The sequence below is a fragment of the Schistocerca americana genome, chromosome 3 (genome assembly GCF_021461395.2).
Source record: "Schistocerca americana isolate TAMUIC-IGC-003095 chromosome 3, iqSchAmer2.1, whole genome shotgun sequence".
In the NCBI taxonomy this organism is placed as follows: Eukaryota; Metazoa; Arthropoda; class Insecta; order Orthoptera; family Acrididae; genus Schistocerca; species Schistocerca americana.
Genome location: NC_060121.1, coordinates 910,468,219 through 910,540,307, shown reverse-complemented (window position 1 = coordinate 910,540,307; position 72,089 = coordinate 910,468,219). Strand labels below are relative to the sequence as shown.

Genomic DNA, 72,089 nt, shown 5'->3' with positions numbered 1-72,089 from the left:
CGCTGAGCACAGATATTCGCAATGCATAATTTGAAGTTAGTATCTTTCGCCTAATTACATAAATGAGATGCTCACTGACGATCATCTTGCAGACATCTGTTTAAAGAATTAGGCATTCTTCACAGCATATTTATTCCCTCATGAAGGTTGTTAAAAAAACTCAGTACAGGTCGAAAGTAACACCGAAGTATTTCTACAAGGAGTTGCTGCTTCCTTGCCCAACTATTTCTTTCTGTTACTTACGTTAGCATGAAGACACCATTTCTTGTCACCAGTAGCGGTACCGGATAGGAATGGTCAGAGTTGTTCTCGAGCCAACTGATGACGAGCAAGCAGAGATTCACATGTGGCCACTTGTTGATCTTGGTGATTTTGGCTTAAAGCATGCGGTAACCATACACGCGATTATTGAACCTTCCTCACTGCATGCAAATGTCGTACGACAGCGGAATGGTCACAGTTAACCACATTTTCCAGTTCTCGAGTGCAGTGACGAGGAGCGTTGTGGCTTAATGCAGCGAACCCCAAAGGTCTTCCTGAACGTGGAAAGTCACTAATGTCGAGAAGATCCTGTTTAAAACGAGAACACCATTGCATTGACGTGCTCTGTCCAATGACATGATCCCCACATATGGCGTAGATGTTTCTGGCTGCTTTCGCTCCTGTCGCTTCTCCATCGAACTCTCTATTGGTCGCCAGAGATGTCCCGATTTCTCCACTTGGAACTCCATTTTCGAGCGTCCATAGCTCCACTCACTATCTCCAAGTGACAATACGACAATATAAACCTCAAACAGAAACAGTGAACTACAAATAACAAATCAGTCAATAAATAAACCCCTAGCAACAGGAATGCCAACATACACAACAAAAATATTAGGAACTTGGGTACCAGCCTGTTTTATGTATGCAAAATGTCAAGATGGCCAGTAGTTTAGGGTCCACAATTAAATGTAGATCCTACTACTACAAGGTGAATAGGTCAGTTTAGACGCTGAAGGAGAGTAAGGTCCCAGCTGGTTACCGGAGAATGTGTGGATGTGGGATCCCGAAGAAGTTATTTTAATTGAGACTGAAAATCCATAAGTACAAGCGCCTCCTGCCATGCCGAGAGATGTCGCCGAACAGGAATACCACAACATATTTGAATAATGGTAAATGGTACAATTTATGGCATAGGAATAGGGATCAGAATTGACTTTTAAATAAGATATCCGAGAGTATGCCATTAGATACCTGTTGGTTCAAGGATCGTCATCGATCTCAGCCACATTCTACACATGACCATCAAGCTCAGCGAATCTCAGCGTGTAGCTTTCCCAGAAGAGAAAGTGAAGACTCGTTCAACTGCAGCGAACATACCAGTTTTGAGAGGGTATGTTTCCACCAACTTCAGGTGCATCACTTCTTACGACTTGACGTAAACAGAATTATTTCTTGAATGTATGTTAGATTACAGATATTGCGCACGTGCAGCGTATCTAACGTCGGCGTAAAAGTTCAGAAATCCTTCTTCGACACGGTGTTGACACGTGTTTATAGCCACGAAGTCTCTCGCTACGGTTACCAAGTCTTCCGCTATGAATTTGTTGTATAGCTTGTTCTTGGTGCGGATGTCACGTTAATTCACCATAAAAATATGAGCTTTCGACAATTACTGCATTTTATCTTGTATCTGTCGAAGAAGCGACGAAATCACACTGATGTAACAGATCGTAAGATGTAGGAGTCCCCGATGCCCACACAGATTATTATTGACGCCAACAACGAAATATCACTGATACTATCGTTGAATATATCCCGACGTGTAACTTGGGACATACAACTCGGTAGTAACTTGGTGCCAAATGACCGCTCCCATACGCAAACACCGACCAGACAATGCCATCTCTGTGACTACCGCATCTGGGTGATTCCGTTATTTCTTTTACTGTTACCTGCTTTCCGAGAGTGATGACCATCTCTCTATGCTGCAACAACAGTGATTATAGACGATTCGTAAAAGTATTTTCATCAAAGATGAACGTTGAAATATGAGGCACATACAGTTCCTGGTACACTTGCGCATTGATTCACTATAGAAATCCAAGCTTTCGATGACAAACACCATTCCCTTCGTCAGGAAAGTGGCTTATGGTCGAAGAACCAACGGAATCACACGAATGTAACACATGTAGTGATGGCAACGGCGATCAGAGATCATATTGAGACCAACGATCCGGGCTCTGTGGTCGAGCGTTCTAGGCGCTTCAGTCCCGAACCGCGCTGCTGCTACGGTCGCAGGTTCGAATCCTGCCTCGGGCATGGATGTGTATGATGTCTTTAGGTTAGTTAGGTTTAAGTATTTCTAAGTCTAGGGGACTGATGACCTCAGATGTTAAGTCCCATAGTGCTCAGAGCCATTTGAACCATTTTTTGACACCGACGATGAAGTGTCTCTTACAGCGTTTACCCTTCCATCACGACGTATGATACGAAACATACGTCCAGTCTGAACCCCTTCATCTCTCTATCGATCTTTTCTTCCATTACAGAGTTGTGAGTCTTTTCAGACAGCCGGCAGTGAAGTACAAGGGTTTCATATTGGACGTATGTCACATTTTATATAATGACATGGAAAAAAGACGCTACGAGTGACTTTTCATCGTTGCAACCAAATGCGGTGGACACTATCATTTCAGAGCGATTCTATTATTCCTTCCACTGTCAGCTGCTTTTATGACGAAGACGCTTCGAAGTTACACAGTGAAAAAACACAAGTGCTCCTTGGATATGTTCACCGCAGATGAAAATACATCTTCATGAATAGACCAGAATTTGATATATTTGTGTATTTATTTCACCTGGCGAGATTAGGACATTCAGACTTCCTCAGTGAGTAAACGCCACAGTTTCTGGACACAATGGAAGTCATATAGCCAACCAGTTGCACGTCGTAAGTTTAAACCTTTACCTAGGTACCGACAGATATAAAGCTGTCTTTCTCACAAGAAGTAATAATACGTTTTACATATTGTGTGAAAAGAGAAACGAAATATGAGTTGTTTGTTTGTGAGTATGATGTCAGGCTTAGATTTTTCGTATACAGCATTTATGTGCATCATTTTTACTCTTGACTGAGCTTTATAGCTATGCATTCATGTAGATCATTTTGCTGTTGACTAAGTTTTATGGCGTAGTTTCGCTTTTCACACAATATGTAACACGTGTTATCACTTCTGAGGGAGACGGTTTTATATCTGTCGAAACGTAGGTCATGGTTTGAATAAATCTATGACATGGAACGGGTTGCTTGAATGATTTACATTGTATCATTAATTCTATAGTACTGACTGCTGCCGTGTTCAAGATTTTAAAATGGTTCAAATGGTTCTAAGCACTATGGGACTTAACATCTGAGGTCATCAGTCCCCTAGACTTAGAACTACCTAAAAACCTAAGTAACCTGAGGACATCACACACATCCATGCCCGCGGCAGGATTCGAACCTGCGACCGTAGCAGCCACGTGGTTCCGGACTGAAACGCCTAGAACCGCTCGGCCACGGCGGCCGGCCAATATTTAAAAATTACAATTTATAGAGCACTTGAGCATATAATAATAATAATAATAATAATAACGACAACATGTATTGTAATGAATATCCGTAAATGAAGAAATGTGAATAGTATTAATCTGAAACGATTTGCTCATTATGTTTATGTCGGATGTAAATAATGACGACTAACGGAAACATATGGCAACAGTACAGAAGGAATCAATGTGCTGAAGGATAATTTTTACAGTATGGGAAATGTGTGTCCGCCTTGATGCAAAACACTTTTTGTCATTTTGTTTACTTATTTGTTTACAAATAGCCGCTCACACAGTTGCAGATGACATGATGTGTGTCGAGAGGAACGGCAACGGAAAAAGCACAGAAAATATGCCGCAAACAGAGAGAACAATTCTTAAAAACACGCTATAACGTACAATAAATGAAAGTATCCACAGAAGACTATATTCGAAAGACAAACAGTACAAATTTACTAATTTGTCACAGTGTTTGTATAACTATGCTATTTTCTGCGTGTTTTAGATTGTAAGAACACAATGATGATGGCGATATTTGCCGCTGAAACTAGTTTGGGGAATAAATAAGTAAACAAATAACAAAAACTGTTGTACATAATGACATGGACTTGACTCACAATTCCCATATTGTTTTTCTATGCAAACAGGAACCAAATGGAAGAATTCCAAGACGAAGTTATTGATAATTTGTAATTATGTGTTCTCTCAGCTTCTCTGGCTGTGACTAATTAATGATTTATGTTAAAAAATGACGAAATTCCTCCACATGTATTAAGGTGTTGGTTTTAATGGCAACTAGTGTCGATGTTGTTACAACATCATCTCCAGGCCCATACTTGTTGACGGCAACCTTATGTGTCTAACACTAGTAGTCAGTGGTGAGATAGGCGTGTTCCATGCTGAAGGCAGGTAGTAACAGATATGTAGTTAAAACTAGTTAACTAGTTTTCCATGCGGAAGGCAGGTAGTTATGGCTCAAATGGCTCTGAGCACTATGCGACTTAACTTCTGAGGTCAGCAGTCGCCTAGAACTTAGAACTAATTAAACCTAAGTAACCTAAGGACATCACACACATCCGTGCCCGAGACAGGATTCGAACCTGCGACCGTAGCGGTCGCTCGGCTCCAGACTGTAGCGCCCAGAACCGCACGGCCACTCCAACCGGCTAAAACTTGTTAACTAGTTTTAACTTCATATTTGTTACTACCTGCCGTCCACATGGAACACGCCTATCTCACCACTGACTACTAGTATTAGACACATATGGTTGCCGTCACCAAGTATGGGCCTGAAGATGATGTTGTAACAACATCGAAACTAGTTGCCAAAAAAAACCAACACCTTAATAAGCACTCCGTCTTCAGGCCACAAGTGGCCCATCGGGACCATCCGACCGCCATGTCATCCTCCGTTTATGATGCGGATAGGAGGGTCGCGTGGTGAGCACACCGCTCTCCCGGTCGTTACGATGGTTTTCTTTGACCGGAGCCGCTACTATTCGGTCGAGTAGCTCCTAAATTGGCATCAAGAGGCAGAGTGCACCCCGAAAAATGGCAACAGCACATGGCAGCTGGATGGACACCCATCCAAATGCCGGCCACACCCGACAGCGCTTAACTTCGGTGATCTCACGGGAACCGGTGTAGCCACTGCGGCAAGGCCGTTGCCAACACCTTAATACAGCTGGAGGAATTTCGTCATTTTTTAACATATTAGCTGACGTCCCAAGCCGCCCGTTTCAGTTATGGGTATACGAAGAAAAATGATTTGTTTCCAGGTGTCCAGCCGTGTTTTTTGTCCCTTTTATGCACAACATTCCCAAGACCGACCCAGTCGTCGTCCTCATGTGTGCTCGCAGACAACTAGCACCACATGAAGATACTGGTGCCACAAAAAATAAAGAAAAAAAAAACCTCGCTTGAATACCCGAAAGCCTACAATTAATCTGGGATCACTCCGTATGATTTGGGATATCAGTTCAAGAAGCTTCGCACCAATCCACGCAAGAACCCCTACAGTGCCTCAAAAACTACGCCACGTCTCCCGACACAAAGGTCGCAGCGACTGGACAGAGACCTCCTACCCCGCTTCGCGCGTCCACGCACACCCACTAAAACGTGTTCACAGCACCAGCGTGCCATCTGTCCAGTCCGCAAGTGCCCGAGTGGGCGGCGAGCGGCCCACATATCACAGGGTTTACGCGCTCGGCGCCGCGGGATGTCTCAGAGTTCGCGCATGCGTGTTCCCGGCTACGTGACTAGCATACGAGTTCTGTCCCGAAAGGCGGGCGGACCGCGGGCGCGCGAGACCACAGCGAGTAGCGCAGGGCGCCGCGTGGACTCCTATATATACGGCGCGGAGGCACCTGCCGCCCGGAAAGGTCAGCCAACCTCCGCTAATGGCGCCCAGGCACTCGGAGCACTGGTCAGACAATGCATCACCTGTGGGTCGACGCGACATTTCCACGTGAAGGACGCGACAGACCCTGATACACAAAGGCGGTGGAGCAAATACGGCCTACGGAGACGATTCACCCATAAGCTGTACTGCAGCGTTCTTAATGCATGAGGTGACCATTCGCAGCGCCAAAACTCATCTACATCTACATTTACATCCATACTCCGCAAGCCACCTGACGGTGTGTGGCGGAGGGTACCTTGAGTACCTCTATCGGTTCTCCCATCTATTCCAGTCTCGTATTGTTCGTGGAAAGAAGGATTGTCGGTATGCTTCTGTGTGGGCTCTAATCTCTCTGATTTTATCCTCATGGTCTCTTCGCGAGATATACGTAGGAGGGAGCAATATACTGCTTGACTCTCGAAACTTCCACAAAAGCCCGTACCGAGCTACTGAGCGTCTCTCCTGCAGAGTCTTCCACTGGAGTTTATCTATCATCTCCGTAACATTTTCGCGATTACTAAATGATCCTGTAACAAAGCGCGCTGCTCTCCGTTGGATCTTCTCTCTCTCTTCTGTCAACCCTATCTGGTACGGGTCCCACATTGCTGAGCAGTATTCAAGCAGTGGGCGAACAAGCGTACTGTAACCTACGTCCTTTGTTTTCGGATTGCATTTCTTTAGCATTCTTCCAATGAATCTCAGTCTGGCATCTGCTTTACCGACGATCAACTTGATATGATCATTCCATTTTAGATCACTCCTAATTCGTACTCGTAGATAATTTATGGAATTAACTGCTTCCAGTTGCTGACCTGCTATATTGTAGCTAAATGATAAGGGATCTTTCTTTCTATGTATTCGCAGCACATTGTATTTAGAAATACCTTTGTCAGTTTTAAAAGAAGACAACAAGAGCCTCTCAGCTTTCAGAGACCTGATGTGCGGATTACTGTAAAGTAAGGAAGAGAACAATGAAAATTTTAAAGAAATACCATAGATTGTTACTATGAAGAGTTGTTGTAGTTTATTACCAGAGGGACAAATATTAACGAGCAAGAAGAAAAACAAATACAACTTGATCACATGAGAATGTTTAAAGCACATGATAAAATCCCATAATAAAGTACGTCCTAAAAGTCATGGTTTCAGAGTTGTTAATGAACGAACCTTTACAAAGTTCTGATATATATATATATATATATATATATATATATATATATATATATATATATATATAATGTTATAACTTGTATCAGTAGAAGTTAACGGAGTCATTGAACATCGTACTGTCGCCTTCGCAAGTCGTGCTCTCACTAGCTGGGAAAGAAAACACACAGTGACCGCAAAGGAAGAACTTGCAATTGTTTGGAGTTTCGAAAAGTTTCGCTTTTACCTGTTCGGAAGACATACTGTCGTCGTTACCGACCACAAGGCTCTTTCATTTTTATTAAATTGTAAACTGATGCACAACCGACTAACTCGTTGGGCATTAGCTCTTCAAGAACTTTGAAAGTCATTTGTTCTCAGGGTCAGATACGTATTGCAACTACTTTGACATATAAGCTCCCTTCTCCTTGGAGATTATGTAGCTTGATTAATGATTATTATGTTACAATCCTCTTGTTGTAGTTGACCGTGTATATCGAGACTTCGTTCATTGTAAAATGGTGTGGTAATTTTTGCACGGTACATGCGTCGCTCCATTGTCCACTGTTGCGCCTGTCACAGGACATAAGAGAAAGTCACACGATATCCAAAATAGAGAATAAAATGCACTCACTGCAGTTATTGCAACTACTTTGACATGAAATACTAATCAGTGTAATTTTCAAATTTTGATTTTTTATTGTATAACTTTCGCTAGGACTTCTGAGTTTCCTCAAAACGTAACCTAACTCTAGTTTGTTTTGGTGGGGATGTGAGGGTACTGCTATGTAGTATCTGTAGGTGGTTGTTCTTTGGAGGACGACAATGCCCAGTGGCGCAGAGAGTCGCAAGCAGAGGCAGTTGTTGAGAGGCTGTGGAAGGTGTAGTCTGCGTGAGCCAAAGGCGGTTGCGTAGCGAAGGATTTATCTCTACGTTTAATAGTAGTGGCACACATACACGGTCAACTACAACAAGAGGATTGTAACATAATAATCATTAATTAATCCATATAATCTCCAAGGAGTAGGGAGATTACATTTGAACAATATTACTGGAATGTACTATAGCCCTCTGTGCATGAACACATTAGGAACATATAAAAATGTTGGAGCTCTTCGTATCGTAGACAACGGCACCCTTTCAAAAACTGTCGGACGATGGTTTCGAAGGCTTCCATAATGCGAAGATGTAGTGTCTTTGCATTAGGAATGTCTGCTCCATATACCAGCAACCAATTGTTTTAGTCGCTCACATATGTAATAATTCATAGGATTGAAGTCGAGGATACGTGAAGGTTATTGAGCTGCCTCTCCTTTGCCTATCCATCTACAATATTTCATCCAATGTATCTCGAACAATACGACTAAAATGTTACTTTTATATGTGTCATGTCTATTCTTTCGGACACGTCCGCATGTGGATACAATCTAGGTGATCTTTGTCTCTCAGTGAGGATGGTGGACAGTGTAGCGCTATGGAATTAGTGTGGGACAAGCTAAGAACTTAAGCTGGCCGTGAAGCGTGCTCGGATAGCCGAAGTGCTAAAGACGATCGCCCCCTTAAAGCGGGAAATCCGGGTTAGAGTCCCAGTCCGGCACAAATTTCCACTTGTAACATTTGAATTATTTCAGTGTCCTCATGCGGCTGAAGTTGGTATTTCAGTTTCAACACGACTGAAATGTGATAGAACCCCATCATGCACAAGCCAACTGCTCCCTCTTATTATCACAGTATATTCCACTGTGACTTGTCTGAGAAGTGCTCTCAACAACGCCCTTGAAGAGAGGGCACTTGTAAGACACGCCGAGAGAGCACTCTTTCTGACTAGGCAGTCATCTGCAATTTCAGCCATCTAACGCGATGTTTTGTGTCCTCAACTGTGGACATGCGATGCCCTGCTTAAAAGCAAGCGAAGAAGATTTTGAACATACGTTCTGTGTTTATGTTCTGAAAAATTCGCGAAATGTATTCTAACATTTAAAAGAAGGAGAGCGTTAGGAGTTTATTTCTATGGATTAACTATTACGCCGATGACATTGTAATTCTGTCAGAGACAGCAAAGGACTTGGAAGAGCAGTTGAACGGAATGGACTGTGTCTTGAAAGAAGGAAATAAGATAAACATCAACAAAAGCAAATCGAGGATAATGGAATGTAGTCGAATTAAGTCGGGGGATTAGATTAGGAAATGAGACACTTAAAGTACTAAAGGAGTTTTGCTATTTGGGGAGCAAAATAACTGATGATGGTCGAAGTAGAGAGGATATAAAATGTAGACTGACAATGACAAGGAAAGCGTTTCTGAAGAAGAGAAATTTGTTAACATCGAGTGTAGATTTGAGTGTCAGCAAGTCGTTCCTGACAGTATTTGTGTGGAGTGTAGCCATGTATGGAAGTGAAACGTGGACGATAAATAGTTTGGGCAAGAAGAAAATAGAAGCTTTCGAAATGTGGTGCTACAGAAGAATGCTGAAGATTAGATGGGTAGATCACATAACTAATGAGGAGGTATTAAATAGAATTGGAGAGAAGAGGATTTTGTGGCACAACTTGACTAGAAGAAGGGATCGGTTGGTAGGACATGTTCTGCTGCATCAAGGGATCACCAATTTAGTATTGGATGGCAGCGTGGAGGGTAAAAATCGTAGAGGGAGATTAAGAGATGAACACACTAAGCAGATTCAGAAGGATGTATGTTGCAGTAGGTACTGGGAGATGAAGAAGCTTGCACAGGATGGAGTAGCATGGAGAGCTGCATCAAACCAGTCTCTGGACTGAAGACCACAACAACAATGAAAGAACTTTTACTAAGTTCTGATAGGTATCACCATATACGTCTTTAACAATGTTAGTGGAATGTACTATAGCCCTCTCGTGCATGAACATATTAGAGACATACAAAAATGTAGGAACTCTTCGGATCATAGACAATGGCACCCTTTCAAAAACTGTCGGACGATGGTTTCGAAGGCTTCCATAATACGAAGACGTAGTGTCTTTGCATTAGGAATGTCTGCTCCATATACCAGCAACCAATTGTTTTAGTCGGCCACATAGATAATTCATAGGATTCAAGTCGAGGATACCTGGAGGCTAAGGAGCTGCCTATCGTTTGCCTCTCCATCTATAGTATGTCATCAAATGTGTGTGGAACAATACGACTGAAATGTTACTGTTATATGTGCCATGTCTACTCTTTCTGACACGTCCGCATGTGGATATAATCTAGGTGATCTTCCTCTTGGGGGAATCACGCTGCGAGCAATGAGGATGGTGGACAGTGGAGCGCTATGGAATTAGTGTGGGACAAGCTGAGAACTTGAGCTGGCCGTGAAGCGTGCTCGGATAGCCGAATCGATTAAGACGATCGCTCGCTTAAAGTGGGAAATCCGAATTCGAGTCCCTTCCCCTCTTTGTTTAGTACTGGACTGTCATCTGATTAATACAAATGCTTCCCTTGTCAAAAGTTTTTGGTTTTTCCATAGGGAGCATCTAACTTTGGGCATCCAACAACAGCTGTGTAGTTTCTCTACCAATTCCTGCTTCGCCATTTTGCAGTTCCTAGAAGTCTTAAACGGTTTTGAGACATCTGTATTCCCTATTGCCTGCTTGATTTGCTAAATCTTGGTACTTTATCCTTTGGTCCATTTCATTCAAAGTCCTGTGTGTTTTTACTGTGCCATGGATTTTTACCTGCTTGCTCCTGTGCTCCCATCACTATTTTTTTCCTCAAAACTACCCAGTCATTTACTGTTTTATTCCTTTCCCCTATTTACGTCTATCGTCCCCTATTACTCCCCTTGCAACTGTAAACAGCCTCTGGTTCATTCAATACATCCACAAACCATCTCCTTAAAATCCTATGTTCTGCAGTTACTTCAGCTTTACCTTGGATTTCATAACCAATAAAATACAGTCGAAGTCCACATTTGCTCCTGGGAATTTGTGGTTTTTAATCTAGTTTCGAAAGATTTGTGTTAACATCACATAGTTTATGTGAAACCTTCCGGTGTCGCCAAGCCTATTCCACGTATACAACACTCTTTCATTATTTTAAACCACTTGTTTGCAGTGATTAAATTGTGCTCTGTGCAAAATTCTAACAGTCGGCTTCCCCTTTCACTCCTTTCCCTCAGTCCATATACTCCTACAACTTTTCTTTGTCTTCGTTTTCCTGTCACCTATCTCCAGTTGCAAATCAGAATTAAATTTTCATCTCCCTTAAAATAATTTCATTCATTTTATAATACAATATACTATAATAGGAGCTGTTCAAGATGGCCGCCGAGGGAGATCACAGATATTTTCTTCGTCCGCTAGAAGAACTTATGTAAGAGGAAATAGTGTCAAATTTAAATTTTCTTTGGTTCGTGTACTTGCTGTAGTGTCCATTCTTGTCGCACAACTGAGTATTAGCGTCCCAGCACAGCTTGTTCTTGAAAAAACGTCGTGTTATCTGAAGTCCCGATAATCGCGACATAACCCGAAATTTTGAGCGGCATAAACACAAAAAATTCTATTCAAGTTTTGTTGATAGTGCTAAATCCGTTAAAAAAAGATAGCTACTAGTTTCATCAGTGTCTACTGTAATAAGAGTGTAATTAAACGTTTCTAAATCGTATATAACACATTTCGTATTGTTTACTAGTTAGACAGACGCGGTCAAGGCCTAAATTTTCCAAGTTATAAACGTTTAAGATCCTGACCAAACACGCTTGATACGTAAATTCTCTAAAAGCAAAGTAATTACTAATTGATTCCTCTGTTATTGTATCTGTAAATCAGTACAAAAGACAAAAAGAACCGCACATAATACCTTTGTGTCGTTTTTTGTTTATATACAGCCAATATCCCGTCCTTGACAAATTTAAAACATACTTTAAACTTAATTATTCTTTCGAAACTGACCATGAGTGAGAAATGTAGGAGCTGTTATAGCGTAGTGAGTAGAGGGAATTGTTGCCAATCTTGTATCTTGTACGAAATATTTTTACTGGGGGGAGGGGGGGGGGCGATGTATTGGGGAGAATGTTGGGAGCACAGAAGAGGCTCTCTCCTGGAACTGCACGGTATGCAGTAGGAACATTTTGATTGGGGAACAGGAGAGGAAAATCTGTGCTCTTCAGGCACAGTTGGAGGAAGCAGGAAGGAACTGATAAGGATCAAGAGAGATAGGCGGTATGAGGGTGGTCGGGAACTGGCAGCTGGTAGGAGGATAGGAAGAAAGACAATGGGCTCTGACAGTTTTATCATCAACAGCAAAAACAGGTATCTACACACTGCCAGAGTTAAGTGGAGAAAAGCCTCAGGTAGAATGAGGAGCAGAAAATGTGCTGCACACTTCAACCGAGGCCAAGAATCCTAGGAGTATACTAAGTGTTAGGAAGAAGAAAGTGCTGCTGCTAGGTAGTAACAATGGGCGAGGTGTAGGCTCTCAGTTAGAATAAAGTTTAGGTGCAGCGTAACAGGTCACCATTATCTCCTAGACAAATGCAGGGCTAAGTCATGTGATAGAAGACTTAGAGTCTTTATGTAAGGACTTTACAAAAGAGGACCATATAATGATAGTGGATGGGGCGGGATACAGTTTGGACAGGTATGGGGCATATGAGGTAGGTGGTGACTTGGACAAGATAGCTTCCCTGACTCATGACACAAACGTACACTTTGTTGACCTGTTCCAGCGTCATGATCGACCACACCTTGATGGAGCTGTGAGGCGAATCAATGTGGGGTTAGGGATGGCTCTGAGGGCAGACAACTTTGCTCAGGTTTCTCTGGTGCCCGTCGGGATTATCAACAGATGCGATTTCACTAGGTATGGTCTACACCTAAACAGGACTGGAAAGGGAAGATTGGTACAAATGATTTATGAAAGTGTAGGGGGTGGATCTCGAGCCACACAAGGTGAAATACCTGTTGTTACAGGTAGGAAAAGTAAGTCTTTTTTGGGATAACCCCAGACAACACGTTACACTACCTAAAGAATATCTCCAGCACTTTAAAAAATACTGAAACAATCTCTCACAAGACAGATTTTAACACTCCAAATATCACACATACCAGATGTCAGAAAGCAAAAAAAAAAAATGGGAAAGAGTAACATGGGACATTTTACAGACTTCAAAATATGCAATCAATAAAAAATAAAATACAACTATTAGAAGTTGAGCTCCAAGCTTTGAAAATCACAGTAGTTTGTGTTACTGAGCACTGGTGTAGAGAGACAGAAACCCAACATGTGGTGTTATCATCGTATGAAAGGGCAAACTCTTACTGCAAAACTACCTCAAGGGGTGGAGGATCATGCATTTATATCATAAAAGGAACTCAGTTCAAATCCAGACATGACCTCAGTACACCAAGTGAAGACAAACACTTCGAAATGTCACCTATTGAATTAACAAGGCTTGATATCACCAAGAAATTAATCATTTTGTGTATGTATTCATCACCCAGTGGTAGTGTGTAACCTCCCCACAAAAAGAATAATAATGAAAATGGACCATGAACCAAGTGTAACGTCCCCACAAAAATAAAAATTAAATGAATTTTTTAAAAAGTATTGTAACCTCTGAAGAAAATTGGTTTTAATGTAACCTCTGAACAAAATTGGCTCCCATTTATAGTCTGTGTGCAGAAATGCATTCACATTTAATGTTCCCACAAAATTCTTTTCTCATTTAATGTTAAGTTCGAAACAGAAAAATTCCTAAACAGCAAAATAATAAAAAAACATTTAGTAACCTGATAAATTTTATGAGGACAGCAGCGCTGCCCTTCGGCCCTGTATTCTGAATAAAAAAACAAAAATTCTTACCTCAATAAAAAACTGCAAATATATCTGCTCTTATGTAGAAATTTTTCGACACAGCTTCGTGCAATGCCGGCATATATTTTTTTCTGATTCTTGGAAGGAATGATCATGCATTGGAAATATTCTTTAAATTGAAATGAATGCTTTTGTTTAAAAAAGTTACTTTATATTATAAAAATTATTATTGGGGCATTTTTTTTGGAACAAATTAAGTGACAATTAATATACATTACTAGATATGCGCAAGGCTGCTTCTTTACCTTCTACAATAATACTCATCCTCCAGAGTCCTGACCAGAGTCCCGAGCAGACTGCCGACACGCGTACGCACGCGCCGACTACTGCCGACTCAAGACTACTGCTTACTAGCACGGGCAGAAGACTAAAGCCGACTGACCACTAATGCCGACTGACGCCGACTCGCGACAAGCAACAACTAACGACATACTACTCTCTGGTCAGAGACTCTGCCATGCCTCGCCTATCGCCGGCAAAACATACGTCTTACAAGTGTCAACACTTTTTTTCAATAAATTAACAGACGTTCCAGATAAAGTCTCATGTACAAAGGTCAACATAATTCTGTGTGGGGGCTTTAACATCAACACTAATATCATAAGTGAATCCAGCAGCGCCCTCATAAATATCCTTAAAAGTTTTGTCATGTCCCTATTGGTCAATAGTGCAACAAGGGTTACTACAATTACTGAATCGGTATTTGACCACGTGGCCACAAATATGGGCAGGGAAAAATATGATGTAGCTGTAAAAGATCCCTGACTATCAGACCATCTCCATCAAATAACAACAGTAAAATCAAGCATTGAATCATTCCCTAAACTACAAGCCTACAAATGACATCTATCAGAAATCAAAATAAAAGATTTTTCAGAGGAAATAGCAAAACAAAGATGGGATGAAGTGTATAAGGAAACCAATGTGAATATGAAATTCTCTAAATCCTCCACATTATTTAAACTGAAATTTGAAAATGCATTTCCAAAAGTATGCATGTCTGTATCAACATCTCACAAAAACAGATAGATAACAGCAGCTATTAAGAAGTCCTCCCAAACACTTAAATACCTCAGTTCCATGAAAAAGAGTCGCAATGATCCAGAATTCTTAAATTTCTATCAGATATAAAAAGATCTATAGGAAGGTGCTGACTGCTGCAAAAAATCATTTTACGACAAAATAATATATAATGCAGAGAATAAAAGCAAAGCAGTCTGGTATGTTATAAGAAAGGAAACGGGGAGAGGCAAAGAAACACAGGATAACATACTGCTAAGTGAGGAGGATAAGGTAATAAATGATGTTGTTGTTGTTGTTGTGGTCTTCAGTCCTGAGACTGGTTTGATGCAGCTCTCCATGCTACTCTATCCTGTGCAAGCTTTTTCATCTCCCAGTACCTACTGCAACCTACATCCTTCTGAATCTGCTTAGTGTATTCATCTCTTGGTCTCCCTCTACGATTTTTACCCTCCACGCTGCCCTCCAATACTAAATTGGTGATCCCTTGATGCCTCAGAACATGTCCTACCAACCGATCCCTTCTTCTGGTCAAGTTGTGCCACAAACTTCTCTTCTCCCCAATCCTATTCAATACTTCCTCATTAGTTACGTGATCTACCCATCTAATCTTCAGCATTCTTCTGTAGCACCACATTTCGAAAGCTTCTATTCTCTTCTTGTCCAAACTATTTATCGTCCATGTTTCACTTCCATACATGGCTACACTCCATACGAATACTTTCAGAAATGACTTCCTGACACTTAAATCAATACTGGATGTTAACAAATTTCTCTTCTTCAGAAACGCTTTCCTTGCCATTGCCAGCCTACATTTTATATCCTCTCTACTTCGACCATCATCAGTTATTTTGCTCCCCAAATAGCAAAACTCCTTTACTACTTTAAGTGCCTCATTTCCTAATCTAATTCCCTCAGCATCACCCGACTTAATTAGACTACATTCCATTATCCTTGTTTTGCTTTTGTTGATGTTCATCTTATATCCTCCTTTCAAGACACTGTCCATTCCATTCAACTGCTCTTCCAAGTCCTTTGCTGTCTCTGACAGAATTACAATGTCATCGGCGAACCTCAAGGTTTTTATTTCTTCTCCATGAATTTTAATACCTACTCCGAATTTTTCTTTTGTTTCCTTTACTGCTTGCTCAATATACAGATTGAACAACATCGGGGAGAGGCTACAACCCTGTCTTACTCCCTTCCCAACCACTGCTTCCCTTTCATGTCCCTCGACTCTTATAACTGCCATCTGGTTTCTGTACAAATTGTAAATAGCCTTTCGCTCCCTGTATTTTACCCCTGCCACCTTTAGAATTTGAAAGAGAGTATTCCAGTCAACATTGTCAAAAGCTTTCTGTAAGTCTACAAATGCTAGAAACGTAGGTTTGCCTTTCCTTAATCTTTCTTCTAAGATAAGTCGTAAGGTCAGTATTGCCTCACGTGTTCCAGTGTTTCTACGGAATCCAAACTGATCTTCCCCGAGGTTGGCTTCTACTAGTTCTTCCATTCGTCTGTAAAGAATTCGTGTTAGTATTTTGCAGCTGTGACTTATTAAACTGATAGTTCGGTAATTTTCACATCTGTCAACACCTGCTTTCTTTGGGATTGGAATTATTATATTCTTCTTGAAGTCTGAGGGTATTTCGCCTGTTTCATACATCTTGCTCACCAGATGGTAGAGTTTTGTCAGGACTGGCTCTCCCATGGCCGTCAGTAGTTCCAATGGAATATTGTCTACTCCGGGGGCCTTGTTTCGACTCAGGTCTTTCAGTGCTCTGTCAAACTCTTCACGCAGTATCGTATCTCCCATTTCATCTTCATCTACATCCTGTTCCATTTCCATAATATTGTCCTCAAGTACATCGCCCTTGTATAGACCCCCTATATACTCCTTCCACCTTTCTGCTTTCCCTTCTTTGCTTAGCACTGGGTTTCCATCTGAGCTCTTGATATTCATACAAGTCGTTCTCTTATCTCCAAAGGTCTCTTTAATTTTCCTGTAGGCGGTATCTATCTTACCCCTAGTGAGATAGGCCTCTACATCCTTACATTTGTCCTCTAGCCATCCCTGCTTAGCCATTTTGCACTTCCTGTCGATCTCATTTTTGAGACGTTTGTATTCCTTTTCGCCTGTTTCACTTACTGCATTTTTATATTTTCTCCTTTCATCAATTAAATTCAATATTTCTTCTGTTACCCAAGGATTTCTACTAGCCCTCGTCTTTTTACCTACTTGATCCTCTGCTGCCTTCACTACTTCATCCCTCAAAGCTACCCATTCTTCTTCTACTGTATTTATTTCCCCCATTCCTGTCAATTGCTCCCTTATGCTCTCCCTGAATCTCTGTACAACCTCTGGTTCTTTTAGTTTTTTTCCAGGTCCCATCTCCTTAAATTCCCACCTTTTTGCAGTTTCTTCAGTTTTAATCTACAGGTCATAACCAATAGATTGTGGTCAGAGTCCACATCTGCCCCTGGAAATGTCTTACAATTTAAAACCTGGTTCCTAAATCTCTGTCTTACCATTATATAATCTATCTGATACCTTTTAGTATCTCCAGGGTTCTTCCATGTATACAACCTTCTTTCATGATTCTTAAACCAAGTGTTAGTTATGATTATGTTGTGCTCTGTGCAAAATTCTACCAGGCGTCTTCCTCTTTCATTTCTGTCCCCCAATCCATATTCACCTACTATGTTTCCTTCTCTCCCTTTTCCTACACTCGAATTCCAGTCACCCATGACTATTAAATTTTTGTCTCCCTTCACAATCTGAATAATTTCTTTTATTTCATCATACATTTCTTCAATTTCTTCGTCATCTGCAGAGCTAGTTGGCATATAAACTTGTACTACTGTAGTAGGTGTGGGCTTCGTATCTATCTTGGCCACAATAATGCGTTCACTATGCTGTTTGTAGTAGCTTACCCGCATTCCTATTTTCCTATTCATTATTAAACCTACTCCTGCATTCCCCCTATTTGATTTTGTGTTTATAACCCTGTAGTCACCTGACCAGAAGTCTTGTTCCTCCTGCCACCGAACTTCACTAATTCCCACTATATCTAACTTCAACCTATCCATTTCCCTTTTTAAATTTTCTAACCTACCTGCCCGATTAAGGGATCTGACATTCCACGCTCCGATCCGTAGAACGCCAGTTTTCTTTCTCCTGATAACGACATCCTCTTGAGTAGTCCCCGCCCGGAGATCCGAATGGGGGACTATTTTACCTCCGGAATATTTTACCCAAGAGGACGCCATCATCATGTAATCATACAGTAAATGATGCACAACACTTAAACTATTTAAATGAGAATTTTACAAGTATTGCAGAGAAGTTACGGCAAAAATTCCCCACAACAAATATAACACGAGTAAATAATGTTGCACTAAATGCAATGATGTTACTTCCAACCACAGAGAATTAAGTCAATAAAACTGCTCAAAAACTAAAAAATAAAAGCTCAGTAGGCTTAGATGGAGTACCAATGTGTACTGAAACAATGCATAGAGATTATACAAGACCCCTTAACAAATATAATAAATGAATCCCTCACATCAGGGACATTTCCAGAACAGTTAAAACCTTGTTGTACCTTTTCTTAAGAAAGGTAATGTGGAAGACATAGAAAATTATGTGTCAATTTCCCTACTGCCACCATTCTCAAAAATAATACAAGGAATTACGGAAGACAGATTAATGAATTACCTGAATGAATGCAATCTTTTAAGTGAATCATAGTTTGGTTTCCAAAGTGGCAAAAATATGGAGTCAGTCATAGTAGAAATCACGAAGGTTGTACTTGATGCTCTTGACAAAGACGAGTGTGTGAAAGGGATATTTTTGGGTCTTGGTACAGTTGACCACTAGATTCTATTAAATAAATTAGAAGCATTAGGAATAAGAGGGACAGCTAATGACTGGTTTCGATCATACCTAGCAGATAGGATACAAAGAGCGGAGATAACACGTACTTCAAATAAGTCTAAACATTTAGTAAAACACTTATCAGAGCCAAAATACATTAGTATAGGGCAGGGTGCGATTTGTGTTTTTACCAGTGGGGGGGATGTCTTAGGGGGTTAGTAGAATTATATATGTTACTAGCTTCGACCGTGGCGTTACGCATGGTTAAACGGCTATTTATAAACAGATTTTAATGCCGAAACTCACTATTCACGCGTATGCACTATCAGAAAAGCCATCCCTTGTTATATCTTTAAAAAGTACATTATAGGTAAAGGTTATTTACAAAATCATCTACATACAGGTTACGGAGGGAATTCAAAAAGTAGAGGCACATTTGTGAAAAGCTGTACTTACTCTGATGACAGAAAACTGAAACATATTAATAGTAAGACTTATTAAAAACTTTCAGTGTTCGGCTCCACAAATTTAAATTATATGTAAAGTTTTACTTCAGTGCGTGGGAAATAAGCATCCCAGGTTGGGGTGCATAAACTAAAACCAGAGGAGGGGATGGTCTGATGCAGAGGGGGGGGGGGGGAAATCGCTCCCATCCCCCCCTGCAAATCGCACACTGGTATAGGGGTTCCACAAGGTTGTGTCTTAGGACTAATACTATTCCTGATATACATCAATGACTTTCCAAGTAGTGTTACTCATGGTGAAAAAAATTCTACTATTCCTGATATACATCAATGACTTTCCAAGTAGTGTTACTCATGGTGAAAAAAATTCTCTTTGCTGATGACAGAAATACAGGGTGAGTCACCTAACATTACCGCTGGATACATTTCGTAAACCACATCAAATACTGACGAATCGATTCCACAGACCGAATGTGAGGAGTGGGGCTAGTGTAACTGGTTAATACAAACCATAAAAAAATGCACGGAAGTATGTTTTTTTAACACAAACCTACGTTTTTTTAAATGGAACCCCGTTAGTTTTGTTAGCACATCCGAACAAATAAACAAATACGTAATCAGTGCCGTTTGTTGCATTGTAAAATGTTAATTACATCCGGAGATATTGTAACCTAAAGTTGACGCTTGAGTACCACTCCTCCGCTGTTCGATCGTGTGTATCGGAGAGCACCAAATTACGTAGGGATCCAAAGGGAACGGTGATGGACCTTAGGTACAGAAGAGACTGGAACAACACATTACGTCCACATGCTAACACCTTTTTATTGGTCTTTTTCACTGACGCACATGTACATTACCATGAGGGGTGAGGTACACGTACACACGTGGTTTCCGTTTTCAATTACGGAGTGGAATAGAGTGTGTCCCGACATGTCAGGCCAATAGATGTTCAATGTGGTGGCCATCATTTGCTGCACACAATTGCAATCTCTGGCGTAATGAATGTCGTACACGCCGCAGTACATCTGGTGTAATGTCGCCGCAGGCTGCCACCATACGTAGTTTCATATCCTCTGGGTTTGTAGGCACATCACGGTACACATTCTCCTTTAACGTACCCCACAGAAAGAAGTCCAGAGGTGTAAGATCAGGAGAACAGGCTGGCCAATTTATGCGTCCTCCACGTCCTATGAAACGCCCGTCGAACATCCTGTCAAGGGTCAGCCTAGTGTTAATTGCGGAATGTGCAGGTGCACCATCATGCTGATACCACATACGTCGACGCGTTTTCAGTGGGACATTTTCGAGCAACGTTGGCAGATCATTCTGTAGAAACGCGATGTATGTTGCAGCTGTTTGGGCCCCTGCAACGAAGTGAGGACAATGTTTCAAGCGTCAACTTTAGGTTACAATATCTCCGGATGTAATTAACATTTTACAATGCAACAAACGGCACTGATTACGTATTTGTCTATATGTTCAGATGTGCTAACAAAACTAACGTGGTTCCATTTAAAAAAACGTAGGTTTGTGTTAAAAAACATACTTCCGTGCATTTTTGTATGGATTGTATTAAACAATTACACTAGCCCCTCTAGTCACGTTCGGTCTGTGGAATCGGTTCGTCAGTATTTGATGTGGTTTACGAAATATATCCAGCGGTAACGTTAGGTGACTCACCCTATATATACATATATATATACTACTGGCCATTAAAATTGCTACAACAATATATATATATAAAACACATGACTTAATGTCAGAAAATCAGAAATAACCAGTTGGTACAAACACATGCAAACCTCTTGAACTTGCACTCAACATACCCAGAACAGAGGCTTAAGCAAACGAGAGAAATGAGATGGTATTTTTTTGGGTTCCGATATCCATGAAGGCGGGTAAGGCGCATAAGCAGACAGCGAAACCCTGGGGAAGACAATACAAAGGAACACTTTGTGAACCTCACGCTGTCCCCAAATTCACTCAACAGAAATAAGATACCTTACCATAGATGCCACGCTTCCATCTTAACCAAGGTGTCACAACCACGCATATCCGCAGAATGAATAACTACGGCCGCCTCGTGTTCTTCGGAGCCGCTAGGATGAAAACTTATTATCGGACACTCGGTCCCATGCGGAATACTGAAGTCCAGTCGTCCCATAGAGAACTCGCACAGCTCAAATCCCAATACGCTGTGCCTGAAGAGCCCATCCTGCTCCGCTGCCTGCCGCCGTCCGAAGCACTTCTCTCGATACCACTTATTTACTTCAAACAGGCTCGCCCTACGATAGAGGCAACGAACGCATACGGAAGACGTACCCAAATCTATTGACAGCGAACGGCTAAAAACCTACCAGAAAATTGTTGTCATTTACAGTCAGGTACCGTGGTAAGATGCCAAACTTTCCAGTGCGTGAAATTTCGTCGTTCAGGTTTATTTAATACAAGGTAAATGGTAGACAGGCGGTCAGAGAATAGGCCCTCCTCGAATCCAGAAGTTAACTGTCTCAAAATGTCATAATGTCAGATATATTCAAACAATTACATTCGCTTTTCTAAAATACTTGCGAGTGGAGTTAATTGTGAAACGGGTTGATAGTTATTTATACCTGTAGTAATAGATTTCTTAATCAGTGGTATAATCAAAGTTCCTTGAAAAGTACTTCTTGTGAGTGATACGTCACACATATAACTATGCACAACAGCTGCACTAGAAGAAGTAATTTTATTACTTTGGTTCCCAACGAGAATTTTGGCTTTTAATAGAGGTTTCCTAATTTCCCTGCTGGAAGCATCTGGCACTGATTCTCCAACATAATGCAATCATTTTTCTCTCTTGAAGTGGCGTTATGGAGTTCTTCAGTTGTGTCTTAGACCACGAACGTTATTTTCTGCACCCAGATTAAAATTACATTTACAGAATGATTTAGTTACATTAAGTTTGCAAACCACTGATTTCTGCTGTTAATTTTTCCATCATTCGTTTCTGTTCAAGGAAATGATTTTATTGAACTTACTGATATAGACTGTGGGCTATTTGCAGTTCATGTAGCTCCATTTGCTGCTCATTTAGTGATTATCCCAGTGTTCTGTACGTTTAGATATTTCCAGATTAAAACAGTATTTCCCATTTTGTAAAATATTGTTTTATATGATTTTTTTCAATTTTGCAATTGTTCTGATACGAAAAACATGAAAATTGTACTTCTTGACCGTTGCGTCTGTTTATATATCTGTAATACGTTTTCTAGATGATCTTCAGTGTGACTTTAAATATTGAGACCTCACTTACCTATGAGAAATAGTTTTCAGTGCACTGTATCTGTAACGGATACATAATATTTTGCGTTTCTAAGTGCCGTTGTTAAATCTTCTCGTTGAGTTTCCTGCCAAAGCTTTTAATTCTGGATACTGTATCTACATTTACATCTACATCCATACTCCGCATACGTAGGAGGGAGCAACATACTGCTTGACTCCTCGGTGATGGTATGTTCTCGAAACTTCAACAAAAGCCCGTACCGTGCTACTGAGCGTCTCTCTTGCAGAGTCTTCCACTGGAGTTTAACTATCATCTCCGTAACGCTTTCGCGATTACTAAATGATCCTGTAACGAAGCGCGCTGCTCTCCGTTGGATATTCACTATCTCTTCTATCAACCCTATCTGGTACGGATCCCACACCGGTGAGCAGTATTCAAGCAGTGGGCGAACAAGTGTACTGTAACCTACTTCCTTTGTTTTCGGACTGCATTTCCTTACGATTCTTGCAACGAATCTACCTGGCACCTGCTTTACCGACAGGTCATTCTATTTTTAATCACTCCTAATACCTACTCCCAGATAATTTATGGAATTAACTGCTTCCAGTTACTGACCTGCTATATTGTAGCTAAATGGTAAAGGATCTTTCTTTCTATGTATTGGCAGCACATTACACTTGTCTACATTGATATTCAGTTGCCACTCCCTGCACCATACGTCAATTCGTTGCAGATGCTCCTGCATTTCAGTACAATTTTCCATTGTTACATCCTCTCGATATACTACAGCATGATCCGCAAGAAGCCCCAGTGAACTTCCGATGTTATTCACAAGGTCATTTATATATATTGTGAATAGCAACGGTCCTACAACTCTCCCCTGCGGCACACCTGAGATGACTCTTACTTCGGAAGACTTCTCTCCATTGAGAATGACATGCTGCATTCTGTTATCTAGGAACTCTTCAATCCATCTGTATAAAGCGAAAAGTGTTCATCCACATAAAGTGAAAACAATTCAGCCATTCAATAAATGCAGTAATACTATTAATGATGCTATATGCCCGAAATTCAAGTAACACTGAACTAATTAAAAGAGAATAGATAACAGTAACGTTAGAACACATGTAGCTACCTTTTTATAAGAGAAGCTGGAATGTGGTAGCCATGGGCATCCAGGCATTTCTGACTTCGTGTGATGACGTTACCAGCAAGACGCTATAATTCTGCGGACGTGATGTTGTTGATTTCTCTAGCAATGTTCCGTTTAAGATCGTCTATTGTGCGAGGATCGTCAGCATACATTTCGTTGTTTAATGTGCCCCATAAATAAAAATCACACGATGTTAAGTCTAAGGGCCTTTGGGACCAGTAGCCACCACTGACAAGTCTGTCTTCAGGGAACACGTTGGTGATGTGAGCCATACTTTGGTCGGATGAGTGAGCAGTTGTTTAAGCTTGTTGGAATACTGCATACAGATTTTCTGCATCTGTTGATTGTGCATAGAAAGAGACATAGATGTTTAGATATATGACACTGTTTAAGATTTAATTGGAAAATATGGGGCTAATAATGCACATCCCGGACAATGCACACCAAACATTTATCTTCTCTGAGTGGGGAGGTTCTTCATGCCGAATATGTGGGTTGTCCTGCGACCAATATCTGCAATTCTGGGAGTTTATATTGTCTGCCGAATGAAATCAGGCCTCATCTGACATGAAGTAAAACAAGGGGTCTAAGTAACCAATTGCAATTGCTGTTGACAGCCAGTTACAATAATGAACTCCTTTTCTCCCTGATCCTTAAATTTCGATTTTTGTACCACACCCACACGATATGTAATTTTATATCTTTTAGTACACGATGATACAATGTACGAGATACACTAGCTCCCATCGGGAATACAATTTTTAAATTCTTTGGTGGAGCCTATCTTTATAAAACACTTCACAATATCAATTCGCTGTTCTGATGCAAATTGTCGCATTTCTGTGACAACTCAACAATAAGAGCTTCTTACAACAACTGACGCTCGAACCCACAGCTGCACTCAACTTCCCGATAGAATGCAGCGTAGCCAACTTTCGAGACAGTGTTGCCACTTCGCTAGCAGTTCGACTATGGATGATTAACAGCTACGCGAGGCGTACCAGTTTTATGTGGGACATCCTGTAGAGGGCAGCACATTTTACCTCTTCTAGAAAGTAGCTTGTCCGGAGTGACAATGTTCTGCATTTCCTCCTACAGAATCCGGCCTATGTGACCCGATGATTAGCACACTGGATTCGGATTCGCCAGGAGGGCAATTTATGATTTTCCGTGACTTCCCCAGATTGCTGCAGGCCAATGCCGGGGTGGTTTCTTTGTAAGCGCACGACCGATTTCCTTCCCCATCCTTGAAATATTCTGAGCTTGTTCTCCGTCTCTAATGACCTTGATGCCGACAGGACTTTAAAGTCTTATCTCTCTTTCTTTTTTCTTTCTGCAAAACTAGTAAACTCTGACATCAGCGGAGACACTATATAAAATCTACAAGCAAATGTATCCGCAGGAAAATTCATAAACTGATTCTTGTTGTAACTTTGCAGGATCGCAAAGATGTTAATGTAAACGTTGCGCGTCTGGTATGTTTCAGGCTATCTATATCCATCCTGGTCTATGTATCGCATTATCTAAAATGTGGAGAAAATTTGCAGTTGGTAGCCGCGTGAGCAGACAACAACAATTTTGTAGATGTACATGGTATTAGCAAGGACCGGAAATGCAGCATTACTTATTTCAGTCTTGAAAAATGTTTTCAGATTCTGTGAAGCAATGTGGTTTTCAGAAGTTTCATCTCTTTCGTGTACTCTTTCAGAGTGGTGTGAACTGCAGGTGCATGGGGACCCAAGTGTTCTTCTGTCTGTAGCCTGATGGCAAGACACTCTCAGTTTCCTCCTTTATCAACAGAGTATCCACTGAAGAGTCTTCATTCGACGAGGAGAATGTTCGACTTGAAGCTGAAGCTACTCCCCTGAAGCACTCCGAACCATATGGACAGCGTTGATTCAGGTGGAGAATGTTCTCCCAGAGCTGAATATCTTTAGGCGAGACTCTGATTTATTTGTAGCTATTGAGACTGATTATACAGCGAAAGAACTCATCACCCTTATTGCTTTCACTACAAAATCCTTTATGGTATTTGTATGTGGTGAACAGCTACAGAGGAAATGAGAGGGAGTATTCCAGTCTGCATGTGCATTGAAAATGTTGATAGATGTAAACTTGGTCATGAACAAGTTGTAACTTTTATTGTCATCCTTCGGGCATGCGTCTGGGTGGCAATTTTTCTTTTCCCGATATTTCGGCTCACAAACTTACAACCATCTTCAAAGTGAGTTGGTGACTAAATTAAAACCACTAGACGTCGTGATGTACAGCGAAGTAAACGCATGAGTGTCCGAGGTGAGAGTGTAGGCTTAAGAGTGTCAGTCAGAGATTAAAGCACACTGTGGTAAAATCGTGGACGTATAATAAAGGAAGTTGTCACAAACCTGAAGCTGAAGTTAGCTTGTGGTGCAAGTGTTTTGATCAAAAATGCCAGCTAGTGTCATTTACGGGTGTACTAATCATTCTGATTGTAGGTTAAGTTGTAGAGGAATCGAATTTCATTCGGAAGTGGACTTATTCAAGTAATATTTTCTTTTGTACACATGAATTGTAGTTGTGCTGTTTACTTTTACTGTAGTGGTTTTATTTCTGTAATTTGACTTTAAATTCCCTATCAGTCCAACTCGTAATGCTCTCTGAGTGAAAACTGTGAGAAGGAAAGATTGGAAACCGACCAAACATAGGAAAATGTGTTTTAAGCACTTTATTGGCGAGCACATAGACCGTTTATCAGTTTCGTCAGTTCGTGTTAAGGAAATTGCTAGATTACAAAAGCAATCTTTCGCATCACATACTTCTCCTCTTCGTTATTCGAAGCGTGTACTTTGTCATGGTGAAATGCGTTCTATTACTGGATAAAATATCCATTAAACGCCAGAAAAAGTGTGAAAATGTCTTCCTTAAGCTGTCTTTTTTTCAATGACTGGCTCAAATGGCTCTGAGCACTATGCGACTTAACTTCTGAGGCCATCAGTCGCCTAGAACTTTGAAATAATTAAACCTAACTAACCTAAGGACATCACACACATCCATGCCCGAGGCAGGATTCGAACCTGCGACCGTAGCGGTCGCTCGGCTCCAGACTGTAGCGCCTAGAGCCGCACGGCCACTCCGGCCGGCCATCTTTTTTTTTTTCACGAATGCACTGTAACATCCTCATTTAACACAAAAGATACGTGCACACAACAAAAATTACGAACAAGAAGCAGTCGTAAATAAAACTATGCTAACGTCCTGGAGCATCTGACAAGATGTCGCTGGCTTCAAAGCAACATGCAGAGTAAGTCGGTAGCGCCATCTCCCCGTATTATACGTGGATGGTTAAAGCTTTTTGGCCTAAGAACAGGACATACCGCTTGCTGTGTTTAGTTCTTAGATGAATAAAATTGTATCGATGACTGAATAAAACACAACGCATGTTAATTCGTAGACATTTCTACGTAACAATGTGTCAGGCTATGTCTAGTACTACACTGCATGTATCTAAGTTCGGTGACATTCCATTTGCAAAGAACCAGCTATTTTTTTCACTTTGTTTACATTTTAGGATGCTGTAGTTTCTGCATTATGCTTGCTTGTAATACACTACCGATAAAAAGAACTGGCCGGCCAGTGTGGCCGTGCGGTTCTAGGCGCTTCAGTCTGGAACCGCGTGACCGCTACGGTCGCAGGTTCGAATCCTGCCTCGGACATGGATGTGTGTGATGTCCTTAGGTCAGTTAGTTTTAAGTAGTTCTAAGTTCTAGGGGACTGATGACCACAGATGTTAAGTCCCATAGTGCTCAGAGCCATTTGAACCATTTTTTTAAAAAGAACTATTTGAGCTTGTTCGGTGTTTGGTGGAAGATCATTTATATATAGTAAGAACAAGAGTGGACTCAATATCAGTCGTTGTGAACATCCGGAGTGATTATTCTCCATTCTAATTACCTCATCAATCCGAAGAGTCTCGATACTAGATGAGTAAAACATCCCCTAACATGAGCACAACGCACAGAATGTTCATACAACAGTGGAAACGGTCAGAAAATTCCTTTCTTTGGATGTTGTTCAACTCGAGCATCGCATTGGCTTGAATGTCCATTATGTCAGCAAAGCGCTGACCAACACGTGAATTTCTGCACTTTGTCGTTTTGTGGTAGGTTCGGACAGGTGACACCAAGTGATGACTTTTTGCAGAAAAAGAACTGGCCGCGTTTTGCATTTGAAGCAAGTTGCGGCAGGATCCTCACGTTGTTATGTTTGTTCAGGAGTCAAGGTGTGCGGGACAAACTTTACACTTGCTCCTCTCTTCTTCAGAACGTTCTGGAGAATGTCTTGAACATTTGCTTTTAGAGATGTTCCGTTGCGATTTGTGACACAGAGATGTTGGCACACTGTAGTCGCACATCCACCATTTCACTGCTTGCTCACTTAGTGACTGGTCGAATGCACGTCTGCTGTTTACAGTTGTTAGTTAATTCAGTTAGTTCATTTCAGTTCTATTACCTTAGCTATTGCACTGACGTCACTAATACTTTAGAAATAAAGCCAGTCTCGTATATGTTTGACGGACGATATACGTAGTTTCAATTCACCAATAGTCTGCTGATTGCAGTTTACTCATAAATTGTGTGTGAAACAAATAGTCATTGCACACTTCTGTCTGTCCTTTAATTTGCGTCATTTCACATCAGTGTCCTTTGGGCGAGAGCTGCCGAGGCAGAAGTAAATAATACTGTATTTTCTTGTAGAGTAAATCTTATTGAAATATTGTACAGTGTCTTATGTTGCATAGCTCCTATCTTGGAGTGTATCCCACAGGAATTTACTGAAGAGTCTGTACTGACCTTTTGTTGGCCACACATATTGATCAAGCTGGGTGGAGATCGTCCATAAAATTTCTATAGTTGAACTGGATACGATTACAGGCCAATTAATAATATTCAAATGATTAGTTTAAAGAGAGTTTAACGAGCAGATTTCTGTCACATACATCTTACATCTCTACAAAGTTTTTTAAGTGAGTCCATCTTGTGATGATCATTCAAACTGACACGCGGTCACTTCATATTATATAGCTGGTAATAGTTATCCCGAGATATTTGTCTAAACCGTTTTCTTTTACTTGTGTGCATTATGTTCAGTCACTACCCCAATGTGTTCGAGCGTGTGCAGCGCTCGTTGCTTTCACACAACAACACCTAACAGCACGGCGTAATCACAAGATAAGCGAGTGCAGTGATAGTTGTTTTGATATTGAATATCAGAAGCAACTAAGTCGTACTAAAAGACGACTGGGTGCAATGTTCGTTGGTATGACGAAATAATAAGTAAGTTATCCTTGTAGCTGGCCGTCGTGCACAAGGACAACCCCGAGGCAGTGACTTGGACCAATTGGGATCACAACCGGTTATATTAGTTTTTTAATGTGTCGCCTAACCAGGAAAAGTTGTAGGGCATGTTAAAGGATATTGAAATCTATGTCAAAACTGAGATTATCGGTTATTTGTTTGCTGTAATGACTGACATAAATCACAATGAGATTAACAGAGAGCAAACTTCTGCATTATTAAAATTAAGTTACAAAATGACATTAGCGCAGTGGGAGGTATCAGAACTGTGGAAGACTGTTTGGAGCTAGCACAACAAGATCTACTTATATGAGCCGCTTGTGTAATCAAAGTCAGTGTTACAGCATGGAGCCCCTTAACCAAAGTAAGCAACACCAGTTGCGTGGCAAAGTAAGCGTGTAACAAGCTGCACAGAATACGAATCGCACTATCGCAACTGCGCTACTTACATTCCTTTAAACAGCTACCGCGTGCCGATCAACACCAAACAGCGGCCGGAAAGGACGCTCTTTCTATCGGCCCGGAGCGGAATGCTCTCTCCATGACGATCCGGAACAGAATGCCCAGAATCCAAATTCATAGCTCTGAACTCCGAATTTTCTAAGAAGAACTCTACCTGGCGGGACTGCTGTTGCCAATGTGACAGGCAAGTGCACATAACTTCCCTCCTTTCGCAGACATTTGTGAACACGAAGTTGGCATTCGGCCGAAGCGATTCTTCACTATTGGTCAAAGTCTTGCATCAAGAGGTCAGTGCAGGGCACCCTATACTATTGGCTGAATCAAATTGTCAAGTCGAACGCAATAGACTCTCCCATGCTGGCGAGATGGTGACGTGACGTCTGAAGCTTTGAAACCGCGCGGAAAAGGAAATAAAGGAGCGCTGTTTTATTCTCTGGGGGCTTTGGGGCGGCCGTGGCCTATATTGACTGTAGGGGAACGGGGGTCACCCCGTCTTTTCATAGCCGTGGACCGGGTCGCTGCACGAGTTCCGCGAACTAATGGGAACAATTATATAGTTATTTGTGCGGTCTGTACAATGAGCGTCTCTTGCAAGAAAAGGCCCCCGCAAAGTGGGAGAACGCTGAAGTGGTAACAATTAGTAAAGGTCAAGATAGGATCCAATGACCAACATCGTTGAAAAACAATTATGCAAAAGACTACAAGATTACAGACTGCTACATGGGTTGAGCCCTCACCATTACGGGGTTAAAAGAGGCAAGTGAGCTGAAGACGCAATTAATAAGGCGATTTAGCCAGCGAGAGATTCTCATTCTATGTATGCTCTAGCGATTATGATTGACATTTATGGCGCTTTCTATAACCTGTGGTGGCCTTCTTTGGTCGTCTTAGGGATTTGGAGGGCACAGAAGCGCTGTATAATTGCCTGAGAGATTATTGCCACAGGCGAACTGCTTCTTTAACGTACCCAGGAAAGAAAATAATGAAGACAATAACAAAAGGCTGTCGGCATGGATCAGTGTGTGGTCCGAAGTTTTTGGATGTGTCGCTGGAGCCCATACCACAGATGTTACATGACAGCGGTAACATAAGCAGACTGGTGGCGTTTGCAGATGGTGTGCTCTTCGTTGTAAGTGGTGACATCAGAAGAATTGTAGAAGACGTATGTAATGCGACCCTCCTCGAACTTGACGGCTAGTGTCGAAGTGTTAAATTGTTACTAGCACCTCACAAAATAGCGTACCTCGTGCTGTAAGGGGACCTAATAAGAAACCCTAAAATAAAATTAAATGACTTAACGATTAGGAGAAGTACAGTAACGAGATATCTAGGGTTATTTGTGGATGAAAGTCGCAACTCTGCACTTGTTGTAGAGGAAGCAGGCAGAGAAGGTACAAATATGATGAGTACAATTATAACCATTGCAAATAGGCAATTTCGGCTTCCCTTGAAGACAATCAGAGTGGACCACTAATTTATATTAACGTCAGTCGTACGACATGGCGCGAGCGTCTAGACTCATAGACTGCATCTGCTGAAGTCAGCCTCAATAGTGTGAAGAGTTCAGCGGGACAAGGTACTAAGATTAACGGGCGCCTATTGCACTACCCACAATCACAATGAAAGATGTGAAGAAGGAATCGCCGTGGAATATGATGTTTGCGGATGATGTGGTTCTTTGTGAGCAGAGCATCGACAGACTTGAGGAAAAGCTGGAGGATTGGAGGAAGGTACTAGAAGAAAGAGGGGTGAAAATTAGCAGAACAAAGTCAGAATATTTAGCACTGAAGGATGTGCAGATGAGGTCTTGCAAGATCCAGGATGATGAGCTGAAATCGGTCTGTAAATTTAAATACCTGGGGTCGTACATACACAGGGACGGAGGACTGTAAAGCGAGATACAACACCGAATAAATTGCGGTTGGAACAACTGGAGTAAAATGAGTGGAGTGTTGTGGGACAAGAAGGTGAGCACTGGGTTGAAAGGGAAAGTGTACAAGTCGGTGGTAAGGTCTGCTATGATATACGGGGCAGAGACATGGCCAATTACAGTAGCCCAGGAAAGAAAGATGGAAGTGGCGGATATGAGTATGCTGAGGTGGATGTGTGGGGTAACAAGGAAGGACAGGATTAGAAATGAATTTGTTAGAGGAGCTGTGAAAGTGGGACCCATGGGGAAAAAGATACAAGAGAGCAGACTAAGGTGATACGGACACGTACAGAGAAAAGGGGAAGAGTATATCGGAAAGAGAGTTGAAGATATAAAGATTGAAGGAGCGAGAAGGAGAGGAAGACCGAAGATGAGGTGGAAGGATAAGATATCCGGAGACCTAAGGGAGAAAGGATGGAAGAAGGAAGAGGCAATGGATAGAGTACTATGGAGGAGAAGGATCCAGAAGAGCAACGCCGACCCTACTTGACGTGGGACAAGCCGACGATAAAGAAGAAGAAAGAAGATTGCACTACCAACAATGATGCTTTGCTAGTAATTCTCCTAATATGTCCACTGGACTTGGAAATTAGGAAAAGGGGAGCCTTTTACTGGTTAAAGAAAGGCAATCGAATGGAAATACGAAGGGTGCTTGGAACTGAGGCAAATTTGAAAAAGCAACAAAAGATCGCATATTAGAACTGTGGCAAAATCAACAGGATAACATGCGAATTTCTCCTTAATATCAGAGAGATATTAAAAATGAGATTTCTTAACCCATCGAGTGAACTGACAGAATGCCTGACTGGCCATGGCCCTCATGCTGCGTACCTATTCAAAATCAGAAGACAGATGAACGATAGCTGCGTCTGCGGCAGTGTAGGCGCACCAGAACACGCTTTGAGGGACTGCACACTCTATGAAGATATAGCGAGTAATGGACGTCAGGTATTAAGGATATTGGATCCCCAATCAGCACTAAGGAGCAAGTGGACCTGGCGCATTTTGGACGATACTGCGGCCGCAGTATCCAGAAATGCCAAGGAAGACTTCACGAGGCATTCAAGCATGAGTCATCACGCTGCCATTCAGGCTAGACAATATACTCTGCAGATGGAGAGAAGATGAAATACTGTCCCAAGAATCTACATTGCGCTGGTGCAAAAGATCATGGAAGTGTGGGGTTTAAGAAGTAAGAGTGATGAGTAGACTTACTTGCTATAGTGGAAACGCTACTGACGTGCTGTCTGACTTCCAAGAAACCCAGTAGACTATGGCTATTGACTGGAGTAGTATGAGGGCGGATCCAATAGCGGAAAAAATCATCTAAAAGTTAAGTGCACCAAAATAAATGAACAAACAGAGAACAAATTCTGTAGTGTTTGTAGTTGATTAGTAGCTGGGTAACTAGTTAAGCATTTTAATGTAGTTTTGTGGTAGTTGAAGTAGTTGTAGCTTTTTGTCTCTTCCTAAATCATTTACTAGAAATAAATAATTAATACGCTACTTATTAATATCCAAGGAAATGTGATTCGTATGGCATATTTTAGCTTTTGAGATAATAGGCTGCAATTATGAAGAATAATTAAACAAATGCCCATGCTCCACCAAACTAGGCCCGTTCGACCGAAGGAGATTCACTGAGTGACGTAAATAAAAAACTACATGTAGCTAAGTCTTGCACGATTTTAAGATGCGTCTAAGTTGCATGTAAATAAACGATGTAGATTCTAATATGCCAATATGTATCTTGGCGTTTCCGAACGGGCTGGTTTTAAGCTGAGAATAAAAACTAGAATCTAATTTTCACACTAACATACACCTAAGTTATTCGTGAGACAGTGGTGGGGCATTCGAGCTCTTAAGCACTCTCCTTCAGTCTGCACCATGGTGATATTCCTGCTGGATCAGACACGAGAAACACTACCAGATTTGGAGGGGTGTTTGTAGCTATGAAGTGCTGTATCGATTGGAAACTGAAAACGCGGTCTTTTTAATTGCGAAATTTATACCAGTACGTGATGAAACACGTGGAGGAGCCTTGATTTCCCGGAAATGGGTGGAGGAGATACTTCCTTGTTGTGTGGGCGATCCTGGGTTCCAGACTGGTGTGGCCAAGAATTTTGGAGGTGGCCAGACAACTTTATGTACAGCAGTGTGCGACTTTATGGATCAGGAGGTATTAAAATCTCACTACTTGATTCTATTCGAGTTTAAAATCCAGTACATTAATACTCTTAAGCTAGAATGGGAAAAAATGTTTCGACTGCCGAAAGTTATAGGGGCTATTGATTGCACCCAGACAGAAATAAGAAACTCATAATTGCATGATGATAAACTCGTAAATTGCAAAAGGTGATACTTCCGTTATTTTATGGGAGTCTACCGTAGATACCGATGTGAAATTTACTAGCATAAGTGCAGAATGGACTGGAGGCGTGCTTGAACGCAGAAATGGAAGTTAGAAATACAACTTCACGGTACAGCGGGGATGTTTCCTTAATTGGTGATTCAAAGTGTGGAATATAGTTAGTCGTTCCACTGAAGCCAACAAAACTTGCTGATCGGCGACGATTCCATATCTTCAAGGCAAGGAAGAGAATGAGCGATAGAGGAGCGAAAATTTGGTTAATTGAAGCAATGATTTTCGATAATCGGTAACGATGTAAGCCTTTCTTTAGAGAGAGTCCCCAAACTAATAGTAACGTGTGCAATACTGCAGAACATCTCTAGCGACCCGCAAAGGTCACTTTAAGTATCATTTTGCCGACAGGAAAAGAAGAAGATGAAGACGAATACGCTTGTGAGAGTTCTGATGAAGACGACCCTATCGACAGACAGTTGGAAAGCAGTGGAGGCAAATTTCGTGCTGAACAGAAGCAAATACTCACATTTAGTCAGGTGTTTTCTCTTGCTTTAATTTTGCGCTATTCAGATGTAATAAGCAACATACAAGCATTGTAATTATAAGTGAAAGTCACGGAATTACAAGATGACAAGTAAATATACAAAACTGTAATTTTATTTATTTCTTTTAGACAACATAGAAAGGAATGGAAAGGATATGGTAATACGAAACGTTTAACAATACAATATACAAGTATGTGCTTCATACGGATTATCCGTTTGAGTATATTCGTCCTCTGCAATTTTTCTACCTTTTTCTTTTCGTTTTCTACTTCAGTGTTCAATTTGTTTCAACAATACAAACCTCTGAAGTTACGGTGAGGATAACTGTTTCGTCTCTTCAGTTTTATATGCTGTAAGGGTTTTCACTCCATGTCGAATGTATGTTGAGGTTGTTGGTTTTGTTGTCTCTGGAGCAACATCTGGGCATGTACCTCCATATTTCTATAGTAGTCTTGAGCAGAGTTTGTTACGTCCTTGAAACCAACCGACATAGTTGCTGGAACCTTTATAACAAAAGGTCTTCTCAGACATTGCATTCGGTACTCTAGACTTTTGTAACACAATCGTGTGCTCAGATGTCAACTTGACGAACATTGCTTTGTTAACTGTGGTCTTGTTGGCATCTTCACTTTCACTGGAAGAGGTGTTCATACTCGTAATCAGTACAGTGGGAAGAGATGGTACACTGGGGGGGAGCAGATACAGAATAGCTGCGATTTGTAGGGAACAGGCGAACACTGACTCACCGTAAAAAAAAAAAAGATGCATTTTGCCCTTGAATTGTCTCTACTGCAATAGAATCTTCTTGTTTTCCTACTGAACATGACACGTCTACCTAGGCTTAACTTCTAATTATTCGTTTCACAAATAGTCGGCGCTAAATCTAGACCCTATATTCAGCAGACTCTACGTTTCATTCACATCACTCATTGACTATGTTTCTACAGGCAAAGGCGGCTAAAGTAACGCTTCTAGTGGCAAACTATCCACTTAGCGAGAACAGGGCTGACTTAATCGACACAGTGCATCAGTATCCTTTAACGTAGCAATTACGTGACGTAATACTGTGTAACTGTAGAATCTCTATTTTTCACTTTTAGTTTCATTTAAAAACTTCAAGAATATTGTTTATAATAATGAAAGAATAAGGGCTTCACCCGTAATTAAACTGAAACAATTCATGACACCCATAAGGCGACAAGAATTGCTTTATTTGCTTTATTATCCAAACAAATGTACACGAGAGCACTCCGATGACATTGGGGAGGCGTAAGTCAGAACGATCTGTGTAGAAGGCTGTGGGTCACATAGAGCCGGCAGGTGGGCTGATTAACAGAGTCGGAAGTAGTAGTAGCCGGCCGCGGTGGCCGTGCGGTTCTAGGCGCTCCAGTCCGGAACCGCGCTGCTGCTACGGTCGCAGGTTCGAATCCTGCCTCGGGCATGGGTGTGTGTGATGTCCTTAGGTTAGTTAGGTTTAAGTAGTTCTAAGTTCTAGGGGATTTATGACCACAGCAGTTGAGTCCCATAGTGCTCAGAGCCATTTGAACTATTTTTTTCGGAAGTAGTAGAGAGTGCCAAATGCATGGGAAAGTAAAATGCTTCTACACTCATGCACATAAATTAAGGATAATTGCAGAATGTTTTGCCACACAACGTGGCAATACACAAAACTAGCGCTAATAGCGTAGGCACATAGGAAACACACACGACACAGATCTGTAAGCCCACGGTATTGATGATAAGTTGAGAAAATCATCCCGAAACACATGTACTACAAAACGCCACTGTTTCCTGCGCATGTACCCCGACATCAACGACATCAATATGGGATACCATCACCATGCACACGTACACAGGCAGCACAACGGCTTGGCATACTCTGGATGAGGTGGTCGAGCAGTTGCTGGGGTATAGCCTCCCATTCTTGCACCAGTGCCTGTCGGAGCACCTGAAGTGTCGTAGAGGTTTGAAGACGTGCAGCGATACGTCGACCGAGAGCATCCCAGACGTGCTCGATGGGGTTTAGGTCTGGAGAACAGGCAGGCCACTCCATTGGCCTGATATCTTCTGTTTCAAGGTACTCCTCGACGGAAGCTCGGTGTGGCCGTGCGTTATCATCCATCAGGAGGAAGGTGCGACCCACTGCAGCCCTGAAAAGACTGACATACTGGTGCAAAATGACATCCCAATACACCTGACCTCTTACAGTTCCTCTGTCAAAGACATGCATGGGGTGTACGTGCACCAATCGAAACCCCACCCCACACCGTCAAACCACGACCTCCATAAAGGTCGCTTTCAAGGACATTAAGGGGTTGGTATCCGGTTCCTGGTGCACGCCAGATGGAAACCCGGCGAGAATCACTGTTCAGACTGTATCTGGACTTGTCCGTGAACATAACCTGGGACCACTGTTCCGAAGACCATGTACTGTGTTCTTGACACCAGGCTTTATGGCCTCTCCTGTGACCAGAGGTAAGTGGAATGCACCTTGCAGGTCTTCGGACGACTACACCATGTCTGTTCAGTCGTCTGTAGAGTGTGTGTCTGGAGACAACTATTCCAGTGACTGCGGTTAGGTCCCGAGCAAGGCTACCTGCAGTACTCCGTGGCCGTCTGCGGGCATTGATGGCGAGATATCTGTCTTCTTGTGGTGTTGTACTCTGTGGACGTCCCGTACTGTAGCGCCTGGACACGTTACCTGTCTGCTGGAATCGCTGTCATAATCTTGAGATCACACTTCGTGGCACACGGTGGGCCCGTAGTACGACCTGCTGTGTTTGACCAGCTTCCAGTCGCCCTAGTATCCTACCCCTCATAACGGCCTCAGTATGTGTTCTTTGAGCCATTTTTAACACACAGTCACCATTAGCACGTCTGAATACGTCTGCACACTTAATCGCTGCACCGTACACTGACATGCACCAACAAAGCTCTGCTTAAGTTGTCTGCTGCCAGCGCCACCGTGCGACGACCGCAGGTCAAATGCACTGCATGGTCATACCCCGAGGTGATTTAAACCCGCAAACCGCCCGCGAGAGCGTTGCTTCACCATACATCAGCATTATTCTTAATTTATGAGCATGAGTGCAGTAGCTTCTAGAAGAAATGCAGCGTAGGACAACCTTTACGGTAGCAAGAAAGAACGAGGGATTGATATTTCTGCGGGGAATCTCAGTACGACTATGATGTGAGCTCTTGTTAGTTGTCGTCATCGGGACAAAATAGTCTTAGTCCCTCAAGTTAAGAAAAATATGTAAGTTAGTAATCGAGGACAGTGCTTGAGAAAACGATTTTTCTCTTACATTCCATATTCTTTCACTCATTGGCTCGGAGGTATAGGTACGATGGCTGGGTTGTAGCTAAGGGGCTAGCGCGCTCGATCCTGAGAGCCGCTTTTGGGCAGACCCGTACCTGACCGCTCCTCTAAAATGTTCAGTTTATGCGGTCATTAAGTAGATTCAGTCCGCCGCTCGTGGTCTCGCGGTAGCGTTCTCGCTTCCCGATCACGGGATCCCGGGTTCGATTCCCGGTGGGCCCTGAGATGACTGGGTGTTGATGTGTCGTCTTCATTATCATCATTCATCCCTATTGCGGACGGATGAAGGCAACGGCAAACCACCTCCATTACGACGCAGCACGTCATTCTCAATGGAGAGAAGTCTGCCGAAGTAAGAGTGATTTCAGGTGTGCCGCAGGGGAGTGTCATAGGACCGTTGCTATTCACAATATACATAAATGACCTTGTGCATGACATCGGAAGTTCACTGAGGCTTTTTGCCGATGATGCTGTGGTGTATCGAGAGGTTGTAACAATGGAAAATTGTACTGAAATGCAGAAGGATCTGCAGCGAATTGATGCATGGTGCAGGGAGTGGCAATTGAATCTCTATGTAGACAAGTGTAATGTGCTGCGAATACATGGAAAGATAGATCCCTTATCATTTAGCTACAAAATAGCAGGTCAGCAACTGGAAGCAGTTAATTCCATAAATTATCTGGGAGTACGCATTAGGAGTGATTTAAAATGGAATGATCACATAAAGTTGATCGTCGGTAAAGCAGATGCCAGACTGAGATTCATTGGAAGAATCCTGAGGAAATGCAATCCGAAAACAAAGGAAGTAGGTTACAGTACGCTTGTTCGCCCACTGCTTGAATACTGCTCAGCAGTGTGGGATCCGTACCAGATAGGGTTGATAGAAGAGATAGAGAAGATCCAACGGAGAGCAGCGCGCTTCGTTACAGGATCATTTAGTAATCGCGAAAGCGTTACGGAGATGATAGATAAACTCCAGTGGAAAGACTCTGCAGGAGAGACGCTCAGTAGCTCGGTTCGGGCTTTTGTTAAAGTTTCGATAACATACCTTCACCGAAGGGTCAAGCAGTATATTGCTCCCTCCTACGTATATCTCGCGAAGAGACCATGAGGATAAAAGCAGAGAGATTGGAGCCCACACAGAAGGATACCGACAATCCTTTTTTCCACGAACAATACGAGACTGGAATAGAAGGGAGAACCGATAGAGGTACTCAGGGTACCCTCCGCCAGGTGGCTTGCGGAGTATGGATGTAGATGTAGATGTAGACCTTGCCTAGTACGGAGGTGTGGTTCTCCCGCATCGTTCACCTACGCTCTGTCGAGAAGCATGGGACTTAATTTCCGTTCCAAGTACTTTCAAAGTACAAAAGCTTTCCAGACACTGCTCCGAGTTACTAGAACAGCAGCTGAGTAGCGACAGGTTACTCCGCTTTTTATATACACCAGTAAACGGGTTTGCGGGGAAGTGACTTTGATTGTGTCGTAGACAGTTTCATTAAACTGTGACAAACTGTAGAACAACGATAGAACCGCGTAAAGCAGTCAAGATGCTGTCTCATCGTCATGGGTAATGATTTATTGCATGACTCGGCGCTGGTGTGAATTTCCGATATTCCTTCAAAAGTACAGCACGTCAGATGGCCGACTGGTCGAGTGCGTGTAACAGAGTCCCAATTCATTGTGTCATGTTTGAATGTACAGGTGTGCGAGTGCAACTGTGATTTCATTATTAAAACACTTGCGTAGAAGTGCATGAATAACTATTTAAGATTGCTCCGAGTGAAACCGGTACCCCAATTCTATGTGCTTCTAGTATAGACGTATTGTTCCAGAAGTGGCTAACTTGTATCAGGTTTATCTTAGTAGTGACGCCTGACTCGTAGTGAAGAATAATATAAACTTGATTGGTGGATGTGTCATAATATGGCGCAGAAGGGAAGACGTAAGCCTGACACTCCGACATTTGTGTGCTCTTGGGTTCAATAATAGGTCCCCAGTACTACTGTAATAGCAGTCCCTTGCAGAAATAATTGTAAGTGGGCTGTTTAGGTTTTTATGTTGGTAACACCACGTAGCGCTCTGTATGAAAATCACTGACTGTGCTGTGTGCAGTCTGTGGCTGGTTGGACTCATTGTTCGAATATTTGCTATTGTAGCGTTGGGCAGTTGGATGTGAACAGCGCGTAGCGTTGCGCAGTTGGAGGTGAGCCTCCAGCAGTGATGGATGTGGGGAGAGAGATGGCAGAATTTTGAGAGCGGACTATCTGGACGTGTGTCCATCAGAAAGAGTAAATTTGTAAAGATGGATGTCATGAATTTATATATATATATATATATATATATATATATATATATATATATATATATATATGATGACTTTTGAACACTATTATGGTAAATACATTGTTTGTTCTCCATCAAAATCTTTGATTTGCTGACTACGCCAATCAGTAGTTAGTGCCTTCAGTAGTTAGGATCTTTTATTCAGCTGGCAGTATTGGTGCACGCTGTATTGCAGTAGTTTGAGTAACGAAGATTTATGTGAGGTAAGTGATTCATGAAAGGTATAGGTTATTGTTAGTCAGGGCAATTCTTTTGTAGGGATTATTGAAAGTCAGACTGCGTTGCGCTAAAAATATTGTGTGTCAGTTTAGTGAATGTCTGAGTACGTTCAGTTTTGCTCAGCTGTTTGAAAATCAAATAACGTAAGAGGTTTTCCAGCACTGTCATTTATAAAATTTTTCTAAGGTGATGTTTCATAATATATCCTTTGTTAGAGGACAATGCGTTTCCCAATTACATATCAGTTATTATGGTAGACCCGCTTTCATATTTACGACAAACCTTTTCATTTCCAAAATTACTTCATTTATTTCTTTCTTCGCACAAGAGATTACAGTGAGTACATCGAGAGTGGAAAGGGAGGACTGTCTTTGAGGACAACGTATCTTCGTGACGTATAAAGGTCGTGGTCGCTGGTGCTCGCGACACTTAACAAAAGTTAGGTGTCCGTCAGCCCGCTACACGCCTTAATTAATGTCATTTGTTTGCACCCCTGCACCGATGCATAACAACAGCAGTCAAAAAATATTTTCAATCACGTTACAGAATCTGGTTTAGTCACTATGGTAGTCAGGTGGAATAAATATCAGAGTAACGAACATCTCCACCGAGCCTGCTAACTTCCATCCTCATTAGATAATTGCGAAATCTCCGCATAAAAATGAAATAATACAGCACAGAAACATGCGACAGTAACATCACATTGTGGCAGTTACTTCAGAATTTCGATCTGTTAACGGAAGGAGTACCTGCAAGTAGTAAAAATAGTCATTGTATTTTGTTTGCGGTCCTGAGCTGAGAAACTGTTTTGAGGGATATAATTCTTTGCAGAAACATATGATGAATCAGCAATGTGTCTGTATAACTGGATGCCTGAAGACAGGAAAAAATATCTCTTCCTTTAATGATGTCAATGTGAGCCGTCTTAAGTGCCATAGTTGATGTGGAAGGGATCACACGTTGGCGTTTTCTTACAGGGTCAGCGACAATTCTCAATGGACGAGTCATTCCTGGTATCAAAAAGTTCCTAAAAGAACAAGACATGGAGTTTGGCGGCTTTTGACAGAGATATTGACAAACTAAGTATAATTAAAAATGCTTATGGAAGTATCATTTTTGTCGTGTGTGCACTTTTTAGCATTGGAAAAGGGGGCGGTACTCCTGGGCAACGACACTTGGTGGAAAATAATTCGATTGGTCGATCGAAAGACACAAACTGGCAAATCTAAAGTAAGGGCAGGCCCAGGGCAAATTTTGCAGTACATCAAAAGAGAGAAAGGATTTGTACGTCTCCTACTATGGAACTATCAGTGCCACGCCTGAATTATTACGAATCTTGTTATATATTCGCAAGGAATCTAGTTAGTTTCCTGAAGGGAAAGATTACGCTTTAACGTCATCTTGAGGATGAGGCTGTTAGAGATAAAGCACAAACTCTGTTTAGGGAAGGAATCTGGCCGTATCTTTTTCATGGGGACCGTCAAAGAATTTGCCTTGAGCGCTTTAGGGTAAACAGAATTGTTGTAACGATAATGGAATTGTTGTTCTTCAAATTCGAGTCCAGCTTTTTAACCTCTGCATTACCTCGTTTGGGAAACAGTGAAGAGAGTGCCTTTATAGATTTTACAGAAGTCATGAAACGCAGCAGCTTGAGAAGAGCTTGGAATCCTTTGTATATGAAGAACGAAGAGAGCAAGCAGTGTTAAAAATAAATGGTGATTTGTCAAGAGAATTTACAACGTATCCAGGAGATATACCAAGATATTCACGAAAGGTGTCCTACAGTTCGTTATAATTGTAGCGTGCAAACAATGCAGTTGGCAGTGCTATGTAAGATCAGTTGCAGTGTACCGTCACGGTTTCGGCTTCTGCTACAAACAAGTGTGTATACTGTATTTTGAGCCGTTTTACTCATTGATGTGCGACGTCGGAGATCTGCACAACGCTGATCTCACAGTGCCGTTGTGTCAACCTAATGAAGTTTACAAGAAAATAAACTGCCCAGGACAGAAGGGATGGAAAGGAGATTGAAGTTCCGTCGATAGGCAATTTAGCAGACGGACCACTATTTCAGTGTGGACGAGGATGGAAAGGAAATTAGGAGCCTCCTTCAGTTGGTACTACCTTAGCAATCGTCTTTATCGACTTAGGAAAACCACGGAAGAAAACTAAATTACACAGCCGACTGCAGGTTCGAAACTCAATCCTCTCGTTCATTAGCTTAATGTTTCAACCACTGCGCCATTTCGCTGGGTAAAAATCTCGATACATTTTCAAGTGACAGTATTAGTGGTGTATTCGTAAATACAATCGGCAGCTTGCTACGAACCTCCGTGGCTAGGCAAATAAATTCAGTTAGCAGTACTATGTAAGTAGGCTGTTTAGGTTTTTTTTATGGTAACGCCACCTCTGTATGAAAATCACTGGCTGTGCTGTGTGCAGTCTGTGGCTGCTTTGCATTGTTGTAATACTCGCCATTGTAGTGTTAGGCAGTTGGCTGTGAACAGCGCGTAGCGTTGCGCAGTTGGAGGTGAGCCGCCAGCAGTGGTGGATGTGGGGAGAGAGATGGCGGAGTTTTGTAATTTGTCATGAACTGCTATATTTATATATGATGATATCAAGGTAAATACATTGTTTGTTCTCTATTAATATCTTTCATTTGCTAACTATCCCTATCAGTAGTTAGTGCCTTCCATAGTTTGAATCTTTTATTTAGCTGGCAGTAGTGGCGCTCGCTGTATTGCAGTAGCTTGAGCAGCGAAGATTTTTGTGAGGTAAGTGATTTGTGAAAGGTATAGTTTAATGTTAGTCAGGGCCATTCTTTTGTAGGGAATTTTGAAAGTCAGATTGCGTTGCGCCAACAAAATATTGTGTGTCAGTTTAAGCACAGTCGTGTATAAATTTTTCAAAGGGGACGTTTCATATGTCGACCCTTAGCCGAGGATACCTCACTGGAATCTTCTGATTTTTTTCTTGTAGTTTGTGTAATTAGTGTAGATTTTGTTTATTGATAGCGCGTAATCATAGAGAGAATTTCCTTTGTAGTTGTAGTTTTTCATTGTTGTACAGTAAAACAGTTCTGGCATGCATGTAGATTTGCACCAAGTATTTCGCAGCTGCGCTGGCAATTAAGTAGACATTATTTCCATTGCTATGTTATTTTATTTTGCTCTTCAAATTGTGCTTTTCTGTGTTGTCGTGTGAAATACTGTGACAATAATGGCGTGTGAAAAACGTAATACTAGGTTCCAAAGTAAACTGAGAAATGACAGTGAAGACGAAAGCAGTGTGTTAGCGCCGCAGAGTAATGAATTAACTAATGTTCAAAGTAGTAATTTGGTAATTGCGCATAGGGAAATGGAGCGGGCGGCAAACAATGGTGTAGACAGTGAAACAGGTAGTGAACAGGGAAGCGTTATCGATCGATTGGTCGGCAACAGCTCGCCTCAGGAATCGGGAATGACAGAACACAATATTGCAAATACTGCAGACTCAGGTTTTGGGTTCTCACCGTTTTCTCAAATGAGTCAAGACACATTTTCCGCTTGTCAAAATGTGAATGTTGCCGGTGCAACTTCACTGCCGAAAAGCACTGAGGAACATGTTTCAGACACCAGTGCATTGTTATTACAATTAATGCAACAAATGGGACAAAAGCTTGAAAAGTTAGACACAATGGAACAACACCAGAGACAAACACAGCAACAGTTAGACACAGTGGAACAAAATCTCAAAAAGTTAGACACAGTGGAACAAAATCTTAAAAAGTTAGACACACTGGAACAAAATCAGAGACAAACACAGCAACAGCTTCAAAAGTTAGACTCATTGGAACAAACTCTTGAACAAACGCGTGAAAATTTAACTACTGAGTTACATAACATTGAATCGAAATGTCAAAAAGTCTGTAATGACGTAAAAACTCAAATTTGTGAGCATTTTCAACCTATTTTTTCGCGGCATGAAAAGGCATTACAGAATCACGAAGCAGCCATAAAAGAACTGCAAATTATTGTTCATGAAAATCATGAGACCTTGCAAGCGCAACACAAATGGACACTCTCAAACTTGGTTCAGAAAAACACATTGAGGAAATGTGTTCACTATCGGAGAAAGTAGCCGAACTTTCGGATCAGTTCACTAACTTATCTACGAAGGTAGATGATAATCTGAACGACACAAAACCGGTAGTCTTTAATGACACAGAAGAGTGCGAACAAATTAGGAAATTCAAACAAAATCAGAATCAAATTAATACGCAACACCAAAGAGAAATCCGGGAAGTACAAGATCAGCTGACTCAGGTAATACAAGAATTACGTATTTCAGAGGCCACTCGCGCTCCAATACGGGAAGAGGGACTTAGAAATACGGAACAACCACAAAATAATAACACAGGACTCTTCGGAAGTTATGAAAGAAATTGGCAAGGTGCACCGAATTTTGAAATGGAACCGCCGAAACGACGTAACAATGACCGATATGCGACTCGCCGACATGATGACTTTGACTATAAGCTGTTCATTACTACACGTAAATTCAAAACATTTAAGAATTCTGGCAACGACATTCATCCACAAGCATGGCTCCATCAATTCTCTCAGAGTTTTACCATGCCTTCCTCTCAGCATATTGGTCTCAGGCCACACAAGACCGAGTAAAACAAAGCATCATAATGATGAAACGTTTCGAACAATCTGAATTTTCCAGTCTTATGAAATATTTTGAAGACATGTTGCACAAGAATCAGTACCTGTCAAACCCAAACAGCCCCTCAGAACTTATCCGCATTTGCTTAATCAAATTGCCTGAACATTTACGACACATTATTTTGGCAGGACGTTGCAAAGACGACATTGAAGCTTTTCAGGGACTGTTACAAGAATTGGAAATTGACACTGACAATCGCAGAATGCGGAAACAGGAACACAATAATTACAGGTCACATACGTCACAATTCCGTGATGACAGAAACAATAACTGGACACGAAAAGGCTATTCTTACAACGCAAATCGTGACCAAAACAGACACCACCCATATGACAACCGCTGGCAGAGTAATAATAGTTACAGAGAAAGATCGCATTTCCGTAGTAATGACTATCACAGAGACAATCAGAGAAACAGACAATATGGGAACCAAAACAATTATTATCAAGGGAGACAGAATAATTTCAGACGCAACGGTCCAGCGCGCAGTTACGATTCAGGGAGAAATTCTCCACCACATGACCGACAAGAAAGAAACTACAGGAACTACCGACATGACGACAGACGATATAATCATAACGATAGACGTGAATTTCATCAGAACTGGCGGGACTCTAACAGAGCTGGGCCCTCTCGGCAAGGCGAATTTGTAGAAGTTAGGTCTCCTAATCCCAATAACGGCGCGCGCCAACAAAGAGACAGACAATGACTCGCACAGCAGGCAGCCGCGTGCGCCCGCTGGCTCCGAGAAAAATAACATAAGACGCTAGCCTGGAAAAAAATTTTAGCATTCTTTACCGATGTATACAACATGATAATTGCTTTGAAGTTGAAACTCTGTGCACTAGGAAGAGTAAAGGTTTACACCACATTTCACATGTAAAACCATTTATTGAAAGATAATCTGTTTTTTAACTTAGTCTTTGCCATAAAATTTTTCGCTTCACATTACTAATATGCTTTGTCAGACTTAGCATCTGTTAACATACAACAATGTTTGAAGTTAAATATCCAATCAAGAACCAAGAGAACTTATTTAAACAGAAATGACGAATGCATTGTTATAGTGAACAGACGTCACAGTGTTATTGTGTGTGTACATTCTTGCTTGTTAGTTGCACGATTATGGAACGACTATAAGGCTTACATACTTAGAATATTTACCAGTACTGCTAATGAGATTTTAATGCAACATTTTGGTTTACTTGAAAATATATTCTGGATTTAAAGTACTTTCAGTGAGATACCAGATGGAACAGTGGTTAGTTTATGTGACAGCTACACGATTTTATCACGACGCTACTAATGAGTGACAATTTACAATGTTGCTTTTGCAGTGTTTCTGTTTTATATCTGCACAGTTTTCTGAATTATTCTGGAAAGTAAAACATGTTTTAATAGTAACTTTTGCAGTATAGCTACAAGGAGACAGCCTTTTCTGTAGCACAACAATACGTTACAGCACAGTACTTTCTTCATCACGGCAATAAGCGTAATAAGTATGATATCTATACGTAATGCATTTCACTTTGTTTATAATGAGGTCAGTACATTGACTTCTGCAGAACTTAGCTTTTGGAGGACGATAACTACGACACTTCCACAGAATTATCTTACAGCAAGACGCACATTTAGCGCTACAGGACACGCATTTGAGAGATTTTGTACTCAAGCCATTTATTTTTCAAGATTTTTGAATTACAAAGAAAGTTTTCCGTGATATATTTCATTCTATTGCTGTAATCTGTAACACCTGAGGGTATAATTACATTAATCCTCAGGGGGGTACACGCCTACTTTGTGTACCATGTGTTTGGCAAGCACAAGGAACCCTAGCTAATATGGTATTTGCTTATACAACTTTACACATCGGTACCATATTTCTCTAACACACAAATTACACAGCTATCTGATCATGTAACTGAGAGATAAACTTTTTTTATTACATCAGTGACAGATGTTTACGCAATTACACAGTTGGATAACTTCACACTTATGAAATTGTATTTTGTCTGTACTTTGTGAAATGCTCATATTTTTTCGGAACCATTGTGATACTATGAGAGCTTTGAATGATGTATTTGGTATGGATTCATGATTTTTAAAGTACGTTTGAGGCAGATGACACTTTTGTCATGAGCAGAGAATTTTTTTAATTATTGGAGGAAGCTACAACGATTTTGAGATTTGACTGAGGTGTTATGATGTTATTTTTACGACGACGATGTGTATTATGCTGCTGAGGTATGTTTACGATTAATAGGCTGAGGCTATATGAGTTATTTGATTATGCTTCATATTTATAATGATGAAATATTGACGAGTGTCGATGGATACGTATATGTGTAATAAGGTAAGGAGTAATGAATAGTGGGTAGGGACTCTTGACTTGTGAAAAAGGATGTTGGAAACCAAGAATCGTACTTTAAGAGTTATGAAATGTGTGTAAATGCATGAATGTATCACAATGCCGGCGAAAATTTTTTGGACAACGTTATATTCATAGGATTTTCTTTCTACAGATTTGCAACGCTAATTCTTGACCTGTGAAATATTTTTATGTGAGACTGTCACTGTAGCGGAAACTGCTGTCGTAAATATTTCCGTAAGAAAGTTAAGTGACCACCTGCACGTAATGCGTTGCGGGCACCCACCTGGGCGACAGCCGCCCGAAAAAAAAAAAAAAAAAAAAAATGCCATTAGCCTTTCAGAGCACAGGAAGAAAAAAAAAAGGGAGGCCATTATCCTGGCCATTGTCATTCCTTTAGAGAAAGCATCGCAAATCCGACACGCTAATTACTTGGAAACATATCGTACTTTCTGATATTTACTGAAATGCCTAATGAAATGACAAGAAATAGTTTGTCTACACACCTGACTATGGCTACTGTCATTCTAGATGAGAGATTTTTTTACTACTTATGAAATGCCACATGACTATTGAACGATGTTCTTACGCTTTGCTTTGTACATAGTTGCTTATTTCATTTGATATCTGGTTTCTAGCTGCACTGCAGCATTGGTTAAAATAAAATTTTATAGATGTACTAATATAAATATTTTCTGTCTACAGATCGAGTATATAATAATTTTTTTCAAAAAAATGAGGGAGCACAAAGCGACATTTACCTTCACAGGAACTGCATTCATAATTTTCTTTTCAAGTACTTGGTAATTTCTTTTGTAGAATAAATTGTGATGCATCACTCTAGTGTTAAGATGTGACATAGGTATTAGACATGGCCATTTTTAGTGTAACATTTTTTTCTGCTTGAGCTATGTCATGTTTTGATATAAGTTATTACATTTGCTGCTGCTAGCTTTGCCAATCTGTATTTTTTGTCATTGCTGCTTGTGTTAATTGTTTTGTGCTGCTGCATTGCCTCGTCCCTTAGTTTAGCATCTGAGCTCAGTAGATTTAAGTTAGCTTAAGATGGGGTAAGCTATATGAGAGAACGAGATGTGATGAATTGGAAGAAATGCATTCAGAAGCTATAAGAAAATGGTTTGGCCAAAAAAAGTATTCTGAAAGAGGATATGAGCAAAAAAGTAGGGTTTAGGGACAACAGGTTTATGTAGGATTTTCTTGGAAATAAATAATGAGGTAAGAAATATGTGAACATATAAATACAGAAAGCATGCTTTGATAGGATTTTTTTGGTGGAAACAAATTTTGAAATAAGACGAAAGATCTATGGAATGAAGTTTTAGGTTGGACTGCAGTACCAAATGTTACACTGAAAACGAACCCTGTCCTTTCCTATTGGTGTTATCCCACTATGTGTTTGTGTACCCTTGTGTATTTGTGTTTTTTCAGTCTTTATGTGTTTAGCTAATACGATTTATGTTGTAGAATTTTTCTAGTACTAAGCTACATTCACTATGATGAGGAATACTGTTATCCTCAAATATAATTTGCGTTGATAATATGTTATTTACTTTGTAAAGATGTTAGACATTATTAATTCTGTTTTGTTTTAATGCTCATGTGTAAAGTTGATGTTTCAAAAGTTATTCTGATCTTTTATGTATTTACTTATGTCATAATTCCTGTAACACTGATGTATATGTTTATTTCTATTCTTTTGTAAAGCCCCTATTACTACAAACGTTATCTGTATTATTATGTTTTAATGATGTGTTTTGTACCTTTGTTATTGTATTCTTATGTTATAAAATTGTAATTGTCACCAGTTCATGATATTATTAACTTGTTAGTTACATTTCACTGCACACGTTTCTGTTGGTCATAGTATATGGACAATATGTGAGAAGTAGGGACTGATAGTGTTTGCACGTGTGTTAATAATTCAGCAAGGGACTGGATAACAGCATTGCTGGTTCTAAGGACAATTCCAAAAACTTTGTGAATGCACAAGTGGTGGTTATGGACTTGCTATATTATCCGCAAGACTCTTCAACGGTGATTGTGCACCTGCACAGTCACAACAGATGGCTGCTGGCTATCTCTCCACGGACTACAGTGGGTCTGCATCTATGATGACCCACCATGCCATTATTTCTACAAGGACTGCAGTGGGTCTGCACCTCTGGTGGCCCACCAATACCGTAATCTCTACCAGGACTACAGTGGGTCTGCTCTGTGATGACCTACCTACCAATACTCTTCAAAATTTCGACTGACTCTGCTGTGGGTTTGCTCTGTTGTGGCCCATTACCTGTCTGCATGTCGAGAGTCAGCACTGTCTTTCCATTGGAAGGATAACACTACTTCTTCAAGACTGCATGGAAATCCACTACTTCCGTGTGCATTTTCTTTTACTGCTCAGACTTTGAGAAAAACACTGCTATTCTCCTGTTATGTACGATTAGGACTGTCTTTATGGACTGTGAGACAATTTTAGCTTTTGACCAACATTGTATCAATAAGTGTGTGCATTTGATTTCTTTGTTATTGTAATTATGAAAAAAAATTTTTCAAATCTGTATTGGCCACTGCCCAATCCAATTTGTAAAATTTTTTGTGGGGAGCATGGGGGCTATGTAAGTAGGCTGTTTAGGTTTTTTTTATGGTAACGCCACCTCTGTATGAAAATCACTGGCTGTGCTGTGTGCAGTCTGTGGCTGCTTTGCATTGTTGTAATACTCGCCATTGTAGTGTTAGGCAGCTGGCTGTGAACAGCGCGTAGCGTTGCGCAGTTGGAGGTGAGCCGCCAGCAGTGGTGGATGTGGGGAGAGAGATGGCGGAGTTTTGTAATTTGTCATGAACTGCTATATTTATATATGATGATATCAAAGTAAATACATTGTTTGTTCTCTATTAATATCTTTCATTTGCTAACTATCCCTATCAGTAGTTAGTGCCTTCCATAGTTTGAATCTTTTATTTAGCTGGCAGTAGTGGCGCTCGCTGTATTGCAGTAGCTTGAGCAGCGAAGATTTTTGTGAGGTAAGTGATTTGTGAAAGGTATAGTTTAATGTTAGTCAGGGCCATTCTTTTGTAGGGAATTTTGAAAGTCAGATTGCGTTGCGCTAACAAAATATTGTGTGTCAGTTTAAGCACAGTCATGTATAAATTTTTCAAAGGGGACGTTTCAACTAGCGTCGCAGGTCAGAAAGCGGTAGCATATCCCCACGAAACTCTAAGAGTGGTGACCAGTATAATTTTGGCACTTGCTGGAAACGTTAATTTAAATTCGGATTTCATCAGGCGGCCTCTCTTAAGTGTTTGTGGTTGGAGGCCGTTGGCAATTTAATGATAAGATGGGAAAAACTCTTGACCCATAGAGTTTAATCTGATTATAACGTACATTTATTGATCAATGAATAACACTTAACAGTTGTATTTTCTTAGACACTGACTTTATAACACAATCCTAAGCGCAAATTGTTTAGAAAAACATACGAGGGTCGCCACCGGCAAATTGACTGGCAATACTGAATGAATTAATATCAAATTACTGTCAGATGTAGCAGTTTAATTCAGTCGTGGTTTCTTCAAGATATTCAAAAATAGGAAAAAGTGAACTGAGCACACTACATTCTGGAAATAAGAAGAAGGAAGTAATGATCTCAGCATGTGCGTGGAACTTAATTACAATTCCCACGACTTTAACATAAAAGGAAAAGGAGGATATATGCAAACAGTTGTACGAATCGCTTGTTACAGTAAGAGATTGTTGTTGTTGTTGTTGTTGTGGTCTTCAGTCCTGAGACTAGTTTGATGCAGCTTTCCATGCTACGCTATCCCGTGCAAGCTGCTTCATCTTCCAGTACGTACTGAAGCCTACATCCTTCTGAATCTGCGTAGTGTATTCATCTCTTGGTCTCCCTCTACGATTTTTACCCTCCACGCTGCCCTCCAATACTGAATTGGTGATCCCTTGATGCCTCAGAACATGTCCTATCAAGCTATCCCTTCTTCTAGTCAAGCTGTACCACAAACTCCTTTTCTCCCCAATTCCATTCAGTACCTCCTCATTAGTTATATGATCTACTATCTAATCTTTAGCATTCTTCTGTAGCACCACATTTCGAAAGCTATTATCTTCTTGTCCAAACTATTTATCGTCCATGTTTCACTTCGATACATGGCTACACTCCATACAAACACTTTCAGAAACGACTTCCTGACACTTAAATCTATACTCGATGTTAACAAATTTCTCTTCTTCAGAAAACATTTCCTTGCCATTGCTAGTCTACATTTTATATCCTCTCTTCTTCGACCATCATCAGTTATTTTGCTCCCCAAGTAGCAAAACTCCTTTACTACTTTAAGTGTCTCATTTTCTAATCTAATTCCGTCAGTATCACCCGAGTTAACTCGACTACATTCCATTATCCTCGTTTTGCTTTTGTTGATGTTCATCTTATATCCTCCTTTCGAGACACTGTCCCTTCCGTTCAGCTGCTCTTCCAAATCCTTTGCTGTCTCTGACAGAATTACAATGTCATCGGCAAACCTTAAAGTTTTTATTTCTTCTACACGGATTTTAATACCTACTCCGAATTTTTCTTTTGTTTCCTGTACTGCTTGCTCAATATACAGATTTAATAACATCGGGGAGAGGCTACAACCCTGTCTCACTCCCTTCCCAACCACTGCTTCCCTTTCATGTCCCTCGACTATTATAACTGCCATCTGGTTTCTGTACAAATTGTAAATAGCCTTTCGCTCCCTGTATTTTACCCCTGCCACCTTCAGAATTTGATCAGAGATTAGCGGAAGCTAATGCATAGGAATGAAGCCCTCTGTCCTCAAACAACAGAAAACTCTTGTCGTCGGTCGGTCGCGTTGCAGTGCGGGCTTGCCGTACCTGCCATGAATCTGCGTGATTTCGCCGTAGGCTGCGCTTCTGCGAGCGCTACTGCTGTTTGCCGCAGGGCAGGTTCTTGTGGCTGCGGCCCTGGGATGCACTCATCTTCTCAGGTGCGATCGCGAGAAAATTTATCCAAGTCCCGAGAAATTCTAAACCTAACACTGGTGGCTTGGCATATAGCCGAAGTCCAAATCTTCTTAGGAAAGCCGCGACGGTGCTGAGAGAGGCGCCCACGGCGAAGTCTCCATTAGTCTCGCTACGGCAATACCTCTCTCTTCCCTGCAAGCTTCGGTGTGCCCGTTCGTCGCACTTTGGTTGGCCAATCACCGAAAAGACCTAACGGTTGCTGCAATGAGGGGACAGAATCGAACCCACTGTCTCCGACCAACAGCTCAGAGACCGAGCGAGGTGGCGCAGTGGTTAGCACACTGGACTCGCATTCGGAAGGACGACGGTTCAATCCCGTCTCCCGCCATCCTGATTTAGGTTTTCCGTGATTTCCCTAAATCGTTTCAGGTAAATGCCGGGATGGTTCCTTTGAAAGGGCACGGCCGATTTCCTTCCCAATCCTTCCCTAACCCGAGCTTGCGCTCCGTCTCTAATGACCTCGTTGTCGACGGGACGTTAAACACTAACCACCACCACCCACAACAGCTCAGATGCCAATCAGAAACGTGCTTTCGCACCCGGGAAAGGTCTGAAACCACTTTCTCACAGTAAGGTAGATGTTATGGGATTTCTACGCATTTAATGGTTTTTCGGGCTGTTTTTCCCACAGAAGACTGAAGCGGAAATTTTCTTAAGCGCAGCTGCGGCAATATGTCAGAATCTGGAATGCTGTGCAGCAACAGGAAGAAACGGTAGTTTTAGCAGGCGGTCACTCAGACTCTTGTAGCAGCTCAGGAACCTAAGAGGTTTCCGCCTCCCCATTCCTAAGTCCTCTGTTTCATATTGTCTGAACTGGACGAGCAATGCATCTGTCCAGCGGAAAGATTTTGACCTGCCGAAACCCCGGCTTAGGCTGACATTTCCGACTCGTATTTATGCCTCCCAGTGTGATGAACTCGTTTCTTAGTTACCGTTGGCGTGCCTGGCCCGTGGGAAAGGCTGATTCTTCCCCGACGTTTGAGGTTCCATGAGATGAAAGCGACAAGATATGGAAGATCTTGTGAACTCTAGTAATGACAGGGTTCACCAGTATCAGAATGAAGTTGAAATAAAAATACATTGCTGCCCCTGACCACTCACGTAGTTAAGCACGAAAAGTTTGACCAAGGAGAGCAAATATCGTCTGAATCGAAGGAGAGAATGAATGTGGTATGCAAGACTCTCGCAAATAATTATTTGAATAGGAATAAAAATCTGAGAGGACGACCTGGCATAGGCTTGCGTCTCACACAACATAGTTCAATTCTTTACAGTTATTGTTTTCTAGGCCTCAGGCGTAAATTAAAGCAATATCTACAGAAATGTATGTGCAGCAGAAGCTCTTCATATCATAGATCTAGCTAGATTTTCTGAATTAGACACCAATTTTGCAGCAAAATAAACAGATTTATCACAGTTTCCTTGTTCATCACGACACGTTCAGACTTCTACACAGTGTCATACAATAATGGACAAGAAGTAATGTAGGTACTGTTCATTTGGCTTTCTGGCTTAATAATCTTTTAGACAGAAGCAAGTAATAAGCCGGCAACATGTGAACTATATTTTTCTCTCCCATTTGTGCAGTGCTTAGCGTAAATGTTCTTAGGCTAACCGCCCCTCCCCTCGTCAAAACCTATTTTATGCGCGACGGGGTTTGTGTTAAACTAACTTCTGTAAGTGTCCATAAATAACTGCAACCAGCAATCTTTCGTGACTCTTCAATTCTTATTTATCTTCACCGATTTAGAAACGCCTAGCAATTCACCATGGGGTGGGATACATTTTTAACGACTGTTTAGAGCATTGTGGGAGTCGTTTAGACTTATTAGAAACCCTCACAATGCTCCAGACATTGACTAAAAGTGTGTGCCATCTGACGATGAGTCGCTAGGCGATTCTAAACTGTTCAAGATAAGTCACTAAGCGATTCTAAACTATTGTGAGGCTAACTTATGTTAGTTACAAAAATTGCACTTAACTGTGAACTTAGAAAACAGTATCAGATATGAAACACACAACACTGTAACTAATGAATAATTATGGTAACTACTTTTATTTCTCAAATATCTGGCCTACTTTAGACTATAGCTAATTTAAATGCAGGTATCATTTACAATGTTACGTACTAATTTTGTAGGCAATTAAGATCTTTCCATCTCTTACTAAGATTATAAAGAAAACAATGATATGGCCAATGTATTAATGATTTTCACAAGGTCACTTTGCTGGGAGTTAGCTATTACTTTGAGACAGACAGATTACTGGCAGACCAAGCTGGAATTGCAGTACTTCAGTGCATGTCATAACCATATGTGGTGACCTGCATTTATGCATCGTCGGCTATAGAGCGACGTCCATGCGCTTTCGACAGGTAAGCAACCAGTACAAGCACTGGTCAATTGTGCATTCTGAGGCCAATACAGAGATCAGACATGTGCCCCATTGATTCTGACTGACAATTATTGCTTACAATCAGAAGTCCTGAGCAGCCTTCCTGCTGAAGACTAAGTGCCTTAGAAGAGGCCTCTCAATTAAGCATCTCGCAGTGAGACTGTAACTCCTCGCTGGCGCTCTGCAAAATTTTCTCTGATCATATCGTGACCCCTAGCCAGGTCGGTTTCTTTATCTTGGCAATCAAATTATTTGTCAGAAATTTCTATTGCTATTGTGTAATGTTCTTTTTTTTCGTCCTGAAAAGTACACAGTTGCCAAGTATTTTGTTTTCTAAAACATTCCATTGTTCAGAAATGTTTAGTTTGCAATCTGCCATGTCCGATTACTTTGCAAATATTGTTGAGGTCCCTTTCATATAGACATGTCACAACTCTCATGTATTATAAAGAAAAATATCCAATCAGAGAAAATGCAGAGACATAGTGATGTAATTTTCTGATTATAAGATTTCCTATTATGGCTTAAGTGCCAAAACACATAACAAATTTATTATACAGTAGAGCAGTTTGATGGAAATATGGCTGTCATTTATTAGGGTCGTTCAATGTCTTTCTTGGCACTAATGGAGAGGGGCGGGCTTTGTGCCACCAACACGTTTCAGTTTTTCACTTCTATTCATACTATATTCATCAATACAACACGAGCAGAAGAACACGATTTACAAGAACTCATCACAATTACCCAATGATACAAATACACCATTACCAGTTCTAGAAGGTCGTAGAAAGGCAACAGAAAATTATTTTTACTAGGATTTTGAGTGATATTGCTATATAAGACTTCCGAGTTTTTCCTAAAGTTTTCTGCATGAGTACAGGACTGGTTTTTCATTTGAGGAATAACTCCTGAAATGGTGGGAAATAAATAATTTTAGGTGTATTGTTCCAGTACACTGAGCGGTCAAAAGTCATGGGAGGGCATGAAATGCTAACTCTGAGTCATTACACTACAAGCCCTCGAAAGCGCATAAACTGTACAAGTGTTGGAATTGTAGCGTAGGGATCTTGATCCATGCATATTGCAATGCTACCTAAAAAAGTTGGTGTTGAGTTCATCGAGCATACATGTATCTGAATCAACCTATAAAGAAAGGTTTGGTTTAAGATAGTATGGCCTGGGGTTGGCCAAACCATGGTCATGAATTTATTGGAATGTTGCTCAAGCCATCTGTGTGCAAAGAGTGGTAACGTGTCGCATTGTCTTTTTGAAAAATGAAGGCATCAGGTACACTAAACGCAAATTCGTTACTGCAACAGCAGGATGCTGCAGTTAAACTGAGAGGTATTGCGCCGACAATGGGAGGGACTAGTGGACACGTTCAGTCGCGTACAGATCTGGCAGACGAGAGCACTTTCGGAACACTGACGCGTTATCACCAACCCGAACGGCGCGTCCCACGTGACTGCCCTCATGTCTTCTTGGTGGTCAGAGAGTGCTTCAGTGGACGTTCCTCCGCCAGCGGTACTCAACCTAGTGACCCTAGTCAGCGGTGGGACGATATTCTCGAGGATTGAGTGTGGATGTTATGCAAAACATCCGGTACTATTACGGCCAAGCTAAGCCACTCTCTTACCAAGGAGGCAGAACCAGATGTCATACGAAAGACAATTAAAGTGGAAAATTCGAAAGAAAATTCAAAAAACGTTTCTCCTCTCAATAAAAGTGCTGTCCACACACAAATTAGGTTTATTATCGAAAAGAAGATAAACAATTGCACATTTCACACTGGGAAAAGGGGTTATAAGAGTGAAATCTAACATTGACACAAGTGGATGAGCACTATAAATGGAATGATTTTGACCAGTGATTGCAAGGGTGGTTAGTAAATTACAGCAAGCACGAGAAAATAAGTTAGAACAGCAGTAACATCGCCAAAGTGCATATTAAATGCAACTACTGGCTGTGAAACATTACGGCTGAATTACTTGCTCCTGAAGGGAGTGAAACAATACTGCGTCCCTACGGAATCACTGACTGTAATGCGTGATCTTACCAAACTCGTGGTGTAAATAGAGAGGGCAGCAGCAGCAGAAGCAGCTGAAGATTCTGTGTTCAGGTCTCCCTCTTCTCAGCGCTCAGGCAGAGACGTCGTCCTACACTCATCATAAAAAGTTTTGCATCATCTCGGTTCCGAGAGTTCCAGAACCTGCACAGAAAATTGGAATAGAGATCAATATAAACATCATTTCCGCCCTTTTTATTGTTCATGAAAACCACACATTGCGTGTTGTCCCACCAAACAGCGAGGCAGGTGGTGGTCCAGACTGCTGTACACACCGGTACCTCCAATATCCAGTAGCACGTCCTCTTGCATTGATGCATGCCTGTATTCGTCGTGGCATATTATCCATAAGTTCATCAAGGCACTGTTGGTCAAGATTGTCCCACTCCTCAACGGCAATTCGGCGTAGTTCCTCAGAGTGATTCGTGGGTCACGTCGTCCATAAACAGCCCTTTTCAGTCCATCCCAGACATGTTCGATAGGGTTCACGTCTGGAGAACATGCTGGCCACTCTAGTCGAGCGATGTCGTTATCCTGAAGGAAGTCATTCACAAGATGTGCTAGATGGGGGCGCGAACTGTCGTCCATGAAGACGAATGCCTCGCCAATATGCTGCCGATATGGTTGCACTATAGGTCTGAGGATGGCATTCACGTATCGTACAGTCGTTTCGGCGCCTTCCATGACCACCAGCGGCGTACGTCGGCCCCACATAATGCCACCCCAAAATAGCAGGTAACCTCCACCTTGCTGCACTCGCTGAACATTTTGTCTAAGGCGTTCAGCTTGAGCGGGTTGCCTCCAAACACGTCCACGACGATAGTCTGGTTGAAAGAATATACGACACTCATCGGTGAAGAGAACGTGATGCCAATCCTGAGCGGTCCATTCGGCATTTTCTTGAGCCCGTATGTACCGCGCTGCATGGTGTCGTGGTTGCAAAGACGGACCACGACATGGATGTCGGGAGTGAAGATGCGCATCATGCAGCCTAATGCGCACAGTTTGAGTCGTAACACGACGTCCTGTGCGTGCACGAAAATCATTATTCAACATGGTGGGGTTGCTGTCAGGGTTCCTCGGAGCGATAATCCGTAGGTAGCGGTGTTCCACTGTTGTAGTAGCCCTTGGGCAGCCTGAGTGGGGCATGTCATCGACAGTTCTTGTCTCTCTGGACACTTGTTGAGAACCCTTCCTTGCACAAAGTAACAATGCGGACGAGATAGAACAGCGGTACTGATCGTCTAGACATGGATGAACTATAGACAACTCGAGCCGTGTACCTCCCTCCTGGTGAAATGACTGGAAGTGATCGGCAGTCGGACTCCCTCCGTCTAATAGGCGCTGCTCACGCATAGTAGTTTACATGTTTGTGGGGATTTAGTGACATCTCCAAACAGTCAAAGGGACTATGTCTGTGATACAATATCCACAGTCAACGTCGATCTTGAGGAGTTCTGGGCACCGGGGTGATGCAAAACTTCTCTTGATATGTGTATGTGACAGCGACGCTCAGCTGTCCTTACTCTTCTGTCGTCTAACCGTATTTCATTATTTTGCTGTGCTCTTCCTATCAGAAAGAGTTCAGTCCACGAAGCCCTAGCAGCCAGTGTCTTCACTATTAATACTTTGAAACCTCTCTTTTTGTGTCAGACCAGAGATCTCGCTGGCCAATGGTAGCAGATATTGAGAGCTTAAGAAATTAGTTTAAACCATTTCCTGCTGTTTCAGTGTTTCGCTGTATCTCACCAATAGTGCCCTGCGGTGGAGAGGAAGGCAGAAAATCCCCCCCAGTCTGTGATACAATTTCGAAGCATTCGTATGAGCCACTCCGCATGTTGCCTAATACGAGAAAATCACTATGGAAAATAGCAGTATGAACTAATCAGAGCACTGGATTCTGAAATTTAAACCGAATGTCTTTCTGTGACGTGGCCTCTGAGGAAAACGGATGTTCATATGCCAACATTTGGAAAGCGAGAGCTGACTAGAGATTCCTTATCTTTCTATAGGATTCTATGAGAATGTAGCGGTTTTTTGGGCGGAAAAAGCCGTCCTGTACACCAGCCGTAGAGAGGGTGGACAGGTGAACACGAATGCCTTTATGCCTACCAGGAGCTGATACTTTTTTTCCCTGGCTCTTTCTTACAAGTCTATTTATGGCCCTTGCTTTTAAGAAAGACACCTCTCTGTTCACAGCTGGCTCGAATGCTTCCGAGTTTGCGGTGCTACACTGAGACAAAAAAGGAGAGAAAAGCAGGCAATGAAAGGGCAGCTTTCAGTGGTACTGAATCTTCATTGCAATTAATATGTACTGTCAGAGATCAACTATTTGATCATAAGAGTCAGCAGAAAAATAATCTGAAATATGTTCCGTGCTTGTTTCAAAGAAAACTGACCACATAACACATACAGCACGCTACCACGTGCACAGCTGGTCGACACAACGGCCTGCAACCAGTATTAACTGGATCATACTAAAGGCCAACACTTTCTCATGATCCACTGACAATGATCCTTGACACAGCTAAGCTCGTAAATCTGAATTCCTGCGATATCTACGATGTGATATGACTGAAGCGTCTTACACAGATTATCGGTGTTCAGAGTCAGTTAACCCGCCATGTACTACCATGTTCAATTTACACCCGTCTGCCAGGAACTTATCAGACAATGTGTAAACCCCCATGTAACCTCAACATTCGGCCGTCGAGCCATACAAGGTGTACCTTTAGATGCAACAATCAATTCCTTTCGTGGCTTTTGCCCACTCAATTTAATTATTGATCAGCTTATTGGGGAAGTGGCAACAAAACGACTATTCACGTTGGTGTCAAGAATATATGAGTCTGGCGATATACCATCTAACTTTCGAAAAAGCATCATCCACACAATTCCGAAGACGGCAAGAGCTGACAAGTGCGAGGATTATCGCACAATCAGCTTAACAGTTCATGCATCGAAGCTGCTTACAAGAATAATATACAGAAGAATGGAAAAGAAAATTGAGAATGCGCTAGGTGACGATCAGTTTGGCTTTAGGAAAAGTAAAGGGGCGAGAGAGGCAATTCTGACGTTACGGCTAATAATGGAAGCAAGGCTAAAGAGAAATCAAGACACTTTCATAGGATTTGTCGACCTGGAAAAAGCGTTCGACAATATAACATGGTGCAAGCTGTTCGAGATTCTGAAAAAAAGTTGGGGTAAGCTATAGGGAGAGACGGGTCATATACAATATGTACAACAACCAAGAGGGAATAATAAGAGTGGACGATCAAGAACGAAGAGCTCGTATTAAGAAGGGTGTAAGACAAGGCTGTACCCTTTCGCCCCTACTCTTCAATCTGTACATCGAGGAAGCAATGATGGAAATAAAGGAAAGGTTCAGGAGTGGAATTAAAATACAAGGTGAAAGGATATCAATGATACGATTCGCTGATGACATTGCTATCCTGAGTGAAAGTGAAGAAGAATTAAATGATTTGCTGAACGGAATGAACAGTCTAATGAGTACACAGTATGGTTTGAGAGTAAATCGGAGAAAGACGAAGGTAATGAGAAGTAGTAGAAATGAGAACAGCGAGAAACTTATCATCAGGATTGATGGTCACGAAGTCAATGAAGTTACGGAATTCTGCTACCTGGGCAGTAAAATAACCAATGACGGACTCGCTATGGCAAAAAAGGCATTTCTGGCGAAGAGAATTCTACGAATATCAAATACCGGCCTTAATTTGAGGAAGAAATTTCCGAGGATGTACGTCTGGAGTACAGCATTGTATGGTAGTGAAACATGGACTGTGGGAAAACCGGAACAGATGAGAATCGAAGCATTTGAGATGTGGTGCTATAGACGAATGTTGAAAATTAGGTGGACTGATAAGGTAAGAAATGAGGAGGTTCTACGCAGAATCGGAGAGGAAAGGAATATGTGGAAAAGACTTATAAGGAGAAGGGACAGGATGATAGGTCATCTGCTAAGACATGAGGGAATGAGTTCCATGATACTAGAGGGAGCTGTAGAGGGCAAAAACTGTAGAGGAAGACAGAGATTGGAATACGTCAAGCAAATAATTGAGGACATAGGTTGCAAGTGCTACTCTGAGATGAAGAGGTTAGCACAGGAAAGGAATTCGTGGCGGGCCGCATCAAACCAGTCAGTAGACTGATGACCAAAAACTAAAAATATGTTGCTGTGTCAAACCGGCTTATGGCAGGCTTCAATTAGTGTTTGTAACATTGAGACAGTTTTCAGAAGTATGTAGACAATAAGGGCTAATACAGGATAGGAAGAAACGCAGGGAGGCGTGAAACAGTGTAGGAACTGTAAATTAGATGACGTCTAGTCTCTCTGGACGATTAATAAGGTGACAGTGACGAAGACTGAGACATTCGTTGCTGTATCGATAAGTGTTAAAAATAGTTGGACACAAATAATTAGCAATGACGATGTTCTAAGGCGAGTCAGTAAAGATGTGGAAATGGGGAACACAATTAAAAATGAGAAAAGTACAGTATTTAGCGTTGTCATGAGAGGAGAAGGATACCACATTCTAAGGCTGATAATACACAGAGGTGACAAAGTCATGGGAAAGGGATATGCACACAGATGGGGGTAGTATCGCGTACACAAGGTATAAAAGAGCAGTACATTTGACGGCGCTGTCATTTGTACTAAGGTGATTCACGTGCACGGGTTTCCGACGTCATTAACGCCGCACGACGGGAATTAACAATCTTTGAAGATGGAATGGTAGTTAGAGCTAGAGGAATGCGATATCCTGTCTCGGAAATCGTTAGGAAATTCAATATTCTGAGATACACAGTGTGAACAGTGTGCTGAGAATAAGAAATTTCGGGCCTTACCTTTCATCACGGAAAAGGTACTGGCGAACGGCCTTCACTTAACGACCGAGAGCAGCGTCGTTTGCCGGAGTTGTCGGTACTAACAAACAGGCAACATTCCGTGAAGTAATCGTAGAAATCATTGTGAGATGTACAACGAACGTATGTGTTAGAACAGTGCTACGAAATTTAGTGTTAATAGGCTATGGCAGCAGACAACTGACCACTGTGCGTTTGCTAACAGCACGTCATTGACTGAAGCGTTACTCCTGAGCTCGTGGCCATTTCGGTGGGACCCTAGAGGACTGCGAAACCGTGGCGTGGTCAGAAGACTCCCGATGTCAGCTGGTAAGAGCTGATGGCAGGGTTCGAGTGTGGTGCAGACCACTCGAAACCAGGGACAGAGGTTGTCAACAAAGCACTGTGCAAACTGGTGGTGGCTCCATATTGGTGTGGGCTGTGTTTACACGGAATAGACTGGATCCTTTGGTCCAACTGAACGGATTATTGATTGGAAACGGCTATGTTCGGCTAGTTAGAACCATCTGCAGCCATTCTTGGACTTCATGTTCCCAAACAGCGTTATTATGTCACCGAGCCACTAGTGTTGGTTTGAAAAACATTCTGGACAATTCAGGCGAATGGTTTGGCCACCCAGATCGTCCGACGTGAAGCTCATGGAATTGTTGTGACCATAGAAAATTTGAATTTTTATTCTTGCTTTTGTGGCCATAATAAAGAGTCCAGGCTCCATAGGCAAACAGCCAGCTGACATTAAGAAATAGTCCACCAGGACATAGAGACAACCGCTCGCTCACCGATAGAAATGGTTCAAATGGCTCTGAGCACTATGGGACTTATCATCTGAGCTCATCAGTCTCCTAGAACGTAGAACTACTTAAACGTAACTAACCAAAGGACATCACACACATCCATGCCCGAGGCAGGATTCGAACCTGCGACCGTAGCGGTCGCGCGGTTCCAGACTGAAGCGCCTAGAACAGCTCGGTCACACTGGCCGGCTCTCACCGATAGATCTGTACCTACAGATTGGAAAATTGCGCAGGTCGCACGAGTGTTTAAGAAGGGTAGTAGGAGTAATCCATCGAACTACAGATCTATATCATTGACGGTTTGCAGTAGGGTTTGGGAGCATATACTGTATTCAAACATTATGAATCACCTGGAAGGTGATTGATACGTTATCAGCATGGTTTCAGAAAACATCGTTCTTGTGCAACGCAGCTAGCTCTTTATTCGCACGAAGTAATGGCCGCTATCGACCGGGGATCTCAAGTTGATCCCGTATTTCTAGATTTCCGGAAAGCTTTTGACACCGTTCCTCACGAGTGACTTCTAATTAAGCTGCGGGCCTATGGGGTATCGTCTCAGTTGTGCGACTGGATTCGTGATTTCCTGTCAGGAAGGTCGCAGTTCGTAGTAATAGATGGCAAATCATCGAGTAAAACTGAAGTGATATCAGGTGTTCCCCAGGGAAGCGTCCTGGGACCTCTGCTGTTCCTGATCTATATAAATTACCTGGGTGACAATCTGAGCAGTTCTCTTAGGTTGTTCGCAGATGATGCTGTAATTTACTGTCTAGTAAGGTCATCCGAAGACCAGTATCAGTTGCAAAGCGATTTAGAAAAGATTGCTGTATGGTGTGGCAGGTGGCAGTTGACGCTAAATAACGAAAAGTGTGAGGTGATCCACATGAGTTCCAAAAGAAATCCGTTGGAATTCGAATACTCGATAAATAGTACAATTCTCAAGGCTGTGAATTCAACTAAGAACCTGGGTGTTAAAATTACGAACAACTTCAGTTGGAAAGACCACATAGATAATATTGTGGGGAGGGCGAGCCAAAGGTTGCGTTTCATTGGCAGGACACTTAGAAGATGCAACAAGTCCACTAAAGAGACAGTTTACACTACACTCGTTCGTCCTCTGTTAGAATATTGCTGCGCGGTGTGGGATCCTTACCAGGTGGGATTGACGGAGGACATCGAAAGGGTGCAAAAAAAGGGCAGCTCGTTTTGTATTATCACGTGATAGAGGTGAGAGTGTGGCAGATATGATTCGCGAGTTGGGATGGAAGTCATTAAAGCAAAGACGTTTTTCGTCGCGGCGAGATTTCAGTCACCAACTTTCTTTTCCGAATGCTAAAATATTTTTTTGAGCCCATCCTACATAGGTAGGGATGATCATCAAAATAAAATAAGAGAAATCAGAGCTCGAACAGAAAGGTTTAGGTGTTCGTTTTTCCCGCGCGCTGTTCGGGAGTGGAATGGTAGATAGATAGTATGATTGTGGTTCGATGAACCCTCTGCCAAGCACTTAAATGTGAATTGCAGAGTCGTCATGTAAATGTAGATGTGTGGAACACAATCAAAGGGTCAGCTCGGGCTCAAAGTTTTTCACCGGCAACACTTCCACTGCTGCGCACGGCTATGGATCAAGACTTGTTCGGTCCATGCCACATCGGGATGCTTCACTATGCCGGCCAAAAAGAGGTCAGAGACGATATTAGGAGGTCTCTCATAACTTTTGTCACCTCAGTCTAGAAGCGAAAGTTGTAAGGTAATGGTCAATAGGAAAAACATCACCGCTTCAGGGGAATCTGAAAGAATGATTCGAATGCAGTTGCCTACAGCTCGTCAGATCCGCAAAGTCAAATACGAGACTAGTCGTAGTGATAGCTAATCTCGGAAGAGGGACAGCACCTTGAGAAGTTCCGCTGGACAGACGCGCCACGGGAAATCTTGTGTGGCACGTGTGGAGGGAGTGGGGCGGGCGCCGTGTGGCCGCCGCCAGCAGCTGAGTCCAGCCACGGCCACCTCGCCTCGCCTCGCCTCGCCTCGCAAAGTCGAGTCGAGCGCCGCGCCGCCAGTGTCAAGGCCGCCTTACGTAAGGGGCGTGGCGTGGCGCGGCGCGGCGTGGCCCAGGGACTCCCTCTGGACAGCCCTGGCGGCAGCTCTCGCGGCCGCGTGCCGCCTCAACCAGTCGCCGACGCTCCGCCGTGTTTGTGGCACGCACCTTCTTCGAAAAAGAACACTCCGCCCGAAATCGTGAGAGCTAACGTAGCTGACGTTTACACGGACCCCGCTGTGTTAGCTTTCGGAAGAAATATGGTAGCCTCTCATTCAAACACCGCCATTTAAACCTGAGTGCCATCTCATTCCGTCATAGTCTCTCGCGATAATTTACTCAGGCGTAGGCAAAGAAAAAGCGCGAATGTCATCTTCCCTTCTTGCACAACGCTTATTCTGGAATCTGAAGGCCTAAATACTTACTGCCATCGTTTGAATTAGCGTAGTTTGCAGATGATGGATACCGACATAGCTTCATCCATGTTTAAAGAGGAGCACCCATCGAAAGATCGTGGCAAGCGATCTAGCGCCTGCGCTGACACACGGCTTACGACTTCAGATGAAATAAACGGAGTCTAGGAGGAGCACTTTCTTTATTTATTTCTTTTGGTCATCTGACTGGTTTGATGCTGTCCGCCACGTGTTCACCTCCCCTCCCTTCATCACAGACTAGCATTCACCCAGCTTCATCAATTGTTTGTTGGTTATATTCCATTCCAGGTTTCCCCCTAAAGGTTTTGGCTCAAAGGGCTCTGAGCACTATGAGACTTAACTTCTGAGGTCATCACTCCCCTAGAACTTAAAACTATTTAAACCTAACTAACCTAAGGACATCGCAAACATCCATGACCGAGGCAGGATTCGAACCTGCGACTGTAGCGGTCGCGTACTTCCAGACTGTAGCGCCTAGAACCGCTCGGCCACCCCGGCCGGGCAGCTTCCTCTAGTAACATGGAAGTTATTGCCTGGCGTCTTAACACATGTCCTGTCATCGTCTCCCTTCTTCTTATCAATGTCCTCCACATATATCTACTCCCGCCTGTTCTTCGGTGACCCTGCGCATTTCTTATGTCATCAGTCCACCTGATCTTCAGCATCAATCTATAGCACTGCGTCTCAGACCCTTCGTTCTCTTCTTCACAGCTTCTTTCCCACAGTCTGTGATTAAGTTCCATACAATGCTGTGATCCAGACGAACACACTCAGAAAATTCTTCCTCAAATTAAGGCGAATTTTTGACAATAGTTGACTTCCAGAATGAGATTTTCACTCTGCAGCGGAGTGTGCGCTTATATGAAACTTCCTGGCAGATTAAAACTGTGTGCCGGACAGAGTCTCGAACTCGGGACCTTTGCCTTTCACTAGCAAGTGCTCTACCAACTGTGCTGACCAAGCACAACTCACGCCCCGTCCACACAGCAGGTTCGCAGGACAGCTTCTGTAGAGTTTGGAAGTTAGGAGAGGAGGTAAAGCTGTGTGGACGGGGCGTGAGTCGTGCTTGGGTAGCTCAGTTGGTAGAGCACTTGCCCGCGAAAGGAAAAGGTCCCGAGTTCGAATTTCGGTCCGGCACACAGTCTTAATCTGCTAGGAAGTTTCAATAGTTGACTTCTTTTCGCCATGCATGTCCTCTTTGCTTGGGCTAATATACTTTTTACGTCTTCCTTGCTTTGTCCGTCTTGTGTTATATCGATTCCAAGGTAGGAGAATTTATTAAGTTCGGGGCCTCGAATGTTGAGCGTAATTTTATCGCTGATCTGACGTTTGCTACTCCTCATTAGTTTTCTCCTTTGGTTCACACCCCATCCATATTCTGCACTCAGTAGACTGTTCAGTATGTTCTGCCTCACGTCCACTGAGGATACCAATGTCATTAGCGATTCCCTCATTGCGTCTTCGATGCATAAATTGAACAGTAGGGGCAAAAGACTATATCCGTGTCCCGCACCTTGTTAATCCGAGCACTTCGTTCTTCGTCTTCCACTCTAATTGTTACCTCTTCGCCCTTGTACATATTGTATATTACCGATCTTTACCTATGGCTTACCCCTATTTTTCTCAAAATTTCGAACATCTTGCCACAATGTACACTGTCGAACGCTTTTCCTAGGTCGACAAATACTATGACTGTGTCTTGATTTTCCTTTGGTCTTGCTTCCATAACCAATCGCAACGTCAGAATTGCCTCTGGTGCTTTTACCTTTCCTAAAGCCAAACTGATCGTCATCTAGCACATCCTCAATTTTCTTTTACATTATTGTGGATATCATTCTTTCAGTAACTTGGATTCATGAGCTGTCAAGCTGATTGTACGGTAATTATCCTGCTTATCGGCTCTTGAAATCTTCGGAATTGTGTGAACGATGTTTTTCTGAAGGTCAGACGATATATCGCCAGACACAAACATTATACATACGAACGTAAATAGTCGTTTTGTTGCCACTTTCACCAATGATTTTAGAAACTTTGATTGAATGTTAACCATCCCTCCTGCCTTATTCGATCTTAAGTTTTCCAAAGTTCTTTTGAATTCTCATTCTAATATTGGATCCCCTATCTCTTCTATATTGGCTTCTGTTTCCTGTTCTGTCACACCATCAGACAAGTCTTTCGCCTTATAGAGGCCTTCAATATACTCTTTCCACCTATCAGCTCTCTCTTCTCCATTTCACAGAGGAATTCCCATTCCACTCCTAATGATACCGCCCTTCTTCTCATTCCACCGAAACTAGTTTTCTCTTTTCTACATGCTGAGCCGGTCCTTCCGACAATGATTTCTTTTTCGATTTCATCATATTTTTCATAAAGCCATTGCGCCTTAACTTCCCTGCATTTCCCACGTATTTCACTCCTAAGAGACTTTTATTTCCATATCCCTGAATTTCTTGCACACATTTGTACTTCCTCTTCCATTGTTCAGCTGAAGTATTTCTTGTGTTGCCCATGGTTTCTTCGCAGTTACCTTCTTTGTACCAATGTTTTTATTTACAACTTCTGTGATTGCCCTTTATAGAGATATCCATTCCCCTTCAACTGAACTACCAAATGAGCTATTTCTTATCGCAATATCTGTAGCTACAGAGAACTTCAAAAGTCTCTCTTCACTCCTTAGCACTTCCGTATTACATTTCTTTGTTCTTTGATTCTTCCTGATTAGTCTCTTATAATTTAATCTACTCTTCATCACTACTAAATTGTGATCTGAGTCTACATCTGCTCCTGGGTACGCCTTACAAACCAGCATCTGATTTCGGACTCTCCACCTAACCATGGCGTAATTTGATTGAAATATTCCATTATCTCTCAGCCTTTTCCGACTATACCTCCTCCTCCTGTGATTCTTGAACAGAATATTGCTATTAATATCTGAAATTCAATGCAGAACTGAGTTTGTCTTTCTCCTTCTAATTCCTATTCCAAAGCCCATAGTCTCTCGTAACCATTTCATCCAGTGCTTCTCTACAACCGCATTCCAATCCCCCACGACTAACAGACTTTCATCTCCATTTATGTACTGAACTCTGGTTCAATATCCTCATTTACTTTCTCTGTCTCTTCATGTTCAGCATGCGACGACCGCATGTGTACCCGAAAAATTGTTGTCGGTGTTGTTTTGCTATCGATTCTGATGAGAAAAGCCCTATCACTTAACTGTTTACAATAACCTGTTCTCTGCCCTACCTTCCTATTAATATGGAATCGTACTCTCGTTGTACCATTTTCTGCTGCTGTTGATATTATCCTGTACTGATCTGACCAGAAATTCTTTTTTTTTTTCTTTTCAATTTCACTGACAACCACTATATTTAGACTGAGTCTTAAAATTTCTCTTTTCAGATTTTCTTTTTTCCCTACCACGTGCGAACTGCTGACATTCTACGCTCAGGCCCGTAGAACGTTATCCTTTTCTTTATTCAATCTTTTTCTCATGGTCACCTCCCGTTTGGGATTCCTCTCCTGGAAATCCGAATGGGGGACTATTCCGGATTCTTTTGCCAATGGATAGATCATCATGACACTTTTCAGTTACAGACCACATTCCTGTGGATGCACGTTATGTTTGTTTAATGCAGGGGTTTCTATTGGCTCCTGCATCCTCATGCCATTGATCATTGCTGATTCTTTCTCCTTTAGGGGCGGTTTCCTACTAAAAGCATAAGTGAGTGCCCTGAACTTCCGTCCGCTTCTCCGCTCTCTTTGAAAATGCTGTTGGCTGCTAGGCGGGTGAATTCTTATGCCCAGAGTCTTTGGCCATCATTACTCATGACTTTTATTCAAAATATAAACGGTGGCAATGTTCTCCCCCGGGACCACTGACGTTTTGGTTACTCATCAAAGATGCTTCCCCTATCAGAGTGACTGTTAGATATAGTTAATGACAATGAGGTGAGCTAAATGAGTGACACAGAATGGACAATTGGGAGTGGATGAGTACAAGTGACTCACAGCGCTGGAGTAGCGGATCTGAACGAGCTATAGATAGGGCAACTTGTGGGAGTGAATGTGAATTGTATGTTCAAACGAATGCGAGTATGTTTGAATGCCAAAACGGGTAAATTTTTAAAGATGCTGAGGTAGATAGAATGAAGCAGCTGTTACCCCACTTTTCAGTCAGAGTTTTTTAAGAAACAGCATATTCGCCTGTTTGTGCTCCGGTAGGACCATTTTTCCATTGGTATAATGTAGAATGTTTTATCTAGGTGGACAATCCTCTGAGGCACTTACCAGACTGAATCGACCTCACTGATCTGTGCAGCATATCATGTCACCACCATATGGATGCAGGTTGCTCCACTTTTGCAGCACATCACATCCATGTTTGTGATAGTTTACGAATTTTTCGGCTTTGGGTGTGTGGCTGTCTGCGTATCTAAGAAAATGTGAGTCGATCCTTAGAAAAAATTTCGTTTTTAGGGTCTTGTGGAAATGCATCCCTGTATTTACCATCAGAGCAGTGCTGAATAAAACAACAGGAAAGCTCAAGCAATGTGTGGAAGAGAACTGTAAATGAAGTATCAGATACAGATACAATATTTGAAATTTATTCAAAGTGTTTTTGGAAGAGACTGAAGATACAGAACTATACAGATATATGTAATTTGCTTCTCTGTAAACCGTGTCTACCAATACTTTTATCGATTTGCTGGACATAATGTGATAACTGATCTGGGTGACCCAAAGTGGAGTGAACACACAAAATTAATTGCAGAAAACGAACAAGCTGGACTGAGGTCCATTGAAAGACTCCCAACGAAATGTTAGATGACTGACACAGCTTACAAATCCTTGGGTATTTTGAGACGTAGTTGGCCCTGAAGGGTAGCTTGTGAGGCTGCAGGGTACTCTCACCTCTGATTCGGTGTCATGCCGCTTAGTGATCTTTATTACGATCTGACTTCATACATCATGACGAAATGATGGGAAGTAGTTAACGGTCTTGCTTGTGTGCTCTGGTGAAGGAATAGTGGTAAGGTTTAACTGCGTTCAAAAGAATAGGGTACCAATTTAAACGACTGCAGTAAAAGAGTATGGCGACTGAGGGCTGAGCGTTTTTCCTGCAGAACGTGGGTGGAAACATTTCCAGACTGCTGAGTTCCACAGTCTCATTGCGCAGACATGTTGGTTGGCGCTGGTCGGTCAGCAGCCGTGTCCAGGTAGACTGACTAGTGCTGAGAAGTTGCCACTGCAGTGGCCAGCGCATTGTAGAATGGCAATAAAGCAGTGGATGGGCTCTTGCTAGGCAGGAAGCCGACAAGACAACTGTGAGCATTCTGCGAATTTCTGTGGGACAGGTCACTGGCGCCTAGACGTCCAGACTCTAGAATGAAATTGTCACTCTACGGCGGAGTGTGCGCTGATATGAAACTTCCTGGCAAATCAAGACTGTGTGCCGGACCGAGACTCGAACTCGGGATCTTTGCCTTTCGCGGGCAAGTGCTCTACCGACTGAGCTACCCAAGCAAGACTCACGCCCCGTCCTTACAGCCTTAATTCCACCAGTAACTCGTCTCCTACCTTCCAAACTTTACAGAAGCTCTCCTGCGAACCTTGCAGAACAAACACTCCTGAAAGAAAGGACATTGCGGAGACATGGCTTAGCCACAGCCCGGGGGATGTTTCCAGAATGAGATTTTCACTCTTCAGCGGAGTGTGCGCTGATATGAAACTTCCTGGCAGATTAAAACTGTGTGCCGGACCGAGACTCGAACTCGGGACTTTTGCCTTTCGCGGGCAAGTGCTCTACCGACTGAGCTACCCAAGCAAGACTCACGCCCCGTCCTCACAGCCTTAATTCCGCCAGTACCTTGTCTCCTACCTTCCAAACTTTACAGAAGCTCTCCTGCGAACCTTGCAGAACTAGCACTCCTGAAAGAAAGGATATTGCGGAGACATGGCTTAGCCACAAAAAAATGGCTCTGAGCACTATGGGACTCAACTGCTGTGGTCATCGGTCCCCTAGAACTTAGAACTACTTAAACCTAACTAACCTAAGGACATCACACACATCCATGCCCGAGGCAGGATTCGAACCTGCGACCGTAGCAGTCGCACGGTTCCGGACTGCGCTTAGCCACAGCCTGGGGGTTGTTCCTAGAATGAAATTGTCACTCTACAGCGGAGTGTGCGCTGATATGAAACTTCCTGGCAGATCAAAACTGTGTGCCGGACCGAGACTCGAACTCGGGACCTTTGCCTTTCGCGGGCAAGTGCTCTACCGCAGGAGAGCTTCTGTTAAGTTTGGAAGGTAGGAGACGAGGTACTGGCGGAATTAAGGTTGTGAGGACGGGGCGTTAGTCGTGCTTGGGTATCTCAGTCGGTAGAGCACTTGCCCGCGAAAGGCAAAGGTCCCGAGTTCGAGTTTTGGTCTGGCACACAGTTTTGATCTGCCAGGAAGTCCAGACTCTGTATACAAAACGTACTTGTGAAATAACAAGGCTTTTAGCGAGTTTATGGCTGTTCTTTGGAAACTTCGAAATTGATGCAACAGGGGAGGTAACGATCTTTTTATGGAGGGCTGTGGTTCCATCCTGGTCATGTTGTTAGCAAAAGACGCGAGGTATATGCGTGGGAAAGAGGCCGTCAAGCTGAATTGTTTTTTCTTTTCTCTCAATTAACTTTAAAGTCTCTGACTGGTCAAATCGGTGTATGCAGAGTAAGGAGCAGTCTCCCATCTTCAAATGCAGCGCTGCAGCTCGTGATTGGCTTGTGCTAAATTGGGAGAAGTCTAAGAGATAAATCTGCTTTGCTACCAACATATCGAGGGAAGCACAGAGGACACTCTGGTACTGGGGCTTCGCCAGTAAAGAACTGCAGGTCTCTACCTAAACGGTGAGACTTGTGTCCTTCGCTACTGTGCCACTTAGAGCCTGTGCCAGTCACCTTCCAAACCGTCAGAGGTACTGATTCTAGCATCACGCACGCAATGAGTGATGCGTAGGTGTACTTACTTGTCTTGAGTCGGCCGTCTAAACGTTTGAGATATTCCGTCATGATAGTTGTGGGGCATAGTCAAATTGGTTTGGTAGAGCAGC

The 72,089-nt window shown here is 42.1% G+C and overlaps 1 protein-coding gene across 1 annotated transcript; it reads left to right on the top strand.

Annotated features, from left to right (window-relative positions):
- The first annotated feature begins 31,141 nt into the window (after positions 1 to 31,141).
- Positions 31,142 to 64,762, top strand: LOC124606512. Its single transcript, XM_047138495.1, has 2 exons — positions 31,142 to 31,360; positions 64,436 to 64,762. The coding sequence occupies exons 1-2, from the start codon at positions 31,142 to 31,144 to the stop codon at positions 64,760 to 64,762; spliced, it is 546 nt and encodes a 181-aa protein (XP_046994451.1).
- The last annotated feature ends 7,327 nt before the right edge of the window (positions 64,763 to 72,089 follow it).

Excerpts from the sequence above, each read along its gene's own strand:
- LOC124606512 (XM_047138495.1), top strand. The coding sequence starts at position 31,142 with ATGAAAGATGTGAAGAAGGAATCGCCGTGGAATATGATGTTTGCGGAT. Across the intron at positions 31,361-64,435 it reads AGGATGATGAGCTGAAATCG|ACGCGCCACGGGAAATCTTG; the intron begins GTCTGTAAATTT and ends TCCGCTGGACAG.